Below are 65,000 nucleotides of genomic sequence, written 5' to 3' on the forward strand. Positions count from 1 at the left end.
TTTTCTGCAAAAACAAGCAACCAAGAGTATACCTAGCGCTAAGGTAAAAGTGCAATATATCAGCTACCTATTTCCTTAACCGGATGAGACAAAATAGCTAAATCAAATGAGCATGAGCTAAAACAATTAAGTGTATCGACTAAACAAGATCCAATAAACAATACAACAATAGAAAACAAACGTTCGTACAACTAGTTAACAACAAGTAGGTCAGGCAGAGAGGAAGGGTAGTGTTTCCTGAAGAGGTGGGTTTTCAACCTGCGGCGAAATATGGGCAGTGACTCTGCTGTCCTAACATCAGTGGGGAGTTCATTCCACCACTGTGGGGCCAGAACAGAAAAGAGTCGTGACCGTGTGGATCGGCCAGAAGGACCCTTGAGTGACGAGGCAATCAGTCGCCCCGAGGTGGCAGACCGAAGTGGTCGGGCAGGGGTGTAGGCATCGACCATAGCCCGGAGATAGGAAGGAGCTGTTCCTTTCACTGCCCTATAGGCTAACACCAGGGTTTTGAACTGGATGCGGGCCGCTACGGGGAGCCAGTGTAGAGAACGGAGAAGGATGGTTGTGTGGGAGAACTTGGGGCGGTTGAACACCAGACGAGCCGCAGCTTTCTGAACAAGCTCCAGAGGTCTGATGGCAGATGCCGGAGCACCAGCAAGGAGGGAGTTGCAGTAGTCCAGGCGGGAGATGACGAGAGCCTGGATGAGCACCTGGGCTGCCTTCTCCGTGAGGAAGGGGCGAATCCTCCTGATGTTGTAGAGGAGGAATCTGCAGGACCTTGTCACTGATGCGATGTTTGCCGAGAACGTCAGTTGATCGTCCAGGGTCACACCCAGATTTTTCGCAGTCCGAGTTGAGGTCACCACAGCATTATCAATGGTGATGGCCATGTCTCGGTGCGGACAGCCCTTCCCCGGGAGGAACATCAGCTCGGTCTTGTCCAGGTTGAGCTTCAGGTGGTTTGTCGACATCCACGCCGAGATGTCAGCCAGACAAGCAGCAATGCGTGCCTCCACTTGGGTATCGGAGGGGGGGAATGAGAGGATCAGCTGGGTGTCATCGGCATAGCAGTGGTAGGAAAAGCCATGGGAGTGGATGACAGCACCCAGAGATGTAGTGTAGAGAGAGAAAAGAAGAGGACCCAGAACCGAGCCTTGGGGAACCCCAGTTGTGAGCCTGTGTGGTTCTGACACAGACCCTCTCAGCATCACCTGGTAGGAGCGACCCGTCAGGTAGGATGCAAACAGGGAGAGTGCAGAGCCTGAGACACCCATCCCCTCGAGGGTGGAGAGGAGGATCTGATGTGGTTCACCGTGTCGAACGCTGCAGACAGGTCCAGGAGTATCAGGACGGAGGAGAGAGAGTTCGCTCTAGCGGCATGGAGCGACTCCGTCACTGCCAGCAGGGCAGTCTCTGTCGAGTGACCCACTTTGAAACCAGACTGGTTGGAGTCCAGGAGGTTGTTCTGGTGGAGATAGGAGGACAGTTGTTTAAAGACAGCACGTTCGAGAGTTTTAGATAGGAAGGATAGAAGGGAAACCGGTCTGTAGTTCTTGATCTCAGAGGGGTCAAGTGTCGGTTTCTTCAGGAGGGGGGTGACTCTGGCAGTCTTGAAAGTAGAGGGAAAGTAGCCAGATGTCAGAGAGGTGTTAATAAGGTGGGTTAAGAAGGGAAGAAGTTCAGGTGCAATAGACTGCAACAGAGTGGTTGGGACCGGGTCCAGAGAGCATGAGGTGGGGCGACTAGAGGTAACAAGGAGAAGGACCTCGTTAGGGGAGAGGGGAGAGAAGTGGGATAGAGAGGGGATGGGGGGGGGAAGAGGAGTAGATGAAGGTAGAGAGGGGGGGGTGGCAGGCAGACGGGTGTGGGCAGTGCGCAGGGCACCAGCCGGGGGAGGAGGGAAGGAGGATCGGATATCGTTCACCTTCTTGTCAAAGAAGTTGGCGAAATCGTCAGGGAGGAGGGACGAGGAGGGAGGAGGGGGTGGTGGTTGTAGGAGAGAGGAGAAAGTTTCAAAGAGTTTTTTAGGGTTGGAAGCAGAAGCCTGAATTTTAGTGCTCACCCCACCCAACAACCTCCTGCAGAAGCTAGGACAACAGCCGGCCTACCAGCAAATACCGAGGAAGCTCTGCCTGCCACTCAAAGTTCCATCATCTTCCATGACATTGAAAACCGTCTCAAACAATTAAGCTACGTCCTCCTTTGTTCATGTAGAGAGAAAAGTCTTCCTGAACATGCTTAGCCCGACATACATGGCCGGATAAGACTGACCCGTGGCTTCCGCGTAGGGTTAGGGTTTGCCGGTTTGGGGTAGGTACGTGTCGGATTAGTGGGTCCAGAAAAATACTACTTTACTGGGCAATCTGTAGCTCCCTGCTGTACGGATGCATGAGGCTTATGGACCATGTACAGCCATGTACATGTACCATGGTACATGTACATGTACCATGGTACATGTACAGCCGCCATTCTAAAACACCGGATTCTGAGTGATTCCTGGCATCACTTGGAAGGACCGCGACCATGTGGCCCACCCAAGATCTGACCACTTAACACGTTAATGGGTGGGCCACACACAGAGGTGCTGGCAAGGGCAGACAGCTGCAGCCTCCAAAAGGTTACGGTGCATGCAATTGCATATCAAGAGTTGTAGTAGACCTAGCTCCATTTGCTGCTACGCCTATAGGTTCCAAACGGAGCGATAGTAGACCTTTTCTTCAAGGGCCAGTGTTAAATAATACCTGGACAAATAACAATTGCACATACATGCGTGTACGTATATGGCTCTGTGTGTGTGTGTGTGTGTGTGTGTGTGTGTGTGTGTGTGTGTGTGTGTGTGTGTGTGTGTGTGTGTGTGCGTGCGTGCTTGTGTGTGTATGTGTATGTGTGTGTGCTTGTGTGTGTATGTGTATGTGTGTGTGTGTGCATAGATATGTAAAATAGAGGGACAGTAGAATCTAAGGATCTAAGGAGTGTGGGTGACAGAGAAAAGGTGAGTACATGTAAGAGGAAGTGTGTGGCTATGAGAGACCACAAATGCGGTTTGTGGTGTATGTGTGTGTGTGTGTGTGTGTGTGTGTGCGCGCATGCTCGTTATCAGTGTTTTTCAGCACCTGCGAGTGTTATTTTCTGCAGTCTGCACTGCCTTCAGGCCAACAGGCAGCTGCATGTCTGCTGGCACTGTACGAATGTCAACAACACACTCTCTCTCTCTCTCTCTCTCTCGCTCTCTCACACACACTCTCTCACACACACACACACACACACACACACACACACACACACACACACACACACACACACACACACACACACACACACACACACACAGTCACACACCGTACTACAAGAGTCACTGAGATTCACTTTTCTACATATTCAACTTAACTCAACTCAACGGCATTGTCATATCACACTTTTAGAGGTAAAAAAAAGAAGTGCATGAAATGCTTTGTTGATCAAGCTCCCATCAGTTGCAGTGTCAAGAGAAGAGGAAAACAAATCACACCTGTGTGAAGGAGGGCGCTCTTATCATCATAAATCATCTCATTCCTGCCAATTGCCGCAATTGCTTGTGCTATTTTCACGTGGTCATACATTCAATCCAAAATAAATTAAATTGAACCGACGTCATATAGGCTGGCCTTCAAGTAACCTATGATAATGTGTAGTGCACTAGGTATACTCGCATAACCCGATGCCGTTCCCAACAGGCATCGCCCTCGTGAAGTATAAATCGGTTTTCCGTTTGAGGCGCCTGCTTTCATGCACCTCTGTCTACAGTCCAGGGCTACCAACACTCCCTGTCCTACAGGAGTCTCCTGCATTTCTACCACATATCCTGCAGGACTCCTGCATTGTCATTTCTCCTGTTTTTCCCCTGGATTTGGTATCAAAGTCCCAAAATTCACTAGAACACGGAAACTTACATCTACTATTTACTATATTAAAGTTCGAACCCGGGCTCCCCCAGAGTTAGTGTCGAAGTGTCCTTGAGCAAGACACTGAACCCCTAATTGCTCTCGGTGTGCAGGTTGGTGCCTTGCATGGTTTCATCCGGCATCGGTGTGTGAAAGGGTGAATGTAATACAATTTACAATTTAGGCCAGGGTTCCCCAATTAATTTTCCTCAAGGGCCATATTTTGACTAGGGAACCAGGCTGGGGGCCCGAGTCCGCACTCGCGAAATATTGGGTTTTTTATTTTTTCATTAATTAATTAAAAATTGTTCTCAACCAGTGGTCCGGGGACCACCAGTGGTCCTTGAGGGGGTGCCCAGTTTGACATGCATAGGCTACTGACCCCCATTTAATGCCATTTATATCTGGGACACCCCCGCAAAACAAAACAAAAAACTTTTTCTTTTTTTCTTCCAGGGGCCAAGGGGGCGCTCCGCGGGCCGCAAATGGCCCGCGGGCCGCCTATTGGGGAACCCTGATTTAGGCATTTAGCAGACGCTCTTAACGCTCTTAATGCACAATCTCTGTAAAGCGCCTTGGATAAAGGTGCTATATAAATGCACCATTTACCCTTTTCTTTTTGTCACTGTCATTTGTATGCATGTTGTTTTTGTTGTATCTGGGAAAAACAAAACAAAATGTCTCATGCGGAAAATAGCTAACCTACAAGCTCAGAACACGTCACAATGTGACGAGCTGTGAGCTTACAAGTAACTGTTATTTTTGGGAAGCGCCGCCGCCGTACGACAGTGATGCTTATGTGACGCAAACACTGGGATAGTTTTAACTTATGGTGTGGCCTCACATGCACTAAACCAATGCCCTCATTTCTAGCAGGGTTTTGTGGTCAAAACATGCAAGTAGGTATGTGTAGTGTAGTTATGAGAAGCACTAACTAAACACTGCAGTGTCAGAATATAGAGAATATACACGAGGGAAAGGGCAAAAATGGGTCAAAATCTCAAGTCCCTGATATCAGAGATTGTGCGTTCAGAAAAAGTAACTTAGATTGTTTGCTTAAAATATTTCTCATGTTTTATTCATTAGCCAGCCGGTCATACAGCGAGATCAGAGTGTATTATCCATCCATCTTTATTAGCTCTGGTCCATAGCTCTAATTCCTTAGAGCTATGGACCAGAGCTACATCTTTATCAATCTATCCATCAAACATGGAAATACAATTGAAGACAGATCTATTCCATGTCTCTATTGAAGACAGATCTATTCCATGTCTCTATTGAAGACAGATCTATTCCATGTCTCTATTGAAGACAGATCTATTCCATGTCTCTTGACCGTGTCCTCTTTTAATACTGTTCTACCACTGAATATATAGTCAACTTAGAAAATGCACAAATCGAGTTAAGAAAAAAAAAGACTCAAGTCAAAGGAGGCATTGTTAAAATGTTAATGTGCATAAAAATAGCTTTATTTCCAATAATAAATCAGAACCTGCATGCAGAAGCCAATGATTCATTGGCTCCTCCATTCCATTGGTGATTCACATGTGATGTTTGTGACATAGTAAGCAGCAGAACATATCTCTCCCATGCTAAATGACCAGACCTAGGACCAACTACCATTTGAAATGCATTCTTCTGGACTCAAATTATGTTTCAGAGACAATTGGATTGCCCCACTTTAATACATTTAAATTAGTTTAATTTCTATATAGGATCTACTCATATCTGCAGTCAAACTGATATGATACACCCCCCCCAGAAAGAACAACCACTATGCATTCTGACCATCTGTTCACTCCATACAGCCTAAAGCAGGGGTTCTCAACCCGTGGGTCGCGACCCCTCGGGGGGGGGGGTCGCCAAATTATTTTAGGGGGTCCCCAAATTATTTTCACGAGTTTTCAAAAATAGCAGACCTACAAGCTCGTAGCGCGCCACTCGGTGGCGCGCTATGAGCTTGTAGATCTGCTATTTTTAAATAGCTAAATTATAACAATGCTTAAAACACCAAAAGGGGTTCCCGCCCAAAATGGTTTAAGGTTATTGTAGCAGTCAATTTATATTGGGGGTCGGGAGGGGGCGGGGCGGGGGTCCCGAGACATTGCCAAAGCATTTCCGGGGGTCCCCGGCCAAAAACGTTGAGAACCCCTGGCCTAAAGCAATCTCTTTGAAGACATTGAAAAAGTTAGTATTTGAAATGCTTTCTTTTCTGGGATTGACTGTACCGTCCTGATGTATCGAAACCGAGATCGGATGCAAAACTGGGACCCCTGCCTGGCCGGCGGCCGCCCATCACGACAGGCAGACTGGAGCAAGTGCCCAAATCCGCCAGAACATTTCTGTAAAAATGTATTCCATTCCCCACCCATCTCCCAAACCAAATGGACTCCAGATTCTAACTAGCCACTTCCTGGCAGGTACACCAACCCGTTTTGATTGGGCAATTTTACTCTCCTTTGACTGCTAAAACTTTAAAAGTGTCTGGCTAACAAAAATAAGTGAGGTTTCACAGGCTAGTGGGGAAACACTGGACTGTGCCAGGTTCAGTGAGCAAGTGGACCTAGGTCTGCTACGGACAACATGGCTCATCAGTATAACGTCCCCCTGACAGACGAACAAATGATTAAAAACGCCAACCACATCAGCAATCCTTCTAACAAAGAACACATAAATACATACCGTTTTTTTTTAAGTCTAAAAGATGATAAAAAAAGAAAAATGTTCAAAACTATTTGCTTCAGAGAATCTCGGTACTAGTGTATATAAAACTTTTAAAATCACATATACAACAGCTTAAAAAGAAGGGAAAACCTGAAAGAAGGCAATAAAATATTTTGACAGTTAAATTAATACAAAGTTGATCTACTAACAAAATGGAGGGGGGTGGGGGGACTGGGCACTGCAGTGGAGAATATTGACAGACTGCGAGTTAGTATTAGGTAGCATTGGTGGTATCAAAATAAGGCTTCTCTCACTCAACATGATAGCAGGTGACAGAAGCCCCCTTTTACACCAATTCAGTTAAACCCCATTTAAACCCTATATACTGGTTGACTGGGGTCCCCCAGGGCTCTATACTAGGTCCGCTAGTATTTCCCTCTACACCAAATCTCTTCACCGAAAATAGCCAATCTCGCAGAACGTAGATCTTCTATTTCCGCTGAATGTTTAACCCATATTAGGGATTCTATGGTTCACGTGGTTAAGAATTTAAAAAAAAAAAAAAAAAAAAAAAAAAAACAAAAGGGAAAAGGAAAACAATTTGGCTTTTAAATATTTGGTAACGTTTGTTTGTTGTTTTGCCAAGAAACGGCTAAGTACCAAGTTTAATGTTACATTATTCCGATGACTATGTACAGATACTGTAGTTCTCTGGTAGAATGGCCTGTGTGCTTTTTGAATACAGTGTTTATTTAAGCTGAGAAAAATGAGCATCATAAACCATAACATGCTTGTTCGTGCATGCACAATCCATTCAGTCATTCAGATCAGAGGTTCTCAAGTGGGGTCCAGGGACCCGCAGGGTTCCTTGAGGGGGGGGGGTTCCAAATTGACCCGTGGGGTTCCTTGAAATTCAGAAAGTTGAGAAACACTGATTCGGATGATTGACATTGATGATCCCATGGATAAAAGAAAGAATCTATCAGTCTAGCTTATTAGACAAGCATTAAAGAAAGAAAGAAAAAAGAAAAAAACATTTTACACAGATTTTCTCAACAAAAACAGAACCCTGATTGGTTTCCCTGACACGGAGCTAATATTTATCCTGACCATTGCACAATGGACCAGGAAATCTTGATGAACTCTCAACTGAGCTTGGAACTCAGAATTCGGCCTTCAAATGTGTGCCTGCTGATTGACAAGCACACAAACAAAAGGCCAGTGTGTATAGCTTAATGGCAAGGCATGGAACCAAACACTAGTAGAACAAGCTGTGGCAATGCGACACAGACACACACACACAAACTTTACTTTGAGAAGAAGGTCAAAGCGAAATATCATGATGTCGGACTGTGATGGAGTTGAGTACTGTGTGTGTGTGTGTGTGTGTGTGGGAATGTGGGTGTGTCATCCTACAAGAGCATGTTGGTTTGAGTACAATCCAAATCACAATAATCAAAGACAAACCCCGAAGCAGCAGAGATAATTATATTGGTGACACATCCTCCAGGCTTTTGAAGTCCTGTCAGCCACAAACTGAAGATGATCCTTTGCTCTGTGACTGCGTGTGTGTGTGTGTGTGTGTGTGGGGTTCAGACCTGGGTCAAATAGCATAATAAAATAGTTTGTTTTCTTCCTTTAGGTGCCAGATTTGTGAGGGTTTCCCCCCCCCCCCCCCCCCCCCCACACACACACATTGCAGTTAGAAAGTACCAGAATGTGTAGATAATACAGATCATTTCATTTAGTAGCTGTGAATGACAGCTTACCTACAACTAGCAGCGTCTTAACATTTGGGGGTTAAATCAACCCACCTGGTTGGATCTTGGGAGGTGAAAAACAAACATTGCTATTTCGCACAAGTCCGACTCGACAGTCTGTATAATATGATGCCCTTTCTCTTTCTGGTAAGTTGTGTGGTATTAACGGATTGACAGAGCGTACCTCAATAAAGTCATTATCACAAGATTACTAGTTTATATTTTCCAACCAATTTTAACTTTTCTGAGCACAAGGAATTATTAATAGCAAATAAAAACGGAACTTCTGAGATTTCACAAGGATTTTTTTCTGTCTTTAAAACAAATGAAATCAAAAGATAAAACATGAAATTTAAATTAAAGTCACTCGCTACAGCTAACGTGGGCATCTGTAGCACCAGAACCAGAGTCCACATACAAGTTTCAGAAACAAAGAAGAAAAAAAACAAAAGAAAACATCAGGGAACGGAAAAAGGAGAGGGAAAATAAATAACTGGACCGTTAATGTGTACCATGATGAGGGAACGTCATTGCACAGTGTTAGTGTTAGAGGATGTGGGGGGGGGGGGGGGGGGGGGGGGGGGGGGGGTAAAGAGGGAATATAGAGAGGAGGGGAGAGTTACATCTCTCTTTGCTAAGTCCACAATTGTCTGTTCAGTTGTCCTCTTTTTACAAAAGGGTGGGAGGCAGAGAGAAAGTTGATGAATAAAAGAAAAAGATTGGAAAAAAGGGTCATCCTGTTGCCAAATGGTTTTGGCAACTGAAATGGTCCAGCCCTGGCACATCTCTTCCTTGTTTGACAGAACAATACAAAAAAAACAAAAACAAAAAAAAAAGAACGTTCATCGAAGCCTCTGAAAGGATAGGAGAGCACCAATAATACGATTCTTGAACATCTGCAATCAATCGACTGCGTGTCCGGTTTTCTCTCCCAGGGATGTTGCCGTATTGTTACCAACAGCCAGCAAAGACAAAGGAGTAAGATGGGGGAGGGGGGGGATTGATGGTGAGGCACTGTAAGGGGTCTGTGGCGACCCTGAGGAGGACTCGTAAAGGTTTTAAAAGTTAAGGAGGGGAAGAAGAGAGGGCCATCTATGCGTAGATCTCTGTGGTGGGGGCCTTCTTGTAGATAGGCTTCTTCCCCAGGTCGTAGCTGCCTTCGTCCTTTTTCTTCATGCGGTAGATGAGGAGCAGGATGAGGAGCACGGCGAACATCAGCCCCACAGCCCCACCCGCGATCAGAGCTGGAGAAAGACAAAATATAAAGCAACACGTTAGAAAAAAAGCAGCCGTGTGAGGGCAGGTCACGTTCGTTTGTTGTTAACAAAGACAGTAGGAAAGCTCACTGTACCAAATATGAGGTCCTGCTGGCACCATAATCTTTGATATGTCAGTTATTTTGTTGTTTTATTTGTGGCAGTGGCTCAGGAGGTAAAGGACACGTTTTTGTCTCTTTCTCCAACTGCTCCTGGATCTCAGGTCGGTGGTGCCTTTGTTGGTCTTCATGAATGTGTCGAAATGCTGACCATTTATCACTTTATTTTTTTTACACTGTCATATGGCAAAGCAGAAACTAAGCTAAACTTAAGCTCTACACTGGGCACAAATCATTACATTTATGAAAAGAGGAGACGTTGGCACATTCATTGCAGTATGTGAGCCACATGTTTGTGATTATATGGAGTGTATTTCTTTGGAAATTACTACTCTTGAATGGAATCGTAACTTTTGCCTATTTCAGTCTAACCCATTATATCCATTCTTTGCCAAGCCAAAACTATAGGCTGGTTCACAGCCTCAAACACAGTGTTATTTTATAGCTGACACAATAATGTACAAGGATTAATGCATAGTTCCTTCACAAGAATGTTCTGTGCATATGTGGATTAGAATGTGGATTAGTGTTGGAAATTCTGTTATGTTGGCCTTCCTAACTTTTTCGATTGTATTCTCGTCCTTTTCGACGCACGCACGCGCGCACACGCGCGGACACGCACACGCACACACACACACACACACACACACACACACACACACACACAGAGTGCGGAAGGCTCACCTGCAAGGACCTCCGTCTTGTTGAAGATGCTCTCGTCGCTGGCATGGGACATGAGGACATTGGAGGGGAGCTCCTCGCCAACCGAGACCTTATCACTCCCCAGTATAGGTATCTCGTTGTTCTCCACTTCCGTACGATCTCCCACATTGACCGTGGGCCGCGCTGGATCCTCCGGGATCCTGTTGTCGAAGGACACGTCGGGCTGGAGAGGAGACGAGATGCATTAGGATCTAGCACTCTATTACTAGAGATGTCCCGATACTGTATCGGTAAAGTATCGCTATCGGCCCTTATTTGTCATATCGGTATCGGCAAATATGCCAGTCTAACCACCAATCCGACACAGGTTGACATTATGGCAGGTAAATAAAATGTTGGGGCATGTGGAGTTTGCTTTCGAGTTACCCAAAATGCAAGTGCATATATGAGTGAGGAGTCTGCTATAAACACAACACGAGATATATAGCTAGATAGCTATAAACACAACAGGAGATCACAACACTGGTATCGGTATCGGCTAACACAGAAATTGCGGTATCGGGATCGGATCGGCAACGACAAAAGTGTATCGGGACATTCCTATCCATTACTACAGTTACGACATCAACCCTGCTCCGAGGAGGAGAGATACCTTAAGAGCAACCTCACCTTAGATGATGGCCTGGCGTTCTCCTTCTTGGTTGGCACGGTTGTTGTTGCTGTAGAGGGACAGAGATTCTCAGTTAGGTGGTTCCATGTTAAACGGGCAGCACAAGAACAAAATTATGCGATTGCAGCGAAAACAGAAAACAGACAAATCCTGCATGACAAGCAATGCGACCATTGTGTGCGATTGGTCAGAATTCATATTCCATACTGAATGGGCGGGGTCTTAACAACGTCATTCAGCACTCTAAGTGGAAGTGCATAATGACAATTTTGTCTGCAGAGAACTTGGCCTGGCAAGCAAAAAAATATATATGAAAAAAGAAACTTCACTAGAACGCCTTTTCAAGTTGGCAAAAATTAGGAAAATAAATAATTTCATAATAAATGAATTGGCTCAGACGGTTAGCTCAACCTTGCAAAGTCTTGCTTTCTTTTGAAAAACGGATAAATTAATAAAAATGGATAAAACGACGAACCTCCTTGACCGGATCCTGAGAACTCATCCTCGTACTCATCCTCGTCATCATACAGAGTGTCCGTGTCATAATCGTCCTCGTCGTCCTCTTCATCGTCGGTGAAGCCAAAATCGGAGCCGTTCTGGGAGTCTCCCGACGAGACCAGATCTTCGGGGTGCGTCAACATGCCGACGGCCTGTGTGGTCTTCATGGGCATCCAGGTCTCGGTCTCCCTCACCTGCTGGGACACACACGGTAGGAGAGGAGCGGTTACAGAGAGCACACGGTAGGATAGGAGAGGAGCGGTTACAGGGAGCACATGGTAGGAGAGGAGCGGTTACAGGGAGCACACGGTATCATAGGAGCGGTTACAGAGGGTGGTATATTAACATGAGAGACCCGATTCTACAAATTGTCTTCTAAATCATGACAGTTTTCTAAAAAACCTATGTTTCTATGTCAGTGGTGCTCAAACGTTTTCATGTCAAGGTCCGCAAAAATCATATGCAATTGGCCACCGGACCACCGGCCACCGAAATATGTTGTTCCAAGGACCCCCCAGAGAAGCAAAGATACGAGTTAAAAACATTTGCTGTGAAAGAATATTAAGATCCAGATCTTAATGGGTTAACAGCTCCTTTTTTGTACTCCCAAATAGTAGATTTAAACCTGTATCCAACCAGGCACTAGGCAGGTCCAACCGCACTAACCCTACCATTCGAAATAGGGTCATTTTAGGGAGGGTAACACCAGTATCAATGACAAATACACAGTGGGTTGATGGGACACACATTGTTCTTCTCCTTTCTGAAATGTACATGGATACAATAGTGAAATGATGTAATTGTAACATTTCTATCTCAGAGAAGCATACTTGTAACTTTTGGATCAGTTCCAAATGTGTCCTTCCAACAACAGAGAAGCGAACACAAACTTTCCAACCAATTCAGCCGAGCTGCGGTGTAGCTGCAAGTCACTGATGCATGCGAGAGGCCTGCAGTTAAGCAGTGAATTCACAGTTGAATGCAGGGCATGCGGCCAAGAAATGAACACACTGTGTTGGATGCCGGATGGCGGATGCCATGCAGCTAATAAGTGAATTCACGGTCGCAAGCAAATGCAAGCAGCTACAGTTGGAGGCCATCGATATTGTCCTTTTCTTTTTGCTGAGGTTTGCGTGATCTGCGCAAAAGGACAGTTAACCCATTTTGGGCGGGAACCCCTTTTGGTGTTTTAAACATGTTATAATTTAGCTATTGAAAAATAGCAGATCTACAAGCTCATAGCGCGCCACCGAGTGGCGCGCTACGAGCTTGTAGGTCTGCTATTTTTGAAAAATCGTGAAAATATTTATTTCAGAAAACTGGAGGATTTAGAAGGATTTTTTCTCAAATTTTGAGGTCAGGCCTAAATGGGTCAAATGATAAGGGACAATATCGGTGGCACCCAACTGTAGGACGTGAATCCACCGTTGCATGCAGGGCACGCAGCTTTAGAAGTGTACAATGGGTTCCGTCCATGAGGATTTATTCAAGCCCGTAGCCCAGCGGTAGCATAGCTCCACTTAACACACCACTAATCACCACAGAGCTTAACATAATGAGGAGACACGTCAACCTCTCAATCATATTAGCACTATTAATTTGATTGATCATTTGCCCAGCGAGGAACGAGAATGGGATTAGGACACAATGTGCTCACAGCCACACACACACACACAATTAACATTTGGTAAACATCAAACATTAGGAGGGCCTGGGAGGTACAACAGGGGTATTAATTCTTGAGTAGAACACTTTAAAAAAGGTGTGCGTGTGTGGTCTGCATCCTCTTCTCATTCAAAAATCTATGGTTTAGCTATTGATGGCAGTAGCACATGGTAAGAGTTTGGGATAATAGTGCTAATAATCCAATGCATTCGTGAAATTGGAGGATGTTGATAAGCATTTACTAAAGAGTGTGAATTCTAACTTATTTCTACAGTAGGACTTGCATTACTTTTCCGAATTCTCATTCAGAAAGTCTTGAATGTTGCCCAAGTAGTCACTGAATTAAACCAAACCATTAAAGAGACAGACATTTATGTCATAAATAATGCAATGTTGAACAATAGACCAGGGAAAGATGAATGACGAGATAAGAAAGAGAGGAATGCATATAGGTTAGGTTAGCCTAGGGCCCTATAGGCCTACATGCTTCAATCAGACCTCCAATACATCAAGAACAAAGCCCCCCACAACATATTGGAAACATGCCTAGGCACTTCACCACTTCACCACATCCCCCCCCCCCCCCCCCCCCACACACACACACACAATTACTTCCATCCTTCTTTTAAGGGGTCTTAATTTTAAGGGTTTGCTGCTACGGTAACCATTTGGTAGCTAAGGCGGCCCAGGGGCCTGCAGTGCTGCGTGTATTCGTTCTAAAGTTTTTTTGGGGCCTTTTTAGTGTCTGTGTGTGCATCTGAAATGCCTTCTTTCCTAATAATGTGTGCACTGTTTGAAGTTAATCCTCTCCCTCTTTAAAGTGGCCTATATGACTAGAGGGGAGGGAAGGCTCCATTGTTTAGTGCTCTGCACACACAGGCTTCAAACGGGCGCAGCCATTTTAACGTGACTCCCGTTGGCTACGAGGTGGGTCCCTGGATGTTGCCCTCCATTTGTCCAATTCAAATCTCTGCTCGTTACCCTGCTGTGTTCTGTGTGCCCTTCACTCCGAAATGTTTGCATGCCGTCCAGTCGCCTTTTGTCTCCATCGTGCCAATTTCTTTGAGTTTTTATATGAACTCTACCTAAGCATCATTTTTTCAAACTTTTGCCTTCCTTTCTCATTGCTGTTTAATCTCGCTCAGCATTGCTTTCTCTCTATACCTCTGTGTTAGTACTTCTGTTTCTCAGACCGTTTTCCTTCACTGACCTGATCTCTCTCCTGTTCTTTGCGCCATGTGTGTGTGATTTGCACAGGCGTGTATGTGTGACACTTGCCCTCAATCAGAGACTGACAAAAGAAACAATGTTCAGAAACAAATCCAAAGTAAACTTAAATCCTCTACTCTGTCCTCATCTAAACCCCATACATGGGACACAGGGGGGGCTCCTGTGTGTGTGTGTGTGTGTGTGTGTGTGTGTGTGTGTGTGTGTGTGTGTGTGTGTGTGTGCATGCACGTGTGTCAGTGTGTGTGTGTCTAATCCTAAGCCGTAAAATGGTGACTACCGGGTCCTTATTTCCTCCCCTGCTATTCAGATGAGATTCAACTCCTGCTGGGGCATGCAGGGACAAGGCTCTCTGAATCACTTCATAGGAATCACACTTACTGTCAACAATAATGTGTATTCATCTGAGTCAGGCACATTCAATCAGGTGTCGGATGTGTGAGTCAAAATCCTGGGAGCAGGGGAGTCATTTTCGCAATAATATTCTGTGAAAAATAAGCCTATCCCGCGGCCTATCCTACTCCTTGACACGCTTTTACGACGTCCTCTGGGCATGGATTTAGCAGGTGTGAGGTGCGGCAACGAAGGGATATACAATTCGTAGATCAATTATTAACGGTGAATATGAGCAATACCAACGGTGAGTAATGACGTTGAATCCTATATGACACATCACGTTTTTGTCAGCTACAGAGGTTGTTCTCCAAGCCGTCTATACAGTATCGTTTTATTTATTTCACGCACAATAAAGAATGCATTTTTCTACACTGTACTTTTCACACGTTTCACCATTATTACTGGAGCTTAACATCAAACTTCAGCACCTTCTGCAGAGCACGTCACAAAAGATTCAAGACTGACAAACCTCTTGAGTCACTAAATTAAACTAAATGTTTCATAGTCGACATATCAGTCCTTTAGGCTCACCAGATAATAACTGGAACATTTTCAGAGCAATGTCTGTGTACTGGCAAGTGTTGGGAATTAAAATCTTGGCCGCAGGAATTGAAAAAGAATCACGGGATTCCAAAAGATTCACACTGCTACTTCCGAATCATAACTATCAATCATTTAGCTGGGGACCCCATGAAGGACCCCCAACATATGAGTAGCCATGTGCCCCAGAAGCACATGAAGGACCCCCAGTATGAGTAGCCATGTGCCCCAGAAGCACATGCAAAGAAACCATTCCACAAGTGGGCCCGCCTGACCCTGACCAAACGTATTACACAAATCGCCTGATCGCAATTATTTGAGATAATCGCCATTTCATGTGACAGCCCTATCCATCCACAAGAACCATCACCACGTGTACTACTGTGTCGGGTATAAACTGCAACGGAAGTTCTCCAAGACATCCAGAACATACCACAGCCTTGCAGGCAGTCTCCGGAGACAGGTCACGACAGGAAGGAGACAGGGGGGGAGGGAAGAGACAGAGGGAGGGAGGGAATGACAAGCTGACATTTCTGAGGGAATTTGAGTTAACCTGGAGTTATGATGTCAGCCAGTGTGTTTGTTGTACTGTGTGTGTTCCCAGAAAGTTAAAAATAGCTAGGATAATAACGGTAACTAAAAGCATTACACAATTGTTGCACCTGGCCATATGTAGCGGTTATGTAATCCAGGCAACGACAAAGTATAGATACATTTTATACTGAGACTTAGTCGTTAGGCGTTTCCTTCATTACAAAATTTCTAATCCTGTCAATCCAAGCACTGATTTTTCCATCCACACAAAAAACACGGCTGTCACTGTGAGTGAGACTGTCAATTGACAGCTTGTCAACAGCACCCGAGTCCTGCCATGACCCTAAACGGCCCAATGACCAGCAGTGCAGTGTGCACATCGAAAAACAAGAGATCAGAAAACACTGCGTGGTCATGTGTCTTCTTGTATTTACCTGAACAAATGATCTGTCAAAGGCTGCAATAATTCAAAGAAGTTAGTGTTTATTCTTATGCTTGTCCAACCGGCTCTCATAGACTTCCATGCATCCGACAGTGCCTAGAATGTATTTGACCTCGCATTGGTTACATAAATGGCCTTGTTACAGTCCACTACCAGAACCAAACCAATCTGGATACAGTAGCAGTAGCCTCCACAGCACATTCGGAATCTGATGCCCCGGTTCTAAGGTGGAAATCTGTACAATTATCTGTAAACGTGAAATGTCTGTTTGCGATGTTAGAACCAGCACTACATCCACATCCCAAAAAATATAATTAAGAACAGGATAACGGTGCACACTCTTGATGTCACGAAACTGAAAACTCATACCCATGAATGTAAGAAAGGGTAAATCTTTCAGCAACACAACCAAGCAACACTAGACGGGAATGAATGACGGGAATGGAGATCAAAAACACCAACATACCCTATTAAACACAATTGCCACATGTGAATAACGTAGAAAACATTAGAGAAGCCTTGTAATCTAGGGTTGTGCACACCGAATGATGTCTTATGATGCTGTTCTTGAGCAACACAGTTGGGGCTACGTGCATTCCAGCACAGTCTGCTGTGGGCCAGAGAGCAACCGCAGAATGAAACACTAACAAGGCACTAGCTAAGCAAACGGCCGTCATGGAATGCAGATAAACCGAGTATAGGCGAGGAACGCCAAAATAGGTTAGAAGTCAAGGCACAGGCCATCGTCATGTGGTCAGCGCATACAATTCCAGACGGAAATAACGAGGGCTAACCAAACCTAAACATGGAAACATGTCCTCCTTCAGCCACCGTAGTTTAAACCACAGATTATCATTCATCATTCGGGCCATCATTAAAAAAAAAAAAAAAAAGTACTGCAAATGATATTGTTTTGGTTATAACAAAAATCTAAAACTCTATATTCTGAGAGTAATAATTGCTATAGAGTGTTTGTCAGTAATAGGGAACTCTCTGTCCCTCCAGCTCTTTAGAAAACAGAAAATACATGTTCAGGTGGGATACTAATCTCATCCATTCAGGAGAGAGAACCCATTAATCAATGAATTAATCAAACAATTATAGTGCTTCAGCTCCAATTTGTCTTCTTATTTTTTCACTTGCTTATCCTGAATGAGAGTATTTACTCCCAACTGGATGAAATTGGTAATCCTGACCTCAAAATGTATTCTCTAAAGATCTGATGAGACCTCAGCACTTTTTGAGTGTTTTTCTTTTCTTCTGGTAAAATAGAAAGAAAACATGTATCGCCTCTCAGATGGATACAATTCTTTTAACTTAATTATTTGTTCAGCCATTTAAAAAAAGGTTTAAACCACAATGTTGTCCTGCCTCCCCATTTCCTGCATGGGGTTTGGCCTCCCCATTTCCTGCATGGGGTTTGGGCATGACCAAACCCCAGACGGTCTACCAGTGAAGAAAACAAGACTTTACAGAGAAATATGAAAATATATTTGCCTGTGGTTCAACAGTTGATACAGGCTTAAATAGGCAACATATCTTATTTCACCAGGACAAATGCATTTAGAAAGCACTTGAAAACAAAAAAGGAGATTGGTCATGGAGCACCGTGCTTCAAAGAGAAACAAAAGCATGGAAACACAAGAACAAGGCTTTTGTCCCGTTTAAACAAAAGTAATGTAATATCTCAACAAAGGCATTCTTTGTTTCAATACAGACTTCTTAATTGTTGCCATTAAGGCAATAATTTAGCTTATAGTTAGTAGCACAGACATAAAACAGCAAAGTAAAACTTGATTTGAGGTACTAATACTATGTGAGAAAGTCAAAACTTATTTTACTGTTACGCTAGTTGAAAACATTGAAACTTTGTGTAAACCTGCTGATCAGTAAATGGATAAACCCGAATTAAATGCAAACCTTGACTGGCACAACTGTTATTGAATAGAAAGCAATACTTGTGTTTTTTTATATATCATATTGAAATCAAAATTAAATCTGTTCAGGAGACAATAACTGCAACTCTTTCACTCCATTTCATAAGAGTTTAAGAACTACTGCTGTAGATAAGCCATTAACCAGGTCAGGAAACAAGAACACTAGTTGGTACTCAGGTTGAGCTCAATTACTTTTAGGAACTGTGGAGTTCTGATTTGTCAAAGAATTTCATTCAGAGAAAACAAAGGGAATTTCATACAGAATTCTGTGATGCACAAGTTTCGTATGTCACTCTCGATTCGGTGGTGAATGGGAAATATTGTACCCAAAATAGGAATTTATGCTAAGGAAACATGACATTTCTTGACCCTTTTTACTTTTTTGTCTCCCATGAATGGAGCTGCTCATCATGTCACACTAGTCATCCTCTAGCCACCCACTCAGTCTCTCCTCGCTTGCCTGATCAAAAGAAGCCTCCAAGACAACAGGGTACTTCCAGTTTAAAGAGGATTGTAATGTCTTAAGAGACTGCTCAGGGGTGACAACAACTGCGGTAGCAACTTAACACCGCCACAGTAAAACAGACAAATACATTTAGGCAGAGACTGCATCATGTGTCTACCAGTCTCTTCGTTGGCAGGTAATCAGCCATCTATTTTTAGAACAACTTACATTTGTTTGACTGCTGCAATCAACAGGAGGGTTATGTTCCTCCAGCAGTGAACTGGTGACTCGAGGGTAAATGTTACTAACCACTGTCATGTGCCCTTTAGCAAGGCAGACTCTCAACGACGCACAAAAGGCCATTGCTGGTGCACAGCAGTCATCTGTCAAATGCACAGAGGAAGCTATGTGTTCAAAGACGGATTCCCCCTTTGCGAAGTGGTGGTTCTTTTTGGTCTTCTTCACGCAAAGATCCTAAAGCTCCCGTCCGGGGCCATCTTGAAAACATACTGAAAGGCAGTCTGTCAAGACACCCGCCGGCCTTTGCAGTCTGTCCCTTCAATGGAGACCAAACAATACCACTGGGCGCCTCGGAAGCATATCAATGACCAAGGTAATGAGGGCTAAGCCTTCGCCCCCCCCGCTCCCTCCGCTTCGTTAAAACAGGGGCACAATCTCTCCATCTGCCAACACAGAGACAGGCATCTGTTCTATTCAAGCAGTTGCGTGGAGGAGGCAACTGGCTTTGAAAAGACCCAAAAGAAATACCACCACACAGGAATGTGCATCCTTATTCTTTGTGATGCCCGATGTCTGTTGACCCTTCAACAGAAAAGGACAATTATTGTTTTCTTCTACACCCCCCACCACCACTCACCAGTGCACACCACTCGGTGTGTGTGTGCGTGTGTGTGTGTGTGTGTGGGGGGGGGTTAACTTTTCAGGTCGAGACCCAAAAGAGAGATTAGACGTTTGCCTGGAAGACAAGCTAGCAGATCTACAAAATAGCAGATCTACAACTTAAGCGCACGTGTCGCTTCAAACCACTAGCTTGTAGATCGGCAATTCTCATTATTATGTTTTGAAAAGTTTGAAACATTTTAACTGGTTTATGGCCAGTGACGTAATTGACGTAATGAAATCAATAAATCCCTTATGGCCACTGACGTAATTGACGTAATCGATTGATTCCCAATAATCGGGAGCTTATTGTCGCAAAATTTAGCATTTTTTAGCTAATTTGGCTAACGGCCGATGTAATCTTCCTAAAACCGGCCGAAAATCCGCGTGTGCACGGTCGATCGCGCACGCGCGTGATCGCGCATGCATCGCTGCGTAAAATGCGATGTTTTGGGCTTGATTAGAGCTTAATTTGACTTAGTTATGAAAATTACGATGATAGCTTAGCATTCCGGACATCTTTCATTGTGGCACACTAGCAAAGCTACTGCCGGATATTTTGATCCTAACCGGATGTGGTCATCGTTCACTCGCTCCTTTTGGTCAGAATCGGCAAAATGGTGACGTTACCGCCACCATCAGGACTGATTGTCCCAATACTATAGTCTTGCCCCGTCAGAATGAGATATAGTGTGTATATCGCGGATTTTTCTATTGGCATTAAAAAGACAAATTAAACATTTGAAAAATGCTGGCTGAAGAATCAATCCACTGTTAATTAGGCTTGGCCACAAGAGGGTTTTAACATGGAAATGATGATGATTTTGGAGGAAATGATTGCGATTTGGCAAATATGTGTAATAATTGTGACAGTCCTAGGTTCACTTCAGTCCGCTTTCATATCTCTCTCTCTCTCTCTCTCGTCCTGTTCCCATTTTCTGCTATAGCTTCTTCATTCATCTTCTTTCGTCCTGCTGTCATCTTTTCTCTCTCCCTTCTCATTAACTTTCTTGCCCTCTCCTGCCTCCCCCTCCTCTGTCATTACTCCGCACATCCACCCCTCCCTTCCTCCTCTCCTTTGGGTTGATACCATGAGCCAACACCAATTGTATGCTGCGTTTGTCGCGAATTACACACATCTTACCCATCGCCTTGTTTCATCCAACCAGGAATTCATCCAACCAGTTTTCTCCTGGTTGGATGAAACATGTGTCCCGACAGTAGGGGACATTTACTGTACGTTAGGTTTAATGAAGAACTGGAGAGATCATAGGGAGACCCCCAATACTGAACATGGAGAGATCATAGGGAGACCCCCATTACTGAACATGGAGAGATCATAGGGAGACCCCCATTACTGAACATGGAGAGATCATAGGGAGACCCCCATTACTGAACATGGAGAGATCATAGGGAGACCCCCAATACTGAACATGGAGAGATCATAGGGAGACCCCCATTACTGAACATGGAGAGATCATAGGGAGACCCCCATTACTGAACATGGAGAGATCATAGGGAGACCCCCAATACTGAACATGGAGAGATCATAGGGAGACCCCCATTACTGAACATGGAGAGATCATAGGGAGACCCCCATTACTGAACATGGAGAGATCATAGGGAGACCCCCATTACTGAACATGGAGAGATCATAGGGAGACCCCCAATACTGAACATGGAGAGATCATAGGGAGACCCCCATTACTGAACATGGAGAGATCATAGGGAGACCCCCATTACTGAACATGGAGAGATCATAGGGAGACCCCCATTACTGAACATGGAGAGATCATAGGGAGACCCCCATTACTGAACAAGGACTCAATGGCCAGAAAACATATATAGAACTATTTAACAAATATCACTTTCATTTTAAAGTTGCTGCAAAAACACATCAACCTCCTTCCCTAGCGATAGCGCTCTAGATTCCTTCCCTCTACCTCCTGACTATCTATAGCCCAGTTTCCAGCTACCAGAGTCATGTGGGACACACTATAGCAACCCCATGTATACACAAGTCACTCACAATAGCCTGGTACCTGGTAACGCACACAGATGGCAGATAGACTTCATTCAGGTGAACAATATAACCAAAGTCCCACGTGACACCATGAACTGGCCTACTTATACTGTACTGCCAATAATAGCCTACCGATATCATGCCTTATTTGTATTCCTGTAAGCCAGTCTGTATATTGTCTGGTTTTACTGAAAGAATACAAGTTAATTTGTTAACATATGAACGCATGTGTGTGTTCAAAGAATGGCAAAAAGTCACAGAAACATTTGAGAAAGACCACATTTCTACTCCAGTCTCTTTGATTCTGTTCTTTTCCTGGCCTGTGGAGATAAGACGGAACGTATAGAAAGCCAGCTCCGTTGCAGACCATGTTGATTCAGTTTGCGCTGATAAGACAAATTGAGTTTCGATGACCACTTCCTGGGGGAACGTCCTGTATCTTATCGTAATGGCTTTATTGGTTACTTCCTCCCTCCGATTTGACCATCCCTGCATACCGTCGGGGTGCCTCGTATCGCCGCAAATCCATGACTGATGCATTGATAAGCCGACAGCCCGTGGCGAGTCGTGACAAACTCCTCGTATACACGTTCAAACTGCGGCATTCTATTTTGGGCACGTCATTAAAAAGGCAAAGTATTTAAAACAAATAGCAGATCTGAAAGCTATCATGGTGTGTTGTGAAACTGTAGACCATTTTCATACGACAAGTACAAAATAGGGCTTGAGTAGTTATGGAAGTGCACGCTCCTCCTTTTCCATGTCTCACCCCGCCATCTTCTCTCTCTCTCTCTCTCTCTCTCTCTCCCTCTCTCTCAAGTCTTTGATGTCATTCCCTCAGGGACCATATCAGCGCCTTCCATCAAAGACTTGGCAAAGCACTGCTGCAGAAGACTACATTTAAGCTACCGAGTGGATGTTATCGGGGAAAGCGATCAGGACAATGGTTTAAAAAGGACAGGAAATAATTTAGCACACAGCAGCAAAACAGGAAATCTCTGACAGAAAATGAATGACCGCATGTGACAGAAAATGAATGACCGCATGTGTCTAACCTTCAAGTCCTGAAGGGAAAAATTGGTAAATAATAGAGGGAAAAAATCATGGCCATTTCCACACACACACGCCACAAATCAATTTGCAACAGAAAAGAATGACGTATTAAATCATTATATCTCTGTATGACACGAGTAAACAACTAGCATTGCTTAAATTGTGGCCCATAAGAACGTCAATGATGACAAATGATCCCCTTTGTTCTGCTAGTGTTACTGACATCATCCTGAATTCTGCTCAGCGGAATGTCAAGAGTTACAATCGTAAAGTAAACCATCGCTCGGGTCCAATGTAAATAAATAAATGACCCTTTATTTACATTCCTCACTAATTGAAATCAATTTCCTGTACGTGTGATCTCACAGGGTACAGTACTCAGTACAGGCCATGTTAATAAGTTAAAGCTGTACGTTCTACAGTTGGTTAAACAGTACATCATCGATGCTTGCCGTGGCCTAGTACAGCCATTCCTATCTAATATCACCCCAGTGGCTAAACTTCAACCCCATCTTCTACCTGAAACAAGATGAAAGCTCGAAATCTGATTGTCCAATTATTTTTCAGGATTCAAATTCAAAGCCGATCTACATAAATCGGCTATTTTTACTACTTTGTAACTTTTGCGTAACAGTATAAAAACAAACATAGCTATACAACGACATACCAGTCCTTTTCATTAACAGACATATATTCAGATCAGCACATTCCATTTTGGCATTCCTTTTTGTAATTGATTTACCGAGTAAACTCGAGTGAGCCCAAGTATTTTGACTTTGATGCAAAAAAGGTAAAACACCACAAGTAAAAGGATTACTGATTCAATACAGAAATGGTCTTTTGTGAAACTACAAAGCAGGTCAGTCTTGCTTGGCCCAACCCCGTCTCTCTCCATACTTTGTCAACAACTTCAAATGGCATGGTGTGACTCAGGCCTGACTGCTTTACGGGGCTGTCTGGGTGTCGGTCACATTCACTTGCCTGTCTGGGGTGTCGGTCAGGATCTGCTCAACTGGTCACATCAAAGTCAGGTTACACATAGTTATTGTTTCAAGTCAACAAGAGACATAGCTGTTCAGCACACAGCTGGTAGCCAAAAGAGGGGATTCAGCCTAAAATGATGCAAAACGAAGAATATTCTACATATAATTGCATTTACATTATTAAAGGAAACGCATCCATGCTGCTGATGTGCATTTCAGTTGTTGATGACGGTCATAATAGACTTATTTAAATATTATCAGGTTATGAACGTGGATATGTTTTGGCTGATTAAATAAGTCGTATGGGTTCTTAACCGTGTCACACTGAAAGACACAATGATGATGCTTATGAATGAGTGATTTTGCTCATGCAACTATGGACATTTTGTCTAGGAAGACAATAAGACAATAAGCCAATATCATACAGTGTGTGGTGGTGATGTAGCAAGGTCAGCCACCACCACATTCCTTTCAACACTGTGGCCAAGAAAGACATCTATAAGTCTCACAAACAGCCCACCAAATATTGCTGTGTAAGCTAAGCCTACCACGGTGGGTCCTACACCTTCCTCTAGTCACTTTTAAACTAAATCGTCCACTCACTAGAGTCTAGCGAGTGTTGGACGATTTCGTTAAAAACACATTTTGGAAAATATCCCAAAGCTACAAGCTCACAACGTGTTGCATTGCAAAGCATTGTGAGCTTTAGATCTGATATTTTACGCACAAAGCCACACATTGAAGCCACTCAATTATTGGCACAAACTGATAAACCCAAAATAATCCGATTTCTTGTTTGTAGGTGAAGGGTACTCTAGCATGGATCTAGTTGAAATTGGTAAACAACAAAATATCACACTCCTGACATAATGCTGATGGACAGACCTGACAAAAAGACATCACCATAATGGTGATTGACTCCCAACAAATTCATCCTTGTGGGCCGGAAGGTCCTCAAATTCTTCACTAAAATGTTTTGTTATCCAGAAATATCATATGGGCTGACTTCGCCTGGTTTATTACATGGTTATATCATCTGTTAGATTAATTTATAGGATCTCAATATAATACAAACTACAAATCAACATCAAATACACAATTGTGGCTTGACAGCAATACTCATGTCATGCTTGCCGTGCATTTCTCAAAGTTGTTTAACCCATTCTGGGCGGGAACCCCTTTTGGTGTTAGCATTATGTTATGCTTTAGCTATTGAAAAATAGCAGATCTACAAGCTCATAGCGCGCCACCGAGTGGCGCGCTACGAGCTTGTAGGTCTGCTATTTTTGAAAAATCGAAGAACGACTGACATAGAAACATAGCTTTTTCAGAAAACTGTCAGGATGTAGAAGACATTTTTAGAATCCGATCTCAGGTCATAATGGGTCAAGACCTGGAAGTTGACCAATTAGTATTCCCCGTGCAAATGGAAGGCTTTAGGGCTTCAGGGCCCTCCGGGAATGGTGGCTCACCCTTATGTGGACCTCACTCACCTCACATACACTGAACAAGAGACACAATGTTCAGACAGTACATGTGTGCACATGCTGACAGGCATGTACAATGTACTACTACCACACACAGTAACATCCTCAGTGTTTTTGAACCCTACAGACAGACAGACCTGTAGGGTTCATTTGGTTGCCGACGGTCCATTATTTATGGTCCATTTGGTTTCATTTGTGCATAAATAGAGATCAATTAATACCGAGGATATTATACTGTGCACTACATGCTAGACTGTGAGACACATAAGAGCTAGTGTACAGTTGTACAAAGAGAACCGCTCATTCCACTCGAAAGCACTCTCTCTGTTGACTTAGTGGCTGTCTGAGACAGGTAGTGTGTACGTGCACGTATCACTGAGAGATAGTGTGTAATACGTGTGCTTCACTGAGAGGACGTGTGTGTATAATATGTGTGTGTTTCACTGAGGACGTGTGTGTGTGTGTGTGTGTGTGTGTGTGTGTGTGTGTGTGTGTGTGTGTGTGTGTGTGTGAGAGAGAGAGAGGTAGTGTTATGCGTGTGTCAGAGGGTGCCTTCAGTTGGTCAGGGTCGGGTCAATCTAGTTCCAAATCAGGAAGTCTCCAGAGCTAAATAAATAACCAATGGCATAATTGTATTTATTTATATTCGGTCAGGTGTCTGACTCTTACCAGTAGTGGCTTTACAACAGATCATTTGAACTCAGTCTTTATCAAGGACACTTGCCCCCTAAGTGCAAGTGCACTGACCTCTGTCTGACTATTTGATACTAGAGTGGATTCTTTTTTTTCAAGATTTGGGTATTCAGCACATTTTCCAAGTTATCTCCACAGAGGATAAACATTAAGTTGTGTCTCAAGAGCCACTCAGTCTCAGATTGACAAAGCAAAAAGCTGAACTACAAGACAAAACAACATTCTTGTAGCCATTGTCCTCAATTTCTGTGACCACTGACCAACCAAGCTGGCAAACTGCTGAGACACACAGCTTGCTCAGACGCAGAAGGGATGAGGGGAGCTAGCTACTAAAATAAGCCATTGTAGCTTAGGTTACCCTCTAATATGTAAAGTGTGCATTGCAACAAACTGTGGGATGTAAGAGAAAATGTGTACAATTGTGAGCAATTGAGCATACAGCATGCAAACTTCAAAACGAAGAGGTTGTTGTTGTGACACAGAGTAGTCTCAGTACTAGAAATTAGATGGCTGGAGACTTTGCAGCTAGGAAACATACCAACAGAACAAATAGAATAAATCTACATTGATATACAATAATATACGTAATATTAGGTCAGCAACTCCAGTTTAAAGAAATACATTTTTTTCCCCAATGCCTAAGCATTAAACAACCACTACATGTAATGGGGCCTTGTACTAGTAGCTCATACTCTGGCCTGGCATGAGGCCTGGAATCAGAGTATCTGTCAAGTATGATAAAGCAGCCAGAGGCAGAAGAAGAGGCCAAGAAATATGGTGGCCACATCAAGTTACTCTAGTCTGAGGCCAAAAAAATAATAATTATACTTTTCCCAAAAGGAAACCACCACAACAAGACTCAAATTCCTTGTTCTCCTCTGGCATTCGCTATGATTTCCACTGCTATTTCCACCACAAAACCACAGCAGACTTCTATCCAAGAATCTGTGTGTGTGTGTGTGTGGTTGGGGATTAGTGAGCTAGCCTACTGCATGCTTCTCTTAAGGCCACTTTCCCAGGCCGTTGCTGTAAATAAGAATGTGTTCTTTGTCAACTTTTGTAGATAAGAATGCATTTAAATACTTGAGTACTCACTCAGCCAAGAACACATTTGTATGCACAACATTGACTTGCACTGCTAAACTAATAGTGAAATCCGAAATACAATTTGCTACATTTTGTAAAAGGTGTAAAAAAAAAAATTGTATCCATGTGTAACTGAGACTCTGAGAATATACAAATGTAACCAGTTTACATTTGTAGTATCTCAGACTCAAATTAACACCATGGGCCCTATTATGCATGTCTTAAGTACCAGGTCTTATTACTTAAGACCTGGAGGCGTGATCAATGCCATTTGGCTATTCTGAGTGGCCAAACAGCATTGACCACGCCTCCAGGTCTTAAGTTAAGTCATAAGACCTGGTACTTAAGACACGCATAATAGGGCCCCATACACTGTAAGTGTACGGTGATCGGAATCAATTTGAATAAGAAGCATTGGGTCAAGTATGGCCCCAGTACTTTGGGCCAGTACATGGCCCCAGTACATTGGGCCAAGCATGGCCCCAGTACTTCCACAGACCTACTTTAGGCACCACATACATTCATGTTGGCTACCTCCGACTGCCAGACTATGTAGTGGTTGAATAGATATGAGGGAGGCCGGGAATCAAATAACTCTCCAGCACAAGCAGGAAGGACAAAAAGCCTCCGTTCCTTGTGCCAACATTCCATGGTCCAAAAGGGATTTTATAGACCAGCGGACAGCAATGCAGGAACCATTATTACATCCTAGTGACACCATTTATCATGCTCTCTTTTTCTTTCTGTCCCTCCCTCTCTACGTGTTCTTTCATCACACAGGCTTTCAATTCACCCATCATGCAAAAAAGAAAAACTTCCTTAAAAAAAGGGGGGGGGGGGGGGGGGGAGGCGGTCTCATTCTGGTGCAAATGATCGGGGGGCTAAATTCAAAACCGGCTACATTCCAACGAGACATAACAAATGGACTAGGCTGCGCCAGAGGCCCCAAAAGGCGACGGAGGCAACAAACTGGGGGTTTAGATCTGGTTGTGTGACATGGATTAACTTGGGGGCAAAAACCACATCCAGATTTGATTTTCTTGCCCTGATTAAAATCACTGCAAGATGTCATCTCAGACACTCTAAAAACCAAGAGCTAATCTTGCAGAAAAGATTTTTTTTCTTCCCATCTCAGTAATGTAACATATGAATTCATTGAGGCCGGCAAAGTTAAAATACTTAAGTGAAGATGCAATGCACAAGGGTCCAGGTTTTACATAGATCCGTTTTCTGTTCCCAAGCCCTATTAACAGGACATAAAACACATGTGTTGGGGTCAACAAAAAAACAAAAAACAGTTAGTGACTGCATTTACACCAAAGATGTAATGTAATCAAAATCTCAGTCTGCAGGAGTTACTTACTTAAATTCTTACTCCTAAATGCCTAAATTAAATCCACCCCCAACTGCTTGGTCTCTTATTTGTACAAGATTACAAGAAATAATCTTGAGGTGCAGAAGAAAATAATCGTTTTCACATTATGCTGCCAGCCATACATGGGCAGTGAATGCTGTGACTATTGAAGAAAAAGCATTAACAGTGAGACTGTTCGGCCTGGTTTATCTATGACAAACTGATAAGACTGTCTATTGTACATGGCTGGTTGGCTCAGAAGGTCTATTTGATATCAAAAAGGGTTACCATGATACAATCTGCCCAACCACACAGTCATTGGTTAGTAAAGTCAATTCAGCTGTCAATGTACATAGTAAAAAGGACATACAAATAATTTAGGAAAACAAGTTCCTCAGGTTTCCTCATCTTACCTGAGATTGGGGGCGAGTTTGCTAGAGTTCTATTTTCTAAGCCCTTTATGTTTTATCATTGCACAGAACAGAGTTAAACTAAGAAAGTATAAAGACTACTTAAGCCTACAGGAAATGATGTGGTTCTGGGCAGGCCAGGCCTACCACATCAAACAGTTTGGCAGCTAAAAAGACGCATGCAACCCAAACACAATGCATTCCAATCATGCCTCTTGCTCCGAAAAAGCCCAGAGTTTCATCTCAGACTTTTCCATTGTTTGATAGCAGGAGACATTGTATCGATTAGCTTGGCGCTCCAATCCCACATTCCATTAATGACCTCTGTGGGAAGAGAGAAGAAAAGAATAGAGGGAGGTGGAGGGATTGTCATAGTTAGGGGCTTTAAAGTAGTCATCAAAGGAAAAGGGTGAAGAGAAAAAACAATCAAGCCCCTGCCTAGTGCCTATCCAACAACTTATAAGAGAGAACTAGAGATGATGACAGTGAGTCAGAGCACAGAGACAGAGTGAAAACTATAGGCTATATATAATTTAGAAAGTAAAATAAAATACAAAATAATGCAAAGGAAGCCCCTTTATTTTCTTTTTTTTATCTTGCTGTGAGAACAGTTGAAGCACTAGAGCTGGCTCAGCCAGCAGGGGAAAGGAGTGTCCCTTATGAAAAGGACCCAGGGCCCATTGAGATCCCTCCAAGTGTGCAAAATCCCAAAGAGGGCCAGTCAAGGTCACTAGAGGTCACATTCCACCAGGGGAATGCAAAAAAAAAGAGATGGGAGTGTTAAGAGGAGTGAGCAAGCAGAACCTACATGGCTTTGAGGAATGTAGCATATTATCAATGTGCGCTACATTAAACACATGAACCCCAGTGTCCCTATTCTGAAAATAGCAGATCTACAAGATAATATTGCTGTGGGACCTGGGTCAACTACATAGGGTTTGAGTGTGTGTAATATGTGTAAATACCACCCTGTATAGCGACAACGATGGCAAGCAATTTTCAAAACTTCCAACCAGTGGAAATCCTACGCTTAGTTCACCAATCATGGGAAATTCCAGCGTGTTGTTGCATGACACAGAGAAACGCATGACTGTCACACAGCCACAGGAGGGTTATTTTAACGAATAACCAGAGGGACTTGATCAACAGAACAGCAAAGTCTGTGTTTGATTTTTCAACAGATCCTTATACCTTGTGTGAGATGTGTCTTTACACGTAACACATGTAACAATGTGATATATTTAAGAAATCTACCATACAAGACAAGGGGACTTCAGGTCTTCTTATTGATGTTAAATAAATAAATATGTTATTATCATTTCTAATCATCCGCCAAAAGTTTCAATGCTTGGTTGCTAATGACACACAGTCCTAACATTGTAGCTTTGTTAGTGATGTTGCATTTCTTTCTCATTGAAGTCAGGACATGGACTAATTAAGATCTGGGACACTTTCATAACTAAACAATGTAAAGACAATTTCCAAATTTGTACTTGTACTGTCACTCTGCAAGAATGTCATATTTCAACATAAAAAAACCTGTTGACAGTACAAACTAAGCCGTAGGCTAATGTTTTACTTCAAATGACAGCTGACTAGAAGGTGACTGATTGAAGAAACTGGTTAGCCAACAGCCAGGAGGCAAACTCAGTTAGATTTGATTTTTCAAAGTAATTGTACCAACCTGGGTGATCTGATCACATCAGTGATCATGCATCTATTCATCCATCTGGTAATGCCCCAAACACAATGTCAACCCAATCTTAAAATTACGTAGAAGCTACACGCTTACAACTAACATACCTGTAACAGTGATCATCTTTACTAATATTATTAGTACCATTATTCCACCATTTCACATTATGACAACATTTGTAAACATCAAATAATCACATTATTTGAGCCACAGCTGTCTACCTGGCTGGCACCATATCTGCATTTGTATTCAAAGTCCTCAACCTTGAAAAAGAGGGCAACTCAAAAATGCTTTGTGTGGGCTGCCCACAAATCTGAAAGTCACAAGTAGCTGCTGGTAAAATCAGCATCCACTACGTCCAGTGCTAGCAGATTATTGCCCCACACACCATATTCTAAATCTAATCTACACACTACACTGCTCCCTCCCCCCACCTAGTGTGTCAAAAACTGGGTGGGTGGCATACCACCTACCGTCAGATTTCAGCTGTCCCACCCACATATCCACCCCTCAGAACACACACACACACACACACACACACACACACAACAAAAACAACTATCACATGGCCATTGTTTCCTGGGACACATACGAATTGCAAATACATCAGTTGATTGTTTTTGTTTGGGGGGGGGGGGGGGGGGGGTCCACACACTTCATCTAGTCATCAAGAAAAACAAAAACAAATAAAGGCACAAGCTAGAGAGGGACATGAGACACCAGCAGAGGTGTCAAACCTGTATAGTGAGTATGATATACTGCATAAGTGTAAACAAAACTATAAGGGCATGTTGAAGTGAATTTTTAACTGCAAACTATGACCCCCTATCCCCCCCCCAACAAGCAGGAACCATTACCTGCCCAGTCTACCGCCTTCATACATCTATTCACAAATCAAAATCACACGTTAGAATTCAAATCTGACACTTCACACGGTGTCTGACCGCAGAGACATACCACCTAATTATACACCACAAAACGTCTGCACTGATAACATAGATAAGAGGCCCCTACTTGCTACTTCTCCTTAAGGACACTGGGCTGGGGATGTTTAGTGTTAAAAGCCAGTCCTTTCATTTTCATAAACGAACAGAAGTATTGTCCACAACAATGAGTCACAGGAGTAGAAGACAAGAAATGTCAAAGATAAAGGCCATCAAAGTATGAGCACAGAACGGCTGGCTGCCTGGCCACCTACACCCCCATTCTAGGGCCCCATCCAGAATAATAGCAGCCAGCCATATAGATGGATGCCCCCCTCCCTCACCCTCACAACTCACTCCACTCAGGCCAAAGAGCTAGCGGCGAAGCTGCTAAGCTAACAAATCACTGGGTTCGGTTAAGTTACTGAACGACTCGTCCATCGTTGCGTTATTCGTTTAATTGAAACTATTCTACGTGCGCAACACATAGGTGTAAAAACAAACTTAATCTCACTGAAATGAATCGGATTAAAGCTGTCTAAAAAGCGCTCATGACTGCAGTAGCCTCCGTTTCGGAGTGGGAAGGAAGGAATGGGGCAAAAACGGGAGGTGGTAAAAATGTTAAGAAATGTATTTATGCAAGAGGTGAATGAACAACTTACCGACTCCGAGTAAACGGCCGCGAATAAGAACAAGACGAGGCACACTTTCAACATGGTTCTCCTGATGCGAAAAATGTAATTGCCTCGGAATTAAAAAAATAAAACAAGATAAAAAAAACTAGTAGCGCAGAGAAAGTAATAACAAAGTTGTGTCTCAAATCCTTTTTAATAGAGTCCGTTGAAATAGTTCCAGAAAAGGCGAAAAACTTCACGTTGCGTCCAAACCTTTATCACCTTGTTGTTGCGTAATGTGTTCTGTGTGTTACTGATCAACTACTAAACTGCGGCTCCTGCACATTGATCGCCTCTATATTTTGCCCGTCGCGTCTCTCCACCCCCCCCGAGCAGCACCTCGACCAATCGGGGCCGTGGGGCCGCGCCGCGGCTACCGCACAGTTTACGGTAAAACCCCAAACCCGTGTTCTGCATTCTACAGGTTGACACTCCCCTTTCCTTTCTCTGGTACATCGAAAGTTGTGGCCTATCGAATGGAGTTGCTGTGCTTTCCCAGTATTTTCTCCTATTTTACCTGCACTTTCTAAATGCCTTTTGCTTTTTTTTTTCACGTTTTATTGATACACTACACTGGTTCATTGAGACCTAGAATATAAGTCCACCGGTGAAGAAAAATAATAAAGCAAGCGTAGGAGACAAATGACAAAACAACAAGGTTTTTTTCCCTTCATGTTTCCAGTTATAACCGTTTTCCAATTTCCACCCCCCTGTTTGATATCGTATCTTCTAGTGTTTATTTGAGATGTATGTAAAATAGTAGGCCTAGATCTCTATAGCCTGCTAATAGTTGGCATAGTTTTATTTTATTTAGATTTCATAATAATAATTATAATTATTAGGCTTAATGATTTATAATAAAAAATAATCACACCCGTGTGAACTGAGTGGTGTAAGTCTTATATAGACTGATCAGCTGTGGTCTGACGTAATGTCTGACGTAATGAATTGAAATCACACCCGTGTGAACTGGGTGACCATAGCAACCGTGCTCATTTTTTACGAACAGACAGACAGACAGACAGACACGTAAACTAACAAAGCCAGTTGTAGGAGTGGTTTACACCACTCAATAACGAGGCTGTACCATAGCTTGGGCTATGTAGGCCTATTTGAATTTCATATCTGATTCTGACTAGGCTACTCATCCTCTTATAATAGTCTTAAGTAGTACACTTACTGACACTGTGAACAATTTTCACTTTATTGCTGGCCTGTATACAATCAGTAGCCTAATTACATCACAATTTAAAAACGAATTGTTTTATTACTTTGTTAGAAACTTTATTGCTGTAATCAGATTCAGATTCAGATAGTTCAAGTCAAGAGAAAATATGCTGAGCTTTACATTCACAAGTTTCCAGAGCTAACTATCCCTCATTCCCCCTATGTATACCCAGGCCCAGGTTATTATATTCTGCTCATGTTTAGAAAGGCATTAAGCTAAAACCGGGAATTCTAGGGCCCCGGGGTCTGTATGCTGTTTCATGGAAATTTTTGGCTGACTGACGTCATCTTCCGGTAACTGCTTTTGCTTTGCTTAAAGGGAGGGAGGGAGAGGGGGAGCTTAGTGACTCAGTTTGGAGAGAACCTTTTCTTCACTTTCCTTTCCTAGTGCATTTCCCAACTTCCAAAGAATATTATATTGCAGCATTCTATTTATGATGATTTTGTAATTGCTTTGCTGTCCAGCTTATGGTCAATAAATACGTTATCTTTCTATTTTTTAGTTCGTTGAGCTTGTGCTAATTCATATAGAGACTGTTGGGGACTGTTGCTTATTGCTTTGTTTGTATCCTATTTGTGTGATAGGCTGTACAAAAAACAAAACAATAAACTTGGCACATATGTGTGTTACTGTTCACCTTATATTACAATATCAGATACATAAAGAAATAGAATACAAATGCAACTTTGATGTTACTGAATGTGAATAATAAGAAAATATGAAAATAGTTCTGTTCATTTCATTTTAGCAATAGCTTATAGTTGAGCAATGATACACTGAGGCTTTGATTGAATGATTGAATTATAGCCTACTTTATTAGATAGAAATGCAAACAAAGAACAAAGGCACTACAATAAAAGGATAACACAAAAAAAGTCCAGTGGACTTAATTGTTTCCATTGAGGTCCTATTAAATTAGGCAACAGGCAAAGAGTTGGCCTAATTTAATAAATGTACAATACACAATCCTTATATTAATAGTTAATACACTATATAAGGAGTTCTGAGTGTGTTGACTATAACCATCTCATGACATCAGCAAGCAAATCGGTCAGCTCCATATATGTGCACAAAAAGGGCGTGCCCATATAATGGCCTATATATGACATCAGGGATCTCCATATATGGCCATAAAAGGGACAAGGACTGACAGATTGATTGATTGATCAATCAATCAATCAATCAATCAATCAATCAATCAATCAATCAATCAATCAGCACAACTCAATACAAAAACTGTTAACTGTGAGTGGACGACCCAATAAAGCATTACACTTGTTTACAAGAGGGTCCACCTTGTTCAATTCATCAAAACATTTAGAGACGTACAAATATACACTTCTATATAGCCAAAGAACAGAACAGGAATTCATCATAAAGGAGGGAAAAAGGGAAAAGAACAGTGAGGGGGAAAGGGGGGGGGGGATTCAGATTTTACGGGGGCCAGATACAGAGATCTACATATATGGGCACATATGGCATATGTAGGTGTGATGTAGGTGACACACCTACACATTGCATTTATGTAATGTCCATTAATATGCATTGTCCCATCTAAATAAACACTCAGTTTTATTTCAAAATAAACAAATCACGCTAACTATATCAAGAAAATAAAAACATGCATGCCCGACCCCTGCCATATAGGCCTACTCATGTCATTGGCAGTGGTGGCCGAACGGTTTGCGGAGCGGTCTTGATACCGGAAGGTCGCCAGTTCGAATCCCCGGACCGGCACGTTAAAATTACCACCGCTGAAGTGCCCTTGAGCAAGGCATTGAACCCCTACCATGAAATGTTCTATGAGCAGGGTGTGGCTGTAAACAAGCATCTCGAGCTTAGTCCACTTTCCTGGGTAAACAAAGAACTTTGCTTTGACTCGGCACAAAAGGAACACAGACAGATGCATAAATATGTGCATAAATATGTGCATAAATATGTGCATAAATAATACATTGCATAACTGGATGGAGCATGCATTTCCAACTTGCATCGTTCCAGAGTAGGCCGGAGCCCAATGGGCAAAGAAAAGTTATTTATTTTCCACTACTTTTGTGCAAGTACACCCTAGAAGATAATAAGATATAAATCAGATAACGTGCACATACAGTAGCTGTGTGTGTATAGTGTGTACACACACACACACACACACACACACACACACACACACACACACACACACACACACACACACACACACACACACACACACACACACACACACACACACACACACACACACGTGTCTGTGAATGCATGCATCTGATATGTATCAATGCTGAGCTATGATATGATCATCATTGTTAAAGCCATCACTCCATTGTCCTACCTATTAAGGAAGTTAAAACAAATTACAAGTGTGTGTCTAAATTTAGCACATGGCCAGGTATTGTGTATGATGACAGACAGAATTGCCCTGGCCCGATACTGTCTTTGAAAGAGGAACTGGGAATTTCCAGCTCTCCTTAATTATGTCGGATTTATGACTTGTCGTCATGCACCAAATATAGCGGATCTACAGGCTCACAATGTAGGCAAACGCGCCTACATTGTGAGCCTGTAGATCTGCTATGTTTTGGCAAGTGACACACCATCATACAAAAGAGTATTAATTACATTTGCCAAACTGTTGGGCAGAGACATTATAATAACTAATTAGGGGTTTCCCACCCAAGTCCAAAAGGATTTTCCCTACTACTAAGTACACTGAATTTCCAAAAGGGATATGAAAGCACATTCGCTTTGTAGACTAAATGGAAATTCATTGGATTAGGTTTGGATGAATAGGTTTGGACTCACCATGTTGAATGCTAAAACAATACTGATTTAGAATCCAAGCTCGACTTTGAGTAGATTTTGTTTTTAATCATACCTAGGCTACTACACACTCAAAATGAGCATTACATTAACTTTCAAAGTGTAAAATGGACCCTTACAGTTTGTTTTTCCACCTTTAAAGTGTATTAACAATATTTATAAGCGTATTGATGTTCAACATGGACAAACTTTCAGTAGCCCAAAATTGCAGCCATCACATTTTTATCATGGAAATACAATAGTACATGACAAGAAGTGAAAGATGATGTCTTCAGAATCAAAATACATACAACTATTCAAAAATAAAAGGTTCATACAAATACTATTCTTTGGTGTCTGGTGCTGTAATATCCCAATACATGCAACATATGCAATTTACATTAGTGCAAAATCAGATCCCCCCAAAAAAAAAAAAAAAAATCTATGTATATGCATACACCTTCCCTAATGAATATATCTGGTTTCAGTATTTATTTATGGTGTATTGTCTCTATTATTAAGGTTATTGTAGCAGTCAATTTATATTGGGGGTCGGGAGGGGGCGGGGCGGGGGTCCCGAGATGTTGCCAAAGCATTTTCGGGGGTCCCCGGCCAAAAACTTTGAGAACCCCTGCAGTAGACAATACATAGACAACAGATAATGCCACCATGTAATATTGAGGCACTGTGGGTTACTGTGCAGGAAGGTCAACGTAAATGATTTCAAGGTGAAAGTTGATTACATAGTTAATCTCCAGCAAAGAAGAGATTACATATTTGGGCTCTTGACAACAAGCATGGCAACAAAGGTGAAAAAGTCAAAGATCACGATTCCTCGGCACAATGTTGTCTTTTGTCAACAAAAGTGCTCTAGTCTAGAAAACTCTTGTGGGAGCTCTAATTCAGCCCTCCTTTGACTATGGTTCCACCTCTTGGTTCTCCAGGATCCCTATATGTCTCTTAAGACTAAGACTAAGCTCCAGACCACCCAAAACAAACTAATTCAAACTAGCTCCTTGTAGAAGACAGCTAAGCAATTAAAAATATGACATTCAAAGTTGTAAATGCAACCTTACATACCATACCATACCCGCACTACCTCAAAAAAAGTGAGTGACTCACACAGCCACAATCTGTTACTACCACCCACTTTCAAAACAAATATGGGTAAATTCTCCTTCTACAGCACTGCCACCAAAGCGTGGAATGCCCTGAACGCTCCTTCAAAAAATGCAGATCACTTACAAAGTCACAATACATCTTTTAAAACAGGCCTTTCAGCAGGCCCAGGTGAGAGGAAATGACCACTTCTCCCTTAAACAGGTGATCACCAAGGACTTTCCAGGTCTGTACGTCATACAGTGTTTTATTTTTTCCTGTGATGATCATTTTGTCGTTATTCTTCATGTCATGTCTATGAATTGATTGCATCGGGCCTTTATGGAAACAAGACCCTGGTCCGTGAAATTTTATCGTTTAAGATTTGTGAAAGATTAGCAGCTGTCTAAACAGTCATTACACTATGAAGGAGATAACATATAGGTAAGTTCCCCTTTCAGCAGGGGAACGATTTTACACAGTAGCTTGTGTGTGTGTGTGTGTGTGTGTGTGTGTGCGTGCGTGCGTGCGTGCGTGCGTGCGTGCGTGCGTGCGTGCGTGTGTGTGCAGGCGTTCCTAGCAGGCTACAATGAAAGGAACAGAAGTATGCCTTAAGTTTAAATTCCTGTTGAGTGAAAGTAGAGTAGAGTAGAAAAAGTGAAGTGACCTAAGCCTAAGGCATTGTCACTAGACTATAGGGGAAGTGTTAAGCAAAGGTAAACTAGATGTAGTGTATTGTGCGGCTTGTGCCCAGTAAAAGTCTTAGTATTGTGATTCAGGCAAATTCGGTTTCACTTCCCTGGAATGTGACCAGTTCCTTTTCAGATACATTACCGTTTCAACCAAAAGTATGTGACGTCCAAACACAAACAGAGAACTGGAATCAGAAATGTGATTCCAATATCATGTGACTTTGACACAAGCAGAAGCACAAAGGTCACAAAAAATTAAGGGGAAATTGAATATGGTATTTAGAATGAATGTTTACTTGAAATGAGAAATGGAATAAGTTCAGTATAGTAGAGCAATCACCTACAGTGGTGGCTGCAACTACGCAATAAAATAGAGAACAAGGGACTTATCTGTGACATCCATGCTACGTGTGTGGGTGACATTCTCCATTTGATTTGCATACTAGGCCTGGGATGGAGAGAGATCAAGATACAGATGGACAAAAAAAGTGTGAGTGATGTGATGGAAAGTGAGAGACAGATAGACATGAAAGAAGACAAGTGAGATTTAAAAAATAAAAATAAAACAAGAAGCCATGCAGTCATACAGTCAAGTGGGTCTTTCCCAATGCAGCCAGTTCTTCCAGTTATTATGATGGTCAATATAAATAACAAGAACTGAGTCATTATACAGTGGACTCCACAGAAACGCAAATGCCATTGACATTTATGACCTGCAGGATAAGAGAGAGATTTGAACAGCTCACTACCAAGAGAGGCATCCAATAATACAGATATGAATGAGATGAGATGTGATGTGAGTGAGAAGTGTGGTGACAGTTGCATGTTTTGGGGCCAAAAACATTCCTTATGTAAGACAGCGAGAAACATTTGGCTCAGTGGCTTTGTGGAGCCAGAGTGTCCGCCTCGTCTGGGAGGTCAAGCCGATTCATTGCCCAAATGCCTCTCTGCTTGGCACTAAGCTGCCTCATGCTAAGGAGACAGGAGATATGCTCCAGACTTATGGGCCACATTGGGTATACAGCATTTCTGTTAGCCATTTTTGGCTGTGACACACAAAAATAAAGTTGAGTCGTATACCGTAGAAATGCAATTTTCCCCCATGGCTTCCTCAGATCCCTTTAGCTGCAACTCAGACTTCGGGCCAACAACATTTTTGGCTGCCTGCTTTAACTTTTTGCCAATTTAGAGTGGACAGGCCATGCGGGCGTCATCATTTAAATTTCCACACTGTTTTGGGCTCCCAGTGTGGCCCTTTACAAACATAAATGACAAGGCATTAATATTCAGTTTTTCATACACACTTACAACACCAAAGTAATGTCATCATCACAAGCTCCACACAGACGTGGAGGATGGAGGTAGGGTGTGCCTCCTGGCGGAGATTGGAGGTAGATGGTGAAGGACTATAAGGTGAAGCCAAATCAATGATATATAAACAAACTCATACTGACTAAACCCTTATAGTCTAGCTATTCTGTTTATCAAACAGAGGTACTTTGAGGGGCAATTGCCTCTTAGTTGTGTTGTCTTTAACAAATCACAAACAAAACGTGTTCTGTGTAGAATAACAAAAGGACAGAGTCAGACAAACCATGATTTGGGCACAGAGCAATGACAAATATACCATGATAGCCTACATTAAACAGCGTCAAGTAGGGTATCAAATAGAGAAAGTAACAGTAGAACAGGTGCAGCTTATATACTGGAGTGGGAGCCAGTTGATTGTTGTACCGGAGTGTAGGGGTTCATTTGGGAAAGAAATCACAGCAAGGTGTGGAAACTGGGAAATTTGGGCTATGGCACAGTAGAGTCAAATATGACCCTATTTTCCGGGGCCATTTGGCGGTCACGCAGGCCAACCACATGAACTCAATATCCTGTCTTCAATAGGCAACTGATATATCATTCCTTCTCAATGACCTGTCACAATAACAAATAATCACTCTTATAGGGCAGTAGGCTTGGTCTCTAGATTAGAGAAACTGTGTGATTGCCAAAATGCCTACTGCTCATCAACAACTAACATCTGTGTATACAGTTATTACAGTATCTGTGTGAAAATTTTGAATCACAACTATGCATTCTACCTATATACCTACCAATATACCGATTGTGTATTACATTATCAGAATACTCCCCCAACTACACTTCACACTTTTTCCATGTTGTATGTATTGGCATGCCTACACCATATGCACTGATTTATATTTAGATAGTTAGGGCAGTATTATGCGTGTCTTAAGTACCAGGTCTTATGACTTAACTTAAGACCTGGAGGTGTGGTCAATGCTGTTTGGCCACTCAGAATAGCCAAATGGCATGGATCACGCCTCCAGGTCTTAAGTTAAGTAATAAGACCTGGTACTTAAGACACGCATAATACTGCCCAATGTTATGTCTGTAAATAGTCTATCTTGTTATTTGATGTTCTTATGTATCCTGTATCCTGTAGTGTAGGCTACTGTATGTATCCTGTGCTTCTATAACCAAACACCAAGTCAAGTTATTAACATAATTATGAATTATTTTTATATAATGTTAATTCAGTTTCATACAACAGATCAACGGACAGCTCTTGAATGTCTCACTCAATGACACTAATGTCATTTAACACACACATTATGACCTTTCATTAATTAAGCGATGATGTCAGATGTCAGTAACTGGTGAAAGCATGGGTGAAACGGCAGCTGTCATATTTGTGGTAATACTCTAGCACCCTCTGCTGGTAATACATTAGCCTCGGAAACCATTGACACAGCAAATATGTTGTGATCCTGTAACTTTTTGCACTTTCTGGGGCGAAAAGCCTTGAAAACCAAACTTTTGTCATAGATGATAATCCAGACCGGTTGGATATTTTACGTATGAAATGAAATGATTACTATATTTACCCAGGGTATCTGGGCTAAGCTGAATAACTTGTTTCCAGCCAGGCCCTGCTCATAGAACATTTCATCGTAGTGGTTCAATGCCTTGTTCAAGGGCACTTCAGCGGTGGTAATTTTAACGTGTCGGACCGCTGATTCGAACTGGCGATCCCTTCCGGTATCAAGACCGCTCCGCAATCCGTTCGGCCACCGCTGCCACTATATGTACGTGTATGTGATAGATTAGCCTACAGTTCAAATCCCTTGTAGTGGATCGAATAGACTATCATGTACTGCAGTACAACAAATAAAATAAAAAGGTGCAAAGCCTAAAAGATGCTTTTAGCCTAGAGTTCGACATTCATAAAGTTTGTTCATTATAAGGAAGAATCAGTGTGATTTTCACAAATTGTTGCATGGATAGTCTTTTTCTCATCCTCCCAATTATCTTTCTTTCCCTCTATTCTCCTCTCTTTTTTTCCTCTCTCCGTGGAGCAGGTTAATATAACCAGTAGCCTACATCTACGGTGCTCATACTTGGCAATGCAGTAGTGTGCATAGCATGCAGCTATACTGCCTGTGTACCAAGTAGGCTATCCAAGGACAGCAATATATTATCACAATAAAAGATGAAATTACCTACCTGGGTTCCATGTTAGAGGCAAATCTTTCCAGTGATAAAATGGCAACTGATGTAATAAAAAAATATAGCTGCAAGCAGCGATAACAGGGGCCAAGCAATATAATAAGAAAGGAGAGAAAATATAAACTATATGCTATATTGAATACGCACAATAAGCCATAGCCGAGAGAGCCGAGAGAGATCACTAGACCATTACATTTTAAATAGCTGACCCTGACCTAGCTAACCTAACCTATACTATACCTAACCTTAACCCTAACCCTGACGGCCTGACAAAAAGCCCTAAAGAAATATTATACTGAGAGGATTCCCACCCTGGAGAATAGACATTCAACACCACAAAACAGCTTTGTTTCGGTGAGCGAGTAGCGAAGTAGTTTTGTTTATTTTTACTAAAGTCGAGACTAGCCCACGGCAGTGGAATTTTCTTTCCATGTGCAGCAGAGGAGCGCCTGGCAGGGTGTTAGAGAGAACTCACTACGCTCTAGACTAGGAGGATGTCACTCGTCCCATCTGGTACCCAGGAAGGGTGGCCCTTTGGACAGGTCGAGCAGCCGAGCGACAGGTGACAGCCCCATCTCAGCCCTGGAAGTGTGACCACAATTAAAAAAGGTGCCCCAAGCGGCCGCCTATAGGCCAGTTCACCTACACCCTACAGTTCACCTACACCCTACCTGATTCACTCGTAAACATCTTTTCAAATGCCTTTATTATCTTGGATTCCTTTCCCAGATTGCGCTCCATGTCAAAACAAGCTTTATTCGACGGCCCATAGACCTTATGCAGGTGAGACCGTGGCCAACAACCTCAAACTCAACATTGCAGCTGTACGAAAAGCTTGAATTATCCTCTTTCTATCTGCAAAGTGTTTGTTTCATAAAATTGTAGACATAAGCTACAGTCTGTCAAGAAATTCCCTGCAGATGATTATTTTTCAAATATTGAGTTCGTAAGTGCTCGTTGGATACCACTCAACAGCCCTGCGTACCACCTGTTTTGAATTTGCACATATCAGGAGGCAGCAGGACATTGCTTTACTGAAAGCGAGCGCTTCCAAACTCCCACAATTAGATAATTATACTTATTTTATTAATAACTGGTAATGTGTTAACATAAGTGCTTGTGAAATAATTGAATCCATTGGAACACACAACACAGGCATTTTTTCCCCCCCAGTTAATTATTTTGCCATATTGGACACAGATGAACTGGTTATTATAGGTACATTTAACCAAACACATAATTTGATTTGATTAATATTTTGGTTAATGATTGGACACATTCTATAAACATTTCTTCTTTTAGCAGTAGCCTAATCTGCAATAAACCTAATTATAAACACATTTGTGTGTTACATGTTTCTGAATTCTGAACCTTTACACAAAAGCATGTCACAATCCCTCATGGCGAATGTAATTGTTAATTCAATGAACACTGATTTCATGAGTGAAGTTATATTTCAGCTGATGTCTATTATAAATTAACCTTATTGTGTAGCCATCTACAGTACAGTAGGCTACAATAGGCACTATACATGTCAGGAGGCTCACTTTATGGGATATATAGACCTTTTGAGAATTGATCATTGAAATGTTTATTGCAGTTAATAAACACAGGCACAGCTGAGGTTGCCAGTGTGATAGAACGATTTTACGTTTTTGTTCTGGAAGGTGCATATCTCTGTCGCCCTCCACTGGCTGTTTCCGGCGGTACAAATTCCCATTCCTGCAGGCAGGGTTTAACTTTAACCCATAGACTGGTTTAACCAAACAGAGCAACGCAACGGTCCAACTTCTGTCAAACTACAGTATACGAACACATATTAATGAGATTTATCTTGCCTGATTGAGGTTCTATGGTCAATTTAAGTGTCATTCAAAGCGTCACTTTGAATTCATTCAAGTGTCACACAAGCCCCCTGCTGCCTTGAGTCTGTAACTATAACTGTGAGTCATCTGTGACTAAACAGCTATAACAAAAGAAACGTGATTACTATGCAATGTATTTTTAATCCACAGACTGAATTTATTTTTCAACTTGGATGATTGCACAATAAGGTCATATTCTGATAAGCTTACAGAAAAGCAGACTTTTGTCACATTGTCATTTTCTTGTAGCCTACCAATATGAATGACACTTTAGGCTATAGCCTAATTTCAATGGTGCCATTTAAAAAATAATAAGCAAATAGGCTACAACAAATAAAATGAAAACGAATATTGTCTCTGACAGTATAGTTTTCAAACCTCTGTGTCCAAGGCACATCAAAGAGCAAGTCAACATCTCAATGCACACACATATTCATATCCCGTCTATACAATGTGTTGTCACGTTTATGTAAACATTTTTAAAATTTTAATACTAATGTCAAATGAAAAATAGTATTTTGTAGGGTAAATAATTTGCTCTCTGTAGTGGAAAATGAGTATAGCCTGGCCTACAGGAATGACTGATATTCATTAAATAGCCTACAATAAATATCGATATTTTTGCAAAATTGACCCATGAAGAGTTGATAGTCTGACTGACAACAAAAAGGAAAACAAAATCCACAAATCAATAATCAGAATCTGAATTTCAGATTTCAGCCAAACCAAAAGTTATGCTTTGGCACTTGCACGCAGATCAGGCTTCACCCCATATGGCTGCTGAGACTCCAATATAGATCTGCTCAGGAGACAAAGAAAGAAAATAAGTTTAGTGACATTGTGATGAAATAATAATAAAACAAGAAGCAATTTGTTTCTTTAGATCAGATGCATGTTTTAGCCTGTGAAGAGTGATGGTATTTAATTGCGCTAAAATCTGTAAAATATATTAACAGTTAGGCCTATATTGTTATTCCTTGGATTTTAAATTAAAGTTTAATTATGCATTATAGGCCTATCAGTATGTGTACTTATATGTTACTTACATATACAGTGAGGAGATTTGTTCATCGTTCATTTTCATATTTGACATCATATGCCACAGGACCTTCCATACTGAATCCGAGGTAGAAGGATACTTCTTCTTGGCTGTTACCACTTCGGAGTCCACCCAGGTAAACAGGACGCACCTGTATTTTAATGTTGCCTCCATAATAAACATGAATGGTGTTGTTTTCTGATTTCCCTTTAACCCGTAGCAGTATCTTCTTGACCTCAGTCTCTTTCCACACTTCGCCACTCAGCCACATTTGGTTTAGGCCCCTGGAAGAGGCATGCCGTTTTAAAGCGGTGGTCACAATTTCATCAATCCTCCATTTTGGCACTACTCTCTGTAGTCCACTTGCATTCCCAAGGAAGAAGTGAGCGATTGCAGACCTCGCAGGAAACAAGTAAGAGAAACGGCGATGAAATGACTTCTTAGCTGACGCTACATAGGTACTGATGCTTCTAAATACTGCTGGGTCTTCATGCATGTGGTCTTTCCTGGGCCACATGAGCAGCATGGCAAGGTAGTAGAGTTCTGTTCTGTTTGAATTAGTCCCCTCATTTAGGAGTGCATCGTTTAGAATGGAGACCAACTCATCATATTTCTTCAACAGTTTGGATTTGGGCTTGAGGCTCTGAAGGACAATGTTGGCCATGATGAAGTTGATTGTGTTGGACATGTTCTTATTGGGTGAGTTGGTGAAGATGAACTCCCATTTTTTTAGAATCCACTCCATTTCTCCACCAGACTTCTCGTTCAAACACTGTAGGAGCCCAGCAAATGAGTCTGCTCGCTTCACTTCCAGAGACTGCTGGGTATCAACTATGTCTTGATGCAGACTAAGTTTGGGCTTACTGGCCTTCTCAGATGCTTTTTCCTGTGCTGACTCACAAAATAGCTGTGTGTACTTTCTGAAGTACTCTGATATTTTGTGTTTGTTTCTGTTTTCTGCAAGTTCTGTCTCAAATGACTTAGGTTTTAGTAATGTGAAATAGTTCTCAAAGAAAATGAAAATTTCTTTCACCTTCAGCCTCAGAGAGACCAGAAAGTGTTCATGGTCTCCCAGGACAGCAACAAAACTGTTGCTGGATGTATCGCTGGTTTCTTCAAATTTGCTCACTGACAGGCCACCTTTGAGGAACTGGCGCATTTTATCCCTCTTGTATCTGTCACAAAAACTGAAAAAGGGAATTTCTTTGATAATGTCAAAAAGGATCATCATTACCTCCATCTCTCCTAAGTAGACGGATGTATTGTAGGATCGTCTTTTTCTTGTACGCAAATCAAATGCATCTATTGCCTCATCGTTCTTGGCAAGCTTCTGAGAATCCTGAAATGCTTTCACAGCCATGCGAGCCAATGTTATGCATTTGTCAAGCATCTCAGGGGTAAGTTTCTCAGAATGATCAATTTCATATTTAAGGTGGCTTTTGTACACCTGTCCAACTGTGTCTGCAATGTAGGAATTTTTAGAATTTTTCTGTTGTGCATCCTTAGCCCAGTGGAGGGCTGATTCAAAGTCCTTTATTTCCAGGTAGAAATATCTTGCTAACGCTTGCGGCAATGTTGCACTTTTCTCGAATGTGACTATTGCTCTTTTCAAAACTTCTTCAACATGGCCTGGACCTTCCTTTTCACCTATTGCCTCAATCAAAGGGGAGAACAATGTGTCTTTGTCACCTCCGTAGTCCTTTCTCTGACGTGTGATCAGCATACTTTGGATTCTTTGAATCAGGATATCCCGTCCCATGCAAGATTTGTACAGAGTGTCACAGTGCAATAGGTTAGTTGCTATATCACCAAGAGAAAGCTTGTGTTTCTGGCTAAGAACTGTAAGACAGTTGCTAGCAATCATCTGGTGCAGGAAGCGTACTGCCTGATAGGTGCCATGCTCTTCAACAGTGAAATGGATCAGCAGTGTGGAATAGGGATTCATTTTTTCCTCAAGAGTTTCTCTCCTCCACAGGGGATTCATGATACCTACTAACTCTTCACATAGTGAGAGAGACATAAAGGATCCATCAACGTAAGTGTTAAGCAAAGCCAAGAAAGAGAGGAGGTTTCCCTGTTTGGTAGAGGTGTCCAGATCTTTAAGGATGTTGCTCACCAGATTATTGATGTAATCCTCACTAAAGTTGTTCGTCATGATCATGAAGGCATAGAATGTATCAGGTTTTGTGTGGTAATCCTTGAGCTGTCGAAGTTTCTCCGAAAACAAGCTCTGTTCCAAAGAGGAAAGCTTATTGGTGATAAATACATTTGCAATGCGACTAGCCCTAGAGCTCTCAGAAGGGAACTGGGTTCTTTCACAGTTCAATATGATTACCATGAGGTTGTTCCCTCGCATCCTCACACTGACCATATTCAGAATGCACTGCTTTAGGTCCTCTATGTCATCCCAGTTGTCCACCAAGAGGAGAACAGGTGTGTAACTTGACTGCTCCTGTTTGCCGTATGTCAGCAGGGTTGTGACTTGACGTGCAATCTCACTGTTGAGTGCCTTGTTGTTTTTCACAACTGCACATCTGAATTTCTTCCTCAAGTTCCAGAGAACATGCATTGCCAGGGTAGTTCCACCGCAACCTGGGTGATGGAATAGATTAATCATGACACATCGAAACACGTGGCCCTCTACTGGAGTGATTAAGTTGTAGAGCTCATCATATGTGTCTCGTTTGATGAATGGCAGGCAGCCTGGTCCCTCTGAGAGATAAAAGTTCCACCATGTTACTTGACCCCCTCTGTAAAATTCCTCCTCCGTTTTCATCTTGAACTCCTGGTAAGTCTCCTTTGTTTCAATTTCTGTGTTCTCACATTCATTCTCACTCAAGATGTCTAGAACAGTCATCAACTCCTCATCTTTCTTTTTCAGGAGGACAGAGCTTGAACCAGTGGATGGCAGGTATCTACTGGAAGACCGTGTTTGTGGCTCCTTTACTTTTTTAACCGTGCAATTGATTTCATCAAGACTCAGTTCATAGATACATTTACTTGTGATGTCCTCTTTGCAGCGAATCTCTACCAGTTGTTTCCATTGGCTGAACACAGTTGAGTCTTTGCATATGCACATCATATTGTTGACTCCTTCCAATGTACGATAGATTGCACAAAAGGTCTCCATAAAGGGGCTTGAGATATCAGTAACTGCTGAGTGAAGAAAGAAGATAACAAGGAGTTGCTTCCTAGAGAGCAAATCTGGAGAGCAGAGGAATGAAACCATGTTGTTGACCTCTGCAGAGCGTTTCTTCAGCCATTCACCAGTAGTAAGCGGTATGTCCATCTCACTTTCTTCATTTGCCCGTCCATTGCAGAAGACCCAGCTTGTTTGTTTAAACAGGTTTAGCTTTGCAATGACTTCGTAGATGCTGTCCTGGTTATTGTACATCCTTGGGTAGTGAATATTAGCTATGTGATCCGTGCGATGAAAATTGCACGTTCCATTGACTTCAGATTCAGGGTCAAACTCAAGTACAGCAAACAACTTCAACTCTTTTAGAAAATCTAGGTGCTCCAGTTGACTTGAGATGCACTTGTTAGTAACAGCTATGACATTGACAGAATTGTCCAATGTGTCTTTTCCCAATGTTATCAATTGTTTAAGCCTTTGACCTTGGTGTCCTTGACTTGGGCGCTTAATATCCCTCTCCTCTGCAGACTTGCGTGCCGCTGCCCAACATTTTATTTTGTCAATTATTCTTTTCATCTCCTCCTGGGCTTTCCGAGGATTTGGGTCAGCGAAAATGTTGACGGCCGTGGGGCCATCCCGGATAAACAGGCATTCAGTTTTGCTGTGTTGCTGTGTCGCTGATACTATGTGTAAGGAAGAATGGAAAATACTCTCTTGTGTCATTGCATATGTCGGGACAATATCAACCTCCGTTACCCATTTGTCTGATGTTGTTCCGTCTGAACACTGGACACGGAAGAACTGGGGAGGCCTGATGCACATTTTTGCAGCATTTATGTGTTGTTCTTCAAAGTGCTCCTTTAGTCCTAATTCAAATGCTTCATTGTATGTATTGAAAGAGGTGACATTATGTCCAATTACCTGACCATGTGCTTGTCCTGGCTGGCCATTTACTCCAAAATGAATGGTACCATTGGTGCGCGAATTCATGCAGCTTGCAGCAAAGCAAAATACTTCCTTTGTGAATTCATAGAGCATCTCTTTTTCGCTGGCTTCCTCTAGGAGGTGGTACTCGTGCACAGGATCAAGGAGATTGCTTGGACCAGTCATCGGGGGAAGAATATCATTTTGATTGTAAATGAAGTTTGGGTCGCTTTTGTCAAAGGGCCGGGTCAGACTTATGTGCCTCCCCAAGGATGTTGCTGTGACTTCATTTCTTACTGAAGAGCTGGTGGTTTGTGTATCTAAGTTCTTGTCACCTGTTCTATCTTGAGCTTCCTCTAGGAGATGGTTCTCGTGCACAGGATCAAGGAGATTACTTGGACCAGTCTTCAGGGGAAGAATATCATTTTGATTGTAAATGAAGTTTGGGTCGCTTTTGTCAAAGGGCCGGGTCGGACTTATGTGCCTCCCCAAGGATGTTGTTGTGACTTCATCTTTTACTGAAGAGCTGGTGGTTTGTCTGTCTAAGCTCTTGTCACCTGTTCTATTTTGAGCTGTTACAGATTTGATTACATCTCTCAGTGTCTGTATTAACTCCAATGAGGAGCTTTGACTTTGAAATCCAGAGTCCAGTGACGCTGTTTCCGCCTCCACAGCCTCATCATGTGTCTCTGTCCTTGTTTGATTTGTCCTCGTTCCTTTCAGAGATGTCTCCTTCTTCAATCTCTGAACTTGTCGGAAGATTTGATTTGCTGGCGCACGTGGTACATCTAAATCTAAAAGGTCTTCTTTTTCAAAATCAGCCAAGCATGCTCCTGACAGTTCTTGGTCATACAGATTCTGTGCAATTTGTTGTGGCACTCGAAGGTTCTCGACCAACCATTTTCTCACTTGCTCTTTTGTCCAGTCTTCAATCATGAGAGGGAATTCACTTGGGACATTTGATCTCTGCATAATAGTGGAGAAATGTGGCATATTAATAACAGGCACTCTATCAGTTTTATGCTTATTAGCTCATCGTTTAAAAGCCTTTATCTTTATATTTCATCATTGTTGCTTTCTTTCCCCCCTTATTAAATATTCATCGCATGATGGTTTCATGCAAAGATCTGCTATTTGAGCTATTTTTGTAGTTCCCCTATAACGACATGCACAAAATAGATTGAAAGTGGTTAAGTATGTCAGTGGGTTTTTATAAATATTTAACCAATGTAAATATTAATAAGAGCTTGTGACTAAATAATAACTACATTCAATCAATGGAAATGTTCTGAAAAGTACTGATGTTGGACACCCGGCAGCGATAATAAGATGTACTAGTCTAGATATAGATTATTATTGCTCAGTGAGTATTTATTCAAAAACGTATTACTCAGTATCAAGCAGAAGGTCTGACATACCCTTTCTCCTTCTGTCCCTGAAACAGGCAGTGTTTTGTCTTCTTTTCTCACAGACCTGATCACAGGAGAGAGGAGAGATAATCAATACCATATTGTACTTTTCTCTCAAATGTAGATTATATCATATCTGCACCCAGAAATTGTCTAATCTAATCAGTGTGGTGTTGCTATAATAAACAAGGTGGCCTGAATCAAAGAAATGTTAATGTGAAAATATGTCTGAAAGAGAACGGTTGAACTTAGGCCCCACTATCTGTGTGCTGTCAAAACCACTAATTGGTCTAATTGGTGTCAATTATTGGTGTCAATCACTGATCAGAAGTCAGAAGCTGGTGGCAATCACTGATTGGGGAGGAGAGGCACAGAAAACAGGAAGTGTTTGTTCAGTATGAAAAGCAGCAGTGGTGAACATCATAGATTTTTGGTGAACACTGCATGGAAGGAACAGAACAAGGAGAACAACAAGAAAGACTGACCAAAGATTGGAGCTATGAAGACTGAAACCTGTCAAGCCATCGAGGTGAATGCCACTGGTCCGATAAGTGTTTCTGCATTGTAGTATTATTGAATTGCTTATGTTTGATGCAAGTTACTTAATGATTTTGTGCTAGACCACATGTAAATGCTATAATTATGTTGCTTTAGTACAAGTACAACTGATGCTATTGGTTGAGTATTGTAGTTAATATGACCTGTTTATTTGAATTATTGAAATGACGTTAGTAACCATGGTTTTTATTTAAGTGAAATTAGTGAATTTCAGTTCTTTGTTTGATTAATGACAGCTTGTATTTAATTTTTTGTCTTTTTCTCTGTTTAAGGTTGTACTGTACTTACATGTACTAACTAATAATGTAACTAATTTTAAGGTCAAAACAAAAGAGGAAAGAAGTTGTCTTATTGAGTTAAGCCGTTTTTCTCGTTTGGGCAAAAGGTTTCAGAAAAAAATCCCAAATAACTTAGTTGAAAACCAACAGCCAGCTTGTTAACCAAGAGGAAATGAATCAACCGGACAAGAAGATAAAAGGATTCAGAAAGTTCAGCAAAGAGAGCTGATGAAAAGTGTCACTGAAACCTAACATGGCTTTGTTTCAAATTCTGACCTTTTCTCATCAGTAGAGTGATGTCCATATTTGAAATTCATAGGATGATCCATAGACTCGTCACTCAAGGAGACACAGCTGGGTACAGGAGAAAAAATTGCTTTAGATTATTGATAATATGGACTCTGTTTGGCTTGCAGTGCCACCCCTGCAATTACAGTGCTGCAAACCCATGGCAGATTTTAACAGTCGTTTAGGAATAAAAACCTCTGAAATAATTTGCAACATGATGGTAAAGTAATATCACCAGCAAAGAAGGCTTTTTGTGTGTGTGTGTGTGTGTGTGTGTGTGTGTGTGTGTGTGTGTGTGTGTGTGTGTGTGATGTGACCCCAATTAGCTGACTGCTCAGTGTGAATACAGACCTTCATTGGGGTCAATAGGCCAATCAGCTGCAGGGGTCAATAGGTCATACTCAGACATAGAGACACATGGACATACACTACAGACAGACACATTAAAGGAGAGATTGGCACCTCTCAAAAAGCTGCGTGAAATCTGCCTAGGTCAATAGCAAGATTTGTATTAATATTTAAACTATATGAATTTGTATAATAACTAGAAAGGTGCGATTCTGGCGAAGTGCAAGTGTGGTTGCAATTTCCCTCAAGCAGTTGTACATACTTCTAAGTACACTAGTATGATGATGTATTGACTCACATGACACCAGTCACAGAACGTTTATAGGGGCTGTATAATAGTCGGGGGGAAAAAAAGATCACACCCGTGTGAAGTGAGGGGCGCTCTTATCATCATACGTTATCCATCATACATCACTTATTCTGGCCAATCACAATTTGCATCACTTTTGTCTTCAAAGTTTGTTTACACACTTTTGTTTTCAATGTTTGTTTACACACTTTTGTCTTCAATGTGAGTTTACACAGACCCTCAAAGCTGGACATAGGAGAGGCTAGTGCCTCTCAATAATAATAACTAGAACTGCACTCTGTCGAGTGCCTACTTGCGTGTTGCACAAGCGTGCAAGTACTGTCGATCGCTACGAACTTTCAAATTTGTTTTATGCGTATGCCGTGGCTGCATATGACGTAATGAAGATATATACCAATGCCAGGGTATAACTGGCTCTCAATGGTGACGTAATAAAGATATGTTTCAGTGTCGGGTGGATTAAAGGAAATGCCTCTATGTATATGTAATTTGTAAGTTGATTAGCAGTATACTGTGGTTACTTGGGTCATTTGATGCGTATGCCGTGGCTGCGTATGACGTGATGAAGATATGTACCAATGCCAGGGTATAACTGGCTCTCAATGGTGACGTAATAATGATATGTTTCAGTGTCGGGTGGATTAAAGGAAATGTCCCTATGTATACATGTATGTAATCTGACACCAATGCCATATCACGCACAAATTAATCATTACGTCATACGCTGCCACGGGACATACGCATCGGAGCACCGGACAAAAAACATTACTTGCACGCTCTGCTTGTGCAAGTAATAATAATAATAATAATAATATAATATAAGCAAATCAGTAATTAATTAAATGTAATTTTAATGTATTGATGAATTGAAAATGGAGGACCCTGATGTAAACAAGTGTTATTGCTTTTTCTGGTTTTATCCTCGTAGGAGATTTTGTATTGACCTGTACTTCCTTTGAAATGTACCCATTCTACAAACTGTTAATAAAAGTTTCAATAAATCACCAAGAGGAAATGAATCAACCGGACAAGAAGATAAAAGGCTTCAGAAAGTTCAGCAAAGAGAGCTGATGAAAAGTGTCACTGAAACCTAACATGGCTTTGTTTCAAATTCTGACCTTTTCTCATCAGTAGAGTGATGTCCATATTTGAAATTCATAGGATGATCCATAGACTCGTCACTCAAGGAGACACAGCTGGGTACAGGAGAAACAATTGCTTTAGATTATTGATAATATGGACTCTGTTTGGCTTGCAGTGCCACCCCTGCAATTACAGTGCTGCAAACCCATGGCAGATTTTAACAGTCGTTTAGGAATAAAAACCTCTGAAATAATTTGCAACATGATGGTAATGTAATATCACCAGCAAAGAAGGCTTTTATTGTGTGTGTGTGTGTGTGTGTGTGTGCACGTGCATGCGTGTGTGTGTGTGTGTGTGTGTGTGTGTGTGTGTGTGTGTGTGTGTGTGAATGGGTAAAAGCGTGATCAAAATTAATTTTATTTATCAATAAAGCAGATTTGTATTGTTGCAGTATCTGCCTTTTCTTGCCTCGTTTCGTATGACTATTTTGTAACTGCAAATCAGTGTTTTGTAGGAAAATACTTTCACTTCTTTGTCATTCACAAAGTTTGCACTTCTTCTTCTTATATCAACACTGTTGTTGTGAAACACACAAATGATGTAATATACAAGTCAGTTCAGATAACCAAGCCTGGTTGGAGTGAGGTCTGTTATTTCTGAAATACTAGGACTGGATGCAGTGGCGTGCACAGACATTTTGAGGGGCAGGTGCTCAAGTGAAAAAGGGCACCTTGTGCAGCGCGTGGAACTGGCCGGTTGCCTTAATAGTGTGACTGAGATGTATAGATTTTGGGGCCTAAATAATATATTAGAAGCTATTTTATCAAGAATTTATCAATGTCACCATGGTCCACATACTGTAGTCAGTACTGTACCAAAAAAAAACGTTTTATGCTTGTCCTCCAACAGCATATCGTTAGGCTCATTAAAGGTGTAATTCACTGTCATGCACTTTAATGTCTAGACTTTGAGCTTCCTCCTTTTTGGCTGTGGGTGAAAGCAGGTGACACACACACACACACACACACACACACACACACACACACACACACACACACACACACACAGTCATTCCGTTATATATATAAGTGGCCTTAGTTAGAGTGTCCGCCCTGAAACTGGGAGGTCGGGGTTCGATCCCATGTCTCCCTGCTTGGCACTCAGCATCAAAGGGTTGGATTGGGGGGTCAAATCAACTAATCAAATGATTCCCGAGTGCGGCACGGCTGCAGCTCACCGCTCCTTGTCTGCGGCTCACCGCTCCAAGAGATGGGTCAAATGCGGAGAACAAATTTCACTGCGGTAACGTGTGTGACAAATCGTACGACTTTGACTTTGAGATAGAGGGGGGATACATCTAGTGTTGGACATATGATAAGAAGAAATAAAACAGGATAAGAATAAAGACGACCTTACTGGCTAACACAGGGGTTCTCAACGTTTTTGGCTGGGGACCCCCGGAAATGCTTTGGCCATGTCTCGGGACCCCCTCCCCACCCCCAATACCCAAACTGACTGCAAAAACAACCTTAACTAGAAAAAGTGCCCTTCTGGGCACAGGTTGTGGCCTCCTGGTGGCGCTATAATAGGCCAATGTGAAAAGGGTGCCATTTCTTCATACGCCTTTGATGGCAATTGGATGATTTGAGGCATTTTGTTCCAAAAATGTGTTTTGCAAAAATCAACCTGTTGGTGGCGCTATAACAGGCCAATGTGAAAAGGGTGGGATATATTCCTCAGCCTAGTAAGAAAATGTGTGAAAGATTTCACGTAAATTGCATGCTGCGTTCATGATTTGAGGCTTTTGTTCAAAATGGGGCAATCTTGCAAACTGTGAAAGCCAATTATAGCCAATTAGGATGGAATATGAAATATCGGACAGATCCGACTTGAGCACATGACCATAGAGATACTGTGTAACGATTTGTGAGATTTTTGGAGAGAATCTGGAGGAGTAATATCAAAAGATGTGTTTTACAAAAGTCGGCCTCCTGGTGGCGCTATAAAAGGCAGATGCGGAGAATGCAGGTCAAAGGTTTGTCCTTGGCCTCTAGGGAGTGTGCATGCAACGTTTCACGCAGATCGGTGCAGTTTTAGGTAAAAAATGTGAAAAGCTGCCTCAACGGTGCCGGAGATTAGCTGTTAACAGACGGACGGAAGGACGGACACACACACGGACGGAGTGCAAAACATACTCTCTCCCCATGCCTTCGGCCTGGTGGAGACAATAATAGAGAAAATATATCATAAATAAATACTGAAACCAGATATAATCATTAAGGAAAGTGTATGCATGTACTCTGTGTACTATGTAAACTCTTCATTTCCATTTTCCAGCCATTCACTTGCAATTTCTTTTATTTTTTTTATATATATAATTTGGGGACCCCCCTAGGGGTCGCGAGACTCGCGACCCACAGTTTGAGAACCCCTGGGCTAACAGATGCATCTCATATCCATAATGAACATGCTGCAATTAGGACAACAACAAGTTCTATCTCATATCAAGTACATAGACTTCATTAGATGTATGTGGAGAGACCCCTGCCCTGAGGCCCCTGCTACTGAAATAAACACACTATGGCAATGATTACCGGAATATTGAAATACAGAGATATTTAGCATGGATTAAAAGTAAGAAATCATAAATGAATGGAGAAAAAAGAAGAAAAAGGAAAGAATATACTGTGTATGAATTGAATTGTGAGTCTGTCCAGCGCCTCAGTGAGGTGCATAAAGTTAATGCGAGGCCAAAACAAATGTATTATGGAACAAGTAATTGTTCGGATCAAATGACGATATATACAGACATTGTCAGAAGTTGTATGCTCAAGCAAACACTATTGCCCGAAAGTTCTGTTCAAGGCATATTGCACACTGCTTTATACTGCACACCTGTGGTCATGTTATAAAAAGTCTAGCATGCACAGGTTGCAAGTTGCATATAATGATGCCATGAGAATACTCCTTAAACAACCCAGAGGGGGCAGTGGTACCAGATCACTGCTGGAGTGAGGACTTTTAAAGCACTTCTAAGAAATCCAATGTTTAAGTTTATGAAAAGGCTGGATGTGTCAACAAACAGTATCATTGTAGCGCTTTCAAGCCCCTCAGTGAGCTGTTCACGTTATACATCAAGGTTAAGGGTACACTGCCTAAAACGCCTGTATGTTCTGCCTGTGGGTTAAGTTATGCAAGTTATGTATTTGTTTTACATAACATTACAGGCATAGTCATGCCTGGGGTGACTGACTGATGGGAAATGCACAATTTCATAGTAAATGCGACCTGTGGTCACAAAAAACAGCTGAATGATTATCAACCTTTGGACACAACAGGTGTACAGGCTATATGACATGATCAATGACATGACAATAACAGTTAACCCATTATCTACATAACAACGAGAAGTCCCAGTAAATACATATTCCCTGCTTGAACATGTTTAAAAACATTGCTTGAACAATATACGTTTGTTTATGTAATATAATTGAAAATGGCTATAGATGTTTCTGACCATGGACATCTGGCCACCTTGATTTAAAATTGGCTATTTTGTCCAAAATGGAAAAATGGTCTTAATTAAAAGAAAGTACACATGATAATTACATGCTTAAACATTCGACAATCAAGGTCTACTATGCCATCAATTGCTTCAAATGCAGGATAAATTAAGTCTGATAATGATATATCGTGCATGTTCACATCATATACTTTACATTACTTAAGACCATTTTTCAAATATATATATATTTTTTAAATAGCCAATTTTACCAGATGTCAAAGGTGCCCACTTGACCTGTATCCGTTTCTGAAAAAATACAATTCAAATAGGTATACAGTATATAATATAAAACAACACCACCACCACATTCTGACCTTTTCTCATCAGTAGAGTGATGCCCATCTTTGAAATGAATATGTTTATCCATAGAGTGGTCACTCTTCATGGAGACACAGCTGGGTACAGGAGACTCTGGTCTCTCCTGGTGAACCCTGACAGGATGACAACCAACATGAAAAAAAAAAACTTTTATATCATATGGTCTTATTTTAAATAGTGTCCAGCCAGCATGGTGTGTTTGTTTGATTTATGCTTTATGTTAACTTTAAACAGTTGGTGGGTTGCCTGGATGGTTGGTGAATGCCTGGTGAATGCCTGTAAAACCCAAACCACACCAAAGGGTCGAGTCGGGACGAGACGGTTTTTAAGGTCAACCACACCAATGCAAGTCATTGAGTTGCAATGAGTTGCATTGGTGTGGTTGACCTTAAAACAGTTTTGTCCCAAGGAGTCCCTACTAGTGTGGTTTGGCTATAAGAGCACATCACATTGAAGCCTTGCAGTATGCAGAGCTACTGACTCATTTTACCGACTGGAGGGACAAAGATGTTTAAAGTCTACCAGTAAGACGCCTGAGGGCGAGTCGCGTGCATGCATCCGCCTGGGTGACAGCAGACTGCTGGGTGAGCGCTGGCATTTTGGAATGGGGGGTTAGATCAACATATCCTCCTGGGTGACAGGCAGCAGACTGCTGGGCGAGCGCTGGCATTTTGGAATGGGGGGTTAGATCAACATATCCTCCTGGGTGACAGGCAGCAGACTGCTGGGCGAGCGCTGGCGCTTTGGCATGGGGGGTCAGATCAACATAATTATGGAATTAATTCTGTACTGGCCATATGGAGCGTGTCTTGAGTGTACAGGGTTTGATGAGGTCAGATCAACATATGGAATGTCAGAACAGGTCAGCTCCATATATGGAGATCTATGGGTGGCAGCAGGGGCAGTGTCTTCAGTGTACAGGGTTTGATGAGGGCCCAGGTAGGGCTGCTGGGCCGGGCCTTAATTTTCGGGCCTGTTGAGAACTCTAGTTTTCGCCGGCTGCCGGACACGGCTGCACTAATAACTTTGGGGCAGGCCCGTATAGAGTTTAAATGGACAGGTAGCAAGCAGTCAAAAGGGAGACATCGAAGAGGAAGGATGGGTGGGGAGGATCAACATATGGGTGTCAGAGGAGGTCAGCTCCATATATGGAGATCTAAGGGTTTGAGGTCAGATGTAGAGTTGCTGACCAATATTGATGACATCAGGGATCTCCATATATGGGCTTAATATTGATGACATCAGGGATCTCCATCCCTTATGATGTCATGTGATGTCATGAGGCATGACCATAGTCATGCCTGGGGTGACTGACTGACTGACTGATGGGAAATGCACAATTTCATAGTAAATGCGACCTGTGGTCACAAAAAACAGCTGAATGATTATCAACCTTTGGACACAACAGGTGTACAGGCTATATGACATGATCAATGACATGACAATAACAGTTAACCCATTATCTACATAACAATGAGAAGTCCCAGTAAATACATATTCCCTGCTTGAACATGTTTAAAAACATTGCTTGAACAATATACGTTTGTTTATGTAATATAATTGAAAATGGCTATAGATGTTTCTGACCATGGACATCTGGCCACCTTGATTTAAAATTGGCTATTTTGTCCAAAATGGAAAAATGGTCTTAATTAAAAGAAAGTACACATGATAATTACATGCTTAAACATTCGACAATTAAGGTCTACTATGCCATCAATTGCTTCAAATGCAGGATAAATTAAGTCTGATAATGATATATCGTACATGTTCACATCATATACTTTACATTACTTAAGACCATTTTTCAAATATATATATATTTTTTAAATAGCCAATTTTACCAGATGTCAAAGGTGCCCACTTGACCTGTATCCGTTTATGAAAAAATACAATTCAAATAGGTATACAGTATATAATATAAAACAACACCACCACCACATTCTGACCTTTTCTCATCAGTAGAGTGATGCCCATCTTTGAAATGAATATGTTTATCCATAGAGTGGTCACTCTTCATGGAGACACAGCTGGGTACAGGAGACTCTGGTCTCTCCGGGTGAACCCTGACAGGATGACAACCAACATGAAAAAAAATACTTTTATATCATATGGTCTTATTTTAAATAGTGTCCAGCCAGCATGGTGTGTTTGTTTGATTTATGCTTTATGTTAACTTTAAACAGTTGGTGGGTTGCCTGGATGGTTGGTGAATGCCTGGTGAATGCCTGTAAAACCCAAACCACACCAAAGGGTCGAGTCGGGACGAGACGGTTTTTAAGGTCAACCACACCAATGCAAGTCATTGAGTTGCAATGAGTTGCATTGGTGTGGTTGACCTTAAAACAGTTTTGTCCCAAGGAGTCCCTACTAGTGTGGTTTGGCTATAAGAGCACATCACATTGAAGCCTTGCAGTATGCAGAGCTACTGACTCATTTTACCGACTGGAGGGACAAAGATGTTTAAAGTCTACCAGTAAGACGCCTGAGGGCGAGTCGCGTGCATGCATCCGCCTGGGTGACAGCAGACTGCTGGGTGAGCGCTGGCATTTTGGAATGGGGGGTTAGATCAACATATCCGCCTGGGTGACAGGCAGCAGACTGCTGGGCGAGCGCTGGCGCTTTGGCATGGGGGGTCAGATCAACATAATTATGGAATTAATTCTGTACTGGCCATATGGAGCGTGTCTTGAGTGTACAGGGTTTGATGAGGTCAGATCAACATATGGAATGTCAGAACAGGTCAGCTCCATATATGGAGATCTATGGGTGGCAGCAGGGGCAGTGTCTTCAGTGTACAGGGTTTGATGAGGGCCCAGGTAGGGCTGCTGGGCCGGGCCTTAATTTTCGGGCCTGTTGAGAACTCTAGTTTTCGCCGGCTGCCGGACACGGCTGCACTAATAACTTTGGGGCAGGCCCGTATAGAGTTTAAATGGACAGGTAGCAAGCAGTCAAAAGGGAGACATCGAAGAGGAAGGATGGGTGGGAAGGATCAACATATGGGTGTCAGAGGAGGTCAGCTCCATATATGGAGATCTAAGGGTTTGAGGTCAGATGTAGAGTTGCTGACCAATATTGATGACATCAGGGATCTCCATATATGGGCTTAATATTGATGACATCAGGGATCTCCATCCCTTATGATGTCATGTGATGTCATGAGGCATGACCATAGTCATGCCTGGGGTGACTGACTGACTGACTGATGGGAAATGCACAATTTCATAGTAAATGCGACCTGTGGTCACAAAAAACAGCTGAATGATTATCAACCTTTGGACACAACAGGTGTACAGGCTATATGACATGATCAATGACATGACAATAACAGTTAACCCATTATCTACATAACAACGAGAAGTCCAGTAAATACATATTCCCTGCTTGAACATGTTTAAAAACATTGCTTGAACAATATACGTTTGTTTATGTAATATAATGACTAGTTATGAATATAACTGACCATGGACATCTGGCCACCTTGATTTAAAATTGGCTATTTTGTCCAAAATGGAAAAATGGTCTTAATTAAAAGAAAGTACACATGATAATTACATGCTTAAACATTCGACAATTAAGGTCTACTATGCCATCAATTGCTTCAAATGCAGGATAAATTAAGTCTGATAATGATATATCGTACATGTTCACATCATATACTTTACATTACTTAAGACCATTTTTCCAATATATATATATTTTTTAAATAGCCAATTTTACCAGATGTCAAAGGTGCCCACTTGACCTGTATCCGTTTCTGAAAAAATACAATTAAAATAGGTATACAGTATATAATATAAAACAACACCACCACCACATTCTGACCTTTTCTCATCAGTAGAGTGATGCCCATCTTTGAAATGAATATGTTTATCCATAGAGTGGTCACTCTTCATGGAGACACAGCTGGGTACAGGAGACTCTGGTCTCTCCGGGTGAACCCTGACAGGATGACAACCAACATGAAAAAAAAATACTTTTATATCATATGGTCTTATTTTAAATAGTGTCCAGCCAGCATGGTGTGTTTGTTTGATTTATGCTTTATGTTAACTTTAAACAGTTGGTGGGTTGCCTGGATGGTTGGTGAATGCCTGGTGAATGCCTGTAAAACCCAAACCACACCAAAGGGTCGAGTCGGGACGAGACGGTTTTTAAGGTCAACCACACCAATGCAAGTCATTGAGTTGCAATGAGTTGCATTGGTGTGGTTGACCTTAAAACAGTTTTGTCCCAAGGAGTCCCTACTAGTGTGGTTTGGCTATAAGAGCACATCACATTGAAGCCTTGCAGTATGCAGAGCTACTGACTCATTTTACCGACTGGAGGGACAAAGATGTTTAAAGTCTACCAGTAACGCCAGGGCTCCACCGGACGCGTTGCGTCTCCGTCGCGTGCGTCAAAAAACGCACCGGTTCAATTTTAATGCACGCGTCGCGTCTCCGTCAACGCAACGCAACGCGGGCAGTGGAGCCACCCTTCATTGATTAAAAAGGGAACATTCCCTGACGGTGACGGAGACGCGACGCTGACGCGCCCGGTGGAGCCCGGCCGTTAGACGCCTGAGGGCGAGTCGCGTGCATGCATCCGCCTGGGTGACAGCAGACTGCTGGGTGAGCGCTGGCATTTTGGAATGGGGGGTTAGATCAACATATCCGCCTGGGTGACAGGCAGCAGACTGCTGGGCGAGCGCTGGCGCTTTGGCATGGGGGGTCAGATCAACATAATTATGGAATTAATTCTGTACTGGCCATATGGAGCGTGTCTTGAGTGTACAGGGTTTGATGAGGTCAGAACAGGTCAGCTCCATATATGGAGATCTATGGGTGGCAGCAGGGGCAGTGTCTTCAGTGTACAGGGCTTGATGAGGGCCCAGGTAGGGCTGCTGGGCCGGGCCTTAATTTTCGGGCCTGTTGAGAACTCTAGTTTTCGCCGGCTGCCGGACATGGCTGCACTAATAACTTTGGGGCAGGCCCGTATAGAGTTTAAATGGACAGGTAGCAAGCAGTCAAAAGGGAGACATCGAAGAGGAAGGATGGGTGGGGAGGATCAACATATGGATGTCAGAGCAGGTCAGCTCCATATATGGAGATCTAAGGGTTTGAGGTCAGATGTAGAGTTGCTGACCAATATTGATGACATCAGGGATCTCCATATATGGGCTTAATATTGATGACATCAGGGATCTCCATCCCTTATGAGGCATGACCATAGTCATGCCTGGGGTGACTGACTGACTGACTGACTGACTGATGGGAAATGCACAATTTCATAGTAAATGCGACCTGTGGTCACAAAAAACAGCTGAATGATTATCAACCTTTGGACACAACAGGTGTACAGGCTATATGACATGATCAATGACATGACAATAACAGTTAACCCATTATCTACATAACAACGAGAAGTCCCAGTAAATACATATTCCCTGCTTGAACATGTTTAAAAACATTGTTTGAACAATATACGTTTGTTTATGTAATATAATTTAAAATGGCTATAGATGTTTCTGACCATGGACATCTGGCCACCTTGATTTAAAATTGGCTATTTTGTCCAAAATGGAAAAATGGTCTTAATTAAAAGAAAGTACACATGATAATTACATGCTTAAACATTCGACAATTAAGGTCTACTATGCCATCAATTGCTTCAAATGCAGGATAAATTAAGTCTGATAATGATATATCGTGTATGTTCACATCATATACTTTACATTACTTAAGACCATTTTTCCAATATATATATATTTTTTAAATAGCCAATTTTACCAGATGTCAAAGGTGCCCGCTTGACCTGTATCCGTTTCTGAAAAAATACAATTCAAATAGGTATACAGTATATAATATAAAACAACACCACCACCACATTCTGACCTTTTCTCATCAGTAGAGTGATGCCCATCTTTGAAATGAATATGTTTATCCATAGAGTGGTCACTCTTCATGGAGACACAGCTGGGTACAGGAGACTCTGGTCTCTCCGGGTGAACCCTGACAGGATGACAACCAACATGAAAAAAATAAATACTTTTATATCATATGGTCTTATTTTAAATAGTGTCCAGCCAGCATGGTGTGTTTGTTTGATTTATGCTTTATGTTAACTTTAAACAGTTGGTGGGTTGCCTGGATGGTTGGTGAATGCCTGGTGAATGCCTGTAAAACCCAAACCACACCAAAGGGTCGAGTCGGGACGAGACGGTTTTTAAGGTCAACCACACCAATGCAAGTCATTGAGTTGCAATGAGTTGCATTGGTGTGGTTGACCTTAAAACAGTTTTGTCCCAAGGAGTCCCTACTAGTGTGGTTTGGCTATAAGAGCACATCACATTGAAGCCTTGCAGTATGCAGAGCTACTGACTCATTTTACCGACTGGAGGGACAAAGATGTTTAAAGTCTACCAGTAAGACGCCTGAGGGCGAGTCGCGTGCATGCATCCGCCTGGGTGACAGCAGACTGCTGGGTGAGCGCTGGCATTTTGGAATGGGGGGTTAGATCAACATATCCTCCTGGGTGACAGGCAGCAGACTGCTGGGTGAGCGCTGGCATTTTGGAATGGGGGGTTAGATCAACATATCCGCCTGGGTGACAGGCAGCAGACTGCTGGGCGAGCGCTGGCGCTTTGGAATGGGGGGTTAGATCAACATATCCTCCTGGGTGACAGGCAGCAGACTGCTGGGCGAGCGCTGGCGCTTTGGCATGGGGGGTCAGATCAACATAATTATGGAATTAATTCTGTACTGGCCATATGGAGCGTGTCTTGAGTGTACAGGGTTTGATGAGGTCAGATCAACATATGGAATGTCAGAACAGGTCAGCTCCATATATGGAGATCTATGGGTGGCAGCAGGGGCAGTGTCTTCAATGTACAGGGTTTGATGAGGGCCCAGGTAGGGCTGCTGGGCCGGGCCTTAATTTTCGGGCCTGTTGAGAACTCTAGTTTTCGCCGGCTGCCGGACACGGCTGCACTAATAACTTTGGGGCAGGCCCGTATAGAGTTTAAATGGACAGGTAGCAAGCAGTCAAAAGGGAGACATCGAAGAGGAAGGATGGGTGGGGAGGATCAACATATGGGTGTCAGAGGAGGTCAGCTCCATATATGGAGATCTAAGGGTTTGAGGTCAGATGTAGAGTTGCTGACCAATATTGATGACATCAGGGATCTCCATATATGGGCTTAATATTGATGACATCAGGGATCTCCATCCCTTATGAGGCATGACCATAGTCATGCCTGGGGTGACTGACTGACTGACTGACTGATAGGAAATGCACAATTTCATAGTAAATGCGACCTGTGGTCACAAAAAACAGCTGAATGATTATCAACCTTTGGACACAACAGGTGTACAGGCTATATGACATGATCAATGACATGACAATAACAGTTAACCCATTATCTACATAACAACGAGAAGTCCCAGTAAATACATATTCCCTGCTTGAACATGTTTAAAAACATTGTTTGAACAATATACGTTTGTTTATGTAATATAATTTAAAATGGCTATAGATGTTTCTGACCATGGACATCTGGCCACCTTGATTTAAAATTGGCTATTTTGTCCAAAATGGAAAAATGGTCTTAATTAAAAGAAAGTACACATGATAATTACATGCTTAAACATTCGACAATCAAGGTCTACTATGCCATCAATTGCTTCAAATGCAGGATAAATTAAGTCTGATATTGATATATCGTGTATGTTCACATCATATACTTTACATTACTTAAGACCATTTTTCCAATATATATATATTTTTTAAATAGCCAATTTTACCAGATGTCAAAGGTGCCCGCTTGACCTGTATCCGTTTCTGAAAAAATACAATTCAAATAGGTATACAGTATATAATATAAAACAACACCACCACCACATTCTGACCTTTTCTCATCAGTAGAGTGATGCCCATCTTTGAAATGAATATGTTTATCCATAGAGTGGTCACTCTTCATGGAGACACAGCTGGGTACAGGAGACTCTGGTCTCTCCGGGTGAACCCTGACAGGATGACAACCAACATGAAAAAAATAAATACTTTTATATCATATGGTCTTATTTTAAATAGTGTCCAGCCAGCATGGTGTGTTTGTTTGATTTATGCTTTATGTTAACTTTAAACAGTTGGTGGGTTGCCTGGATGGTTGGTGAATGCCTGGTGAATGCCTGTAAAACCCAAACCACACCAAAGGGTCGAGTCGGGACGAGACGGTTTTTAAGGTCAACCACACCAATGCAAGTCATTGAGTTGCAATGAGTTGCATTGGTGTGGTTGACCTTAAAACAGTTTTGTCCCAAGGAGTCCCTACTAGTGTGGTTTGGCTATAAGAGCACATCACATTGAAGCCTTGCAGTATGCAGAGCTACTGACTCATTTTACCGACTGGAGGGACAAAGATGTTTAAAGTCTACCAGTAAGACGCCTGAGGGCGAGTCGCGTGCATGCATCCGCCTGGGTGACAGCAGACTGCTGGGTGAGCGCTGGCATTTTGGAATGGGGGGTTAGATCAACATATCCTCCTG

At 42.2% G+C, this 65,000-nt stretch overlaps 2 protein-coding genes across 4 annotated transcripts; both read right to left on the reverse strand.

Moving 5' to 3' along the window:
• Positions 1-5,354: 5,354 nt before the first annotated feature.
• Positions 5,355-32,296, reverse strand: sdc4 (syndecan 4). Of its 2 annotated transcripts, none has more exons than XM_079509208.1 (6): positions 32,007-32,296; positions 11,528-11,747; positions 11,052-11,101; positions 10,404-10,605; positions 6,077-9,588; positions 5,355-5,729 (listed from the first exon to the last, which is right to left on the reverse strand). In XM_079509208.1, exons 1-5 carry the CDS (start codon positions 32,058-32,060, stop codon positions 9,437-9,439), a joined length of 678 nt encoding a protein of 225 aa, XP_079365334.1. In that variant the 5' UTR covers positions 32,061-32,296; the 3' UTR covers positions 5,355-5,729; positions 6,077-9,436. The 2 variants fall into 2 exon arrangements, with proteins under 2 accessions (XP_079365334.1, XP_079365335.1); XM_079509209.1 differs by having other exon boundaries at positions 11,528-11,744; positions 32,007-32,295.
• An 11,054-nt stretch (positions 32,297-43,350) lies between these two features.
• Positions 43,351-62,440, reverse strand: LOC306930420 (sterile alpha motif domain-containing protein 9-like). Of its 2 annotated transcripts, XM_079511381.1 has the most exons (6): positions 62,349-62,440; positions 60,298-60,414; positions 58,422-58,538; positions 56,469-56,585; positions 49,734-49,788; positions 43,351-49,281 (listed from the first exon to the last, which is right to left on the reverse strand). In XM_079511381.1, exons 1-6 carry the CDS (start codon positions 62,417-62,419, stop codon positions 44,284-44,286), a joined length of 5,475 nt encoding a protein of 1,824 aa, XP_079367507.1. In that variant the 5' UTR covers positions 62,420-62,440; the 3' UTR covers positions 43,351-44,283. The 2 variants fall into 2 exon arrangements, with proteins under 2 accessions (XP_079367507.1, XP_079367508.1); XM_079511382.1 differs by lacking the exons at positions 56,469-56,585; positions 58,422-58,538; positions 60,298-60,414; positions 62,349-62,440 and adding an exon at positions 50,837-50,897.
• Between the last annotated feature and the right edge of the window lie 2,560 nt (positions 62,441-65,000).

This window comes from Electrona antarctica (assembly GCF_951216825.1).
Source record: "Electrona antarctica genome assembly, chromosome: 9".
Lineage (NCBI taxonomy): Eukaryota > Metazoa > Chordata > Actinopteri > Myctophiformes > Myctophidae > Electrona > Electrona antarctica.

Coding starts and splice junctions, on each gene's coding strand:
- sdc4 (XM_079509208.1), bottom strand. CDS start 32,060: ATGTTGAAAGTGTGCCTCGTCTTGTTCTTATTCGCGGCCGTTTACTCG. Junction 11,102..11,527: donor CTCAGGATCCGGTCAAGGAG/GTTCGTCGTTTT, acceptor GTCCCTCTACAG/CAACAACAACCGTGCCAACC. Junction 9,589..10,403: donor CAAGACGGAGGTCCTTGCAG/GTGAGCCTTCCG, acceptor GTCTTTCTCCAG/CTCTGATCGCGGGTGGGGCT.
- LOC306930420 (XM_079511381.1), bottom strand. CDS start 62,419: ATGAAGAGTGACCACTCTATGGATAAACATATTCATTTCAAAGATGGG. Junction 58,539..60,297: donor CACTCTACTGATGAGAAAAG/GTCAGAATGTGG, acceptor TCATCCTGTCAG/GGTTCACCCGGAGAGACCAG. Junction 56,586..58,421: donor CACTCTACTGATGAGAAAAG/GTCAGAATGTGG, acceptor TCATCCTGTCAG/GGTTCACCAGGAGAGACCAG.